At 35.2% G+C, this 72089-nt stretch overlaps 1 protein-coding gene across 1 annotated transcript; it reads right to left on the reverse strand.

The window, feature by feature from the left end:
• Positions 1-1866: 1866 nt before the first annotated feature.
• On the reverse strand, positions 1867-39413 carry LOC149789667 (uncharacterized). Its single transcript, XM_089973091.1, has 10 exons — positions 39323-39413; positions 35821-36435; positions 33407-33549; positions 31310-31558; positions 26357-26478; positions 18781-18968; positions 11082-11203; positions 7428-7922; positions 5723-6331; positions 1867-4632 (listed from the first exon to the last, which is right to left on the reverse strand). Exons 1-9 carry the CDS (start codon positions 39411-39413, stop codon positions 5753-5755), a joined length of 2604 nt encoding a protein of 867 aa, XP_089829217.1. The 3' UTR covers positions 1867-4632; positions 5723-5752.
• Between the last annotated feature and the right edge of the window lie 32676 nt (positions 39414-72089).

A 72089-nucleotide genomic window follows, 5' to 3' on the forward strand; every position in this document is an offset into this window, starting at 1 on the left:
AAACGGTGAGTACAGTGTCAATGGATACATCATAAATGGTGAATGGTGAGTACAGTGTCAATTTACACAGCATGAATGGTGAATGGCAAGTACAGTGTCAATGTACATAGCATGAATGGAGATGTGTCAAATTGAGACATCATGTATGGTGAGCACAGTGTCAAATGGACACATCATTAAAGATCATTAGTGTTAAATGGACACAGCATGAATGATGAGCACAGTGCCAAATGGACACACGATGAATGGGATCATGGTGAGCTCGGTGTAAAATGAAAATAGTATGAATTGTGAATGGCGAGCAAAGCGTCAAATGGACACAGTATAAATGGTGATTGGTGAGCAGTTTCAAATGGACAAGTCATAAATTGTAAATAGTGAGTACAGTGTCAATGGACACATCATAAATTGTGCATGGTGAGCACAGTGTCAAACGGACACATTATGAATAGTGAGCAGTGTCAAATGGACACAGGATAAATAGTACATGATGAGCACAGTGTGAAATGGACACATCATGAAGACAAGCACAGTGTCAAGTACAGTGCGAATGGTTAGCACAGGGTTAAATGGACACATCATTAATGGTGAGCACAATGTCAAATTGATATATCATGAATGATGAGAACAGTGTGAAATGGACAAAGGATGAATGGTGAGTACAGCATCAAATGGACACATCATGAATTATGAATGATGAACAGTGGCAAATGGACACAGGATGGATAGTGCATGGTGAGCACAGTGTGCAAATCCTAACTATATATTCTTCAGAAGTTTTGGCAAGAGAACAAATCAAATGCAGTCAAGTCAGAGCTGCAAATCCTAACTAAATATTCTTCAGACGTTTTGGCAAGAGAACAAAGAAAATGCTCAAAGGAAATACGCTTTGTATAAAATATAATTTTGTTTTTAATATGTAACTTGTAACTTCTGCATTTATACATACATACATACACACATGCATACATACATACATACATACATACATACATACATACATACATATATATATATACACATTTAAAGGTTGTTGACAATCACAATGAATATCAATGGTGAAGTTATGCCAGCTAAATGTTCTTCGGCCAAGAGAAGTAAGACCATGTCTACTTTGATGTAGATAACACTTTTATATCTCAGGTTTGCAAATTTCAGACTGATAGAGGACCTTGACTTTGTAATTTTATATACCACAACACATTTTAAATTACTGACTTTGAATATTGAAGACTGATAAAGGGAAATAACTCTTTAATAAATGAGCAAAACCTGTTATTCAGAAAAGAGACAAGTCAAACACAAAACAGCAGAGAAAACTTTCACTCCTTAGGATGGACAAATAGAGGACACATGAATAAACGAAATGCATGGATATACACTTGGTATTCTGTATCCACTCACTAGGCACCAAGTGTATGAATAAGGTTTCTGAGTGTTGGCTGAGATGATGTTCTCATGGATTGGAGCTACACAGGCCAATACAAGACTAAACTGAGAACAAAACCTCCCAAAAATGCAATCAATTCAAACAATATACAAAACAAGACTGGGACATAATGATGAAGATGAATCATAACTCCAACCTTGAATATTAAGAGAAACACTGAGAAGTTTGTCTGAAACATGCAAGAATGGATATAATCATATGCAGATTGAGTATAATTACCTCCAGAGTCCTTTATTTGGGCAGGATACACCAGTACAAATAATAATAATAATAATAATAATAATAATAATACTAATACTAATATTAATATTAATAATAATAATAATAACAATAATAATAATTATAATAATAATAATAACAATATATTAGTCATATAGCAAGACCTTTTTATAAGTCCTTTATTTTTGTCAGCATACACTAGCATGAATATAATAATAAAACATGTAATACTAATCAATAATAACAATACACGAGTGATATATAAATACTTCATTCAGATTCGTTTATTTGGTGAGGCCACAACAGTATGAATAGTAATATGTATAAACCAATGCTATACCAATACCTTATTTTAAGGCCTTAACTTGGTCAGTTGACATCAGTATACCACCATGAATATAATACTTATAAACTAGTGGTATGTAAATACCTCACTCTAAGGCCTTAACTTGGTCAGTTGATTTCAGTATACCACCATGAATATAATACTTATAAACCAGTGGTATATCTAGATGTTGCATTAATGCATATACTTGGTCAGTTGACACCAGTTTGCCATCATGAATATTATACTTATAAACAAGTGATATATCAAGTCCTCACTCTAAGGTCATAACTTGGTCGGGTGATATCAGTATTCCATCATGAATATATTACTTATAATGCAATGGTATATCAAGACCTGGTTCTGAGGCTTTATATATATATATATATATATATATATATATATATATATATATATATATATATATATATATATATATATATATATATATATAAAGTGCTATAACGTTGTAAAAAATATAGAAGTCAGTTGCCAAGTATGAGATGTACTACTGCCACTTGAATTAGCCTAAAATGCATGGACATTTTGACCAGGATGTTAATCCCTGCCAGATGTAGAGTATGTAATTGGTATCTCCAATAAGTTATCTATCATTCCTAAAATAGTCTAATGGAGAGGTCTGGATCAGAATTAATACGTTTTTTATCTGATATTTAACACAATCTATGATGTGGTCAGATAAATCAAAAAGCTCAGACACCAGGGACTCTATGAGTATGGATATCCCTCAAGTGCTCTTTTATTCTCACTTGGAATTCCTTTTAGTCTCACCTTTACATGGTGTACCACTTATAGTGATGTTGAGTAAATGGATAGCATTCTGTGGTACAGTGTCCTCATAGTTTGGATTATATCTGAGGTTAGTAAATGAACTTCTTAAGATTTTAAATGTATCCATTGTACTGCAGAGATTACAATTAATGGTCTCGCAATCTAATACTTTGTTTGCTAAAGTTATTCCAGTACGGCCAGGGTCTATTGCAGGGAATTGGATAATTTCATACTTCTTTTTACATAATACTTAGAGGTTGTTATTTCACGCTTTCATATCTAAATAGCAGACACAGGAAATAAAGAAAGGAATCCACACGAGATGAACTACTAATATCGCAGCATTTGTTCCGCTCTCTACATTAATTTCATTACGCATACTTTGAATATAGTCTAAGGTAGTATAGTGCATTCGTGGTGTCTGACGTTGTCAACACACAAAATGCTAAAACTTTATATGTGGTATAGGTATCAGACAACTATTTTACAGCCAGGGAACCAGCCTACTGGTGTGTGGAACACGACATAGAAACCTATACAATCTGGAGATATGCCACTGGCTAATAAATAAATCGGTTCAGTTTTATTCGATTATCCATTTCAGAAACTTAAGTCGATGTACAATATTTAGTTTTATTTGATTTCTTATACTTTATTCCCTAAGGACAAAATAACGTATGAACTCTTGGTGAGAGACTACATGAGTATGTGCAAAACAGGCAGCCACCCTGCATAACAGCACGAGATTCAATAACTTGTTTTGAAGCACCTGTTATTCAAGGCTTTAAAAAATTGCCTGACTCCAATGAATGAAGTTTCTATTTTTTTGATATATTAACATTAAGTTCTATGGGAGATGAATCAAATATAGTCTCATTATTTAATCTTGCCGCATAAACTCAAAATAACTGCAAGCAAGGAATTAAAAAAGATAAATAAAATAAATGATATTGCTGACTATATAATCATGGTTAAGATACAACTAATGATATAAACATGAATATGAAGTGTCAAGTGAATTCAGTTGCATGCTTTGGACAGCCATGCTGTAATACTATATTATTGCTCAAACACACCTCTTAAGAAAAGAAAAAAACGAGCTTAAAACACAAGTCTTAAAAAATACTGAGAAAACGTACAACTAATGAAATCTTTAAATCTACATAATGTACTATTTCATAGCAAACAATTATATTTTCTTCAGTTAATGCACCACCATTATTCATTATTTCCATCAACAGTCAACTTTATAACTGTCTTGTGTATTTACAAAGTCAACATTATACATGTATTGTTTCTATATAGACAACACAATAATTGTCTTGTGTATTTCCATAGTCAACACACTGTCTTGTGTATTTCCATAATCAACATACAAACTGTCTTCTGTATTTCCAAGGTCAACACTATACATGTCCCATGTTTCTCCACATTCAATACCTATTTTTTGTTTGTCCATAGTCAACATCATAACTGTCTTGTGTTTTTCCCTGAAAGTCAACATAATAACTGTTTTGTGTTTCTCCATAGTCAGCACTAATTGTATTGTGTTCATCCACAGTTAACACTATAACTGTCTTGTATTTCTCCATAGTAAACACTGTATATATATTGTGCTTCCCAGCCTATAATTATGTTGTGCTGCACCACAGCCATCACTTGTTTTTAGTTTCACCATAACAATGTTGTCAGATGTTTCCACCCTCAGAAATAATTTGTCCCATAAAGTAATGAGCTGATTCATGACATGGAATGACGTGTCCTGGGGATGTTTCTGCTGGTACATAGGATCTATTCAAGCATTCATTCCTCCTCCACAAGGGAAGTAGCCTTTGATTGGACAATGCTGAAAAAGCATACAGTTTTTGTCTTAAGCTTTAAAAATTCCATGAGCTGAATGAATTAATCAGGAAAATAGTAAGCTGATTATACATGTCATGAACTTTTGTACAGTGCAATTTACAAGTGTGAAATAAAAGTCAAGTCCATACACTTTTATGACATGTGAAAAAGATATATTTTTTTATATGTAATGTTCCATGTCATAATGCAATAACAGTTACTTTAAACTATTACAAAATGCGCTCTCAACATATATTCGTTCAATTTTCTTACATATGTACCATTCGGCAAAATGTCCAATGTCACATATATCTAAGTAATAGGGGTTATAAAAACATACAGATCACTGGAAAAGCCCCTATGGTCAAGAAGGTACAGTTGTTTATATTCTATAGGGGAGATGCTGATGTCCCCGTCAGAAAGAACTTTACATTCATTTCTATATGGCAATGATGTGAAAAACACTGTGATGTAATTGTGATGTTTGCATGATACTGTGATGTAATTGGTATGTGCAGATGATACTGTGATGTAATTGGTATGTGTACATGATACTGTGATGTAATTGGTATGTGTACATAATACTGTGATGTAATTGGTATGTGCAGATGATAATGTGATGTAATTGGTATGTGCAGATGATACTGTGATGTAATTGGTATGTGTACATGATACTGTGATGTAATTGGTATGTGTACATGATACTGTGATGTAATTGGTATGTGTACATGATACTGTGATGTAATTGGTATGTGTACATGATACTGTGATGTAATTGGTATGTGTACATGATACTGTGATGTAATTGGTATGTGTACATGATATGATGACACTATTTAAATCAAGACTGAGATTATTTTGAAAATCATGTGACTAATCTCCAACCTGATATTATTTGTCATGAATTGCACACTACATATTGGCATCCACCTGTTCCAATGTACCATTAGGTATCCCGATAACTGTAATACCTACACTTCATAGAAACCAGAAGGGTGGGTTTAGCTAAAACCAAATTTGTAACTACATTTATGAGGATGAGTTACATGTATGTTCTGCCATCATATCATACACACAATATTTTGACTTTGTACCTGTTGCATCTCCATTATCATCTGTTGTAGCTACCAAGCTTGATATATGGAGATCACCTGACTCCTTTGCTTTGCCAACTCTGGGCTGTATACCTGTCTGCCAATTACAGATTCAATGTCATGAAGTACCGCATCAATATTGTTCCAGTAATCCTCAAATTCTTTTCGGCTAATTTTTCCATCTGCGGAATGACCACTGATATGATTTCTATATGAACGAATTCGTTCCACACTAGCTCCTAGAGAACTGTCCCTTGGTTGATTTTGTGGATCATTTCCCCATCCTGTCATGGGAGCAGGAACTGTGCTGACATTTCTGATCAGAGTATATAGCAACGAAAGGTCGAACTGGTCCACCGTTCCTGTTTTATGTCCCTGAGGATCTGGGAAAACCAGCTGAACTTGATCTGAGTTAAGAAGAGGTCTACCCTGCTTCCTGGTCAATGTGACTTTATTGGCCAATAAAGCTTGGTAGATGTCTTTGTATGGCACAGGAAAGTTGCTAAGGAGAATTTCTCTCATGGCATTTCCACAAACAGTTACTAAAGCAACACAGAGTCGAGCATGATTCATGTGTTCCGGTGTTATGGGTGCATCAGGATCGTGCTCCTAAATGAAATGGAGGACCACTGTTATTATTTACATCGATGACCTCCATGATTTAACATGCAGTAATGAATAACATTACAGGCTGATGCCAGTAATGTAAACATCGTGAAGAAAAGTTTTGTACTTTTTTTATTCTGACAGAAGAAAAGAACATGTTTTTCATTTGACCACATGTTAAGGAAAACCAATAAATAAAACAAGTTTAATGACAATCTGATTTTGACTCAGGAGTGGCAAAAATTCAGTGAATTAGTCGCCATATCGCTTCTTTAATATGCATGGAATGCCACCATTATCTAAATCTTCTGAGATTGCCATTGGATATGCTTAAATTCCAAGTTGTGATCAGTCGTATAAAATGCAATGGCAAAATAGTTAGCCAATAACATTCAATATCACCTCATTAATCTCCCATTCTCTCTCTCTCTCTTATACCATATATTGACATCATTAGCCTGCTTTAATAGATTGATGAAAGTAGTGGAATGTCAACAGTGGAACACAAAGATGATGAACGCAGAGCCATACTACAAGCTAACAAGGCTTTATAGCCAGACAAACTAAAACTGATGTGAAAAATATACATAAAATAAAGTATGCTAAATAACAAATAATAAAAGTACATCCATGCCACTGATTAGTAAAAATATATAATGCATACATGTAAAAACAAAACACACGTGATTAAATTGTCACATTAAACAGGTTTGGATTTGTGTTGGTTAATTAAAAGAATTTATCTTAAGACAACACAATGCACATTTTCCATTTACTCTGGCATCTGACTATGGCTGTTATGTTTTTCAATGATGTTGCATTATGTCAGGTACTGGACTAGATTTATCGGTATATTCTCTTTTTGGAACTGCTATTATACAGTGTTATTTGGTGGGATATCGAGTGACTTATCTAATCCATGGACTTGTATTCCTAACCAGATAACAGAACAGAGGTGTTAGTTTGTGGGATATAATGACCAATTTTTGCTCATAGACTTGCATATCCAACCAGATAACATTATGGTAGAACAGAAGTCTCAGAGAAAGTCAATACTAACATATTATTTTCCCTTCCGTAATGGTTGAAAACAATTTACCTCATCTGTAAACCACATCTGAAACATGCGAGCTTCAGGGACACCATGGGATGGTGGACTCTGTACATGCAGTGCATATTGTAGGTTCTGGCCAAGGTAAGAGATAATCTTGGAGAGATTCAATGTAACGAACTTTCTAACTCTGCTGCAAAGCTTTGCGTCAGGAGTCCTGACTTCATCAATCACCATTCTCGTTATTCTTGCACATATCACATGGTTCCTGTAGCTTAGAGTCAATCTATGGAACAGGTCAAGATCAAACACACAACTGCCACAAAAAATGAGACTTTTGGAGGTTTCTTTATTCTGGGCGACTGGCCAGTGAGCTACACAGGCAGCAAGAAGTCTATGGAAGATGGGAGGTGGCAAAAACTTTCCCGTAAACTCACAGCTCAGGTCTAACGTGCACACAATCCCGGGATCTTGATTTGGGGAGGTAACTTCTCTCGGAGATTTTTGACGAAGCATACAAGGTGTTAGGAAGTAGTTCTCCACCTAGCAATAGTATATATATATATATATATATATATATATATATATATATATATATATATATATATATATATATATATATATATATATATAGGCACACATACAGAAATAAGGTTAGCACAAGTCAAAAATGCTCTGGCCTAGACTTAAAAAGAGGATTATACCAAAGCATGCAAGTGAAACAGAATTTGGCTTTTCTAGATATTTGTTTTTCTAGATATTTAATTAATCTCAGTTTAAATGTACGTGCATAGTTATTTGAATGAAATCCTCCCCAAAATAAATTCTGAAATATAACCTTGATTTGTTTCATACACTAAAATATGTCATCAGTACTGCCATATACATCTTTTTAAGAGTAATGATGTAGCATAAATAGTCTTCTGGTGAAAACATCCTTTTCCATTCAACACCTTTGTCACTAAGTAAGAGCCTCTGCTATCTGATGATTTACTATCCAGTTTAGCGTGTTAACTCTACACCAGCAAGACACATATGTAAGTTTGTAGTCTAACAAAATAGGTCCCAACATTTGATCCATTCATGTACACAGTTATGTTGAGTTGGGGAAAGTCAGTCTATGTCTTGATTGTTTGGGGTTTTATTTGTACTAGATAAAAGTCTTGGAGAAACTGTGGTAATACGTTTTTAAAATCGTTTTAAAAAGGGTTGCCACAACTAATTGGAACACTCCCTTTGTCAAATCTTCAGTTTCAGTGCTGTGTAGGTTTCTGAGTATGTGGAATAGTAGCAATAAAAAGATTTTGTTAAGATGGTTACTGTGTGACCATTTTAGATATGATATTGGCATTAATTTAATTTCAGACTGACCGGACATGATTAAAAGTACTTTAGTGAAAACTGCATGTTGCTATGACTTTCCATTCAGGTGGATTAGCGAAGAACGCCTTTGAAGATGACTGACATGAAACTCTATTAAATCGTCTTGTGCAAAATCCATATTAACAGGATAGATTCATAAAAAGGAGTATAATTGAACTAGTTTTATATTTCGGGGGAGGGACAAATGTTTTTAATGATGCAGTGCTTACCTGTTGATATTGAATAGCATCAAGCTGACCATTCCAGGATGGAAATTATCCTGTTCCATACGATGAGAATTTGTATTCCCAAACAATGAGTTTCTAGAAGATTATTGAAGCCTATCATGTGACCTAACACGTCATGATGTCATTATATTTTTATTTAAGGACAAAGCAAAAGCATTTTAGTTTAAGGACAAAGAATTGTTATTGCATAATACAAACTAGTTTTGTCCCCTAGTCCCTCTACTTTTTAGTATCAGCACTACAGCTAAGGCTTGATAATGTGCAGCTGAATTAACCTGTGTGGTAAAAAGGTGATGACCCCTTCCGAAAAGAACTGGAAAAGATAAAGCAAATAATCAACCTTATGGCTGGAATGCCGATTACTGTTTGCGGGTATTCACTTGGGTAGCTTTTGGGACCTTAAAAATACCGCTGTTTTCGTGCGCCAAGAATGAAAATAGAACAAAGAGGCGGTAGCACGAGAATGCCAAAAGGTGCATTTCTTTACATACTCTTATGACAATTCAGTTCAGTGAAGTAGCAATAGCATGTACCTCATGGAATTTAATCCTCATAAAATAAATGTTCCACTAGGTAAGGGACATTGACGTCATTATTATCATTATCAATATTATTATTATTATTATTATTATTATTGTTGTTGTTGTTGTTTGTATGTGCACGTTACGATAAAATCATAGCTATGGGTATATGTTCTTTCTCAAATCTGAGTTAACCTGTGACATGAGCATGGATTTCTGAAATCGTCTTGCTATGGTTCCACATCTAGAGTCATAACATTGAATTTCACAGAAACAGTGTTCATAAACACGGACCATTAAATGCATTAAAACTTCATAAAGATGGACCTCATTCATGATTCCCATAATCTAAACTTAAATAGAAAATCTGATAAAAATGTCATCTTTATAGTATTCATCAGGTCCATCCATTACCAAGTCCTCTTATTAATATGTGTGGATGTCACTCATAAATCCACTGAGGTCTTCATGATATTAGCATATCAACTAAATTGGATAATTGTGCCCTTTAGAGTGTTCTGAATTTCAGCCTATACACTGCAGGAATGCCATATTAATAAGCATGAATTTTTTTTGTAAATTCTGATCATAAATGAAGTCTCGACTACATCCATAATCATGTGTTGATATATAGATTGATGGATGCCTGATGAAACCTACTGCACACTGAAAAAATGACCATACTATAAGCTTGCGTGGCTTCTGACCAGCTGAGTTCAAATAATGGGGAAAATTTACATCTCTCCTTGAAAAGAAGGATGGGAATTTATGGGATATAAGAGAAGTGTTTGCAAATAGTATGTATGTATGAAAATAAAATTGTATCGTGCAATTTTAGCTTTAGCTCATTCATTTTTAAATTTGTTTACATTAATTTTCAACAAATTAAAAAAAAAATGTTTGGGATGCCTATTTATTCAAGCTCATGTTTAAACTTTGTGTGTATGTGAGTGTGGCTTGGATTTTTTACGTACCTTTACACGTAACGTAGCTTTAAAAATCTTTCAGTCGCTGCAGTGTCTGCAGTTTGATATCTTAAAGTTTTGTCTAGCACTGGGCCATCATGCCGCAGACATGTAGCATGATGTCCCACCCAGTCACAGTATCCTGATACCAGGCCGACCAGTCCTAATAATATCCTCTTATTGCTGAGCGCCTGCGAGGCAGCTGTTGGTACCATTTGATATGACTCGGTCGGGGATCGAACCCAGTGTTTATTATTATACATTTAACATTTAAAATGGGCTAAGTAGTAGTTAAGGCATCAACTCAGATCAGGTGGTTTGCAAGATAGAACCATAGCACAGGTCATACCAATTACTTATACAAGTGGTGGTGGCATCAGCCTCACTTGGCGCTCAGCATTAAGAGGTTAGTGTTAAGACTGGTCGGCCTGGTGTCAGGATAATGTGACTGGGTGGGACATGCTGCTTCATGTCTGTAACATGATCTACCAGTTCTAGCTATCACTATAAACTTCTACACTATAGACATTGTAGCAATATGACTACAAATATTAAAGCTACATCAAAAATCCAAATCTCACACATAAAATGTAAAGTTGAAATAACCTTCTCGCCAGTCTCAGTGAATGACCTTGGCCTGGCAATTATATTTAACTGTTCCATTAACAACAAGATGTGATCTCGGTTTGCATGTAGTTCTGGATTATTCTCCTTTGTCCAGACAGCATCTGTGAAAGCAACAAAACTTTAGATTATCTGGAAAAAATTTATAACGAAATGGGTTCTAAGATACCGATTAAACATTTTTTATTTATTCACATGGATTTGGAAGTGTAATTGGTATTATAATTTCATGACGAATATTCATTCCATTAAGTCCTTAAACGTGCAGAATCTACAGTTGTTGTAGCTAAGGTCATTATCCTAGATATAAACACATTTAATTCCAGATTAAGGCTGAGGTTTTTCACAACAGGTTATAGCCCAATGAAGGAAATAATATATGTCATATATAGTCGACTGAGTGAATTCTTGTAAATATGTAACATATAGTCCATATAATGAATTCATGTAAATATGCCCCATATAGTCCATTAAATGAATTAATGAAAATGTCCCTTATAGTCCAGTGAATGAATTCATGAAAATATGTCCCATATAGTCCAGTGAAAGAATTCATGAAAATATGTCCCATATAGTCCAGTGACTGAATTCATGAAAATATGTAACATATAGTCCAGTGAATGAATTCTTGTAAATATGTAACATATAGTCCATATAATGAATGTTTGTAAATATATAACATATAGTCCAGTGAATGAATTCATGAAATTATGTCCCATATAGTCCAGTGAATGAATGCATGTAACGTCCGATATAGTCCATTGAATGAATTCATGTAAACATATAACATATAATCCATTAAATGAATTCATGAAAACATATCATATATAGTCCATTGAATGAATTCATGAAAACATGCCACATATAGTCTCATTGAATGAAGTCGTACAAACATATCCTAGCATTGAAGCAGAATAGCATATATTAAACACAACATTTACACCCACAATTTCCTTTTAACTTCTATTCCTTGTTTATTTCAAATCTGATTTCATTAAATAAATTATGATCATTTATTATTACTCTCATGAGCCTTTGGAGAGGTAGAAGCAAAGACTATGATAACATACTGGATATCAAGTTTCATGTGGCTAATATCGACTTTACTAACAATAGAAAAGTTATAACTTCTTGGCCTCAGAAAGACATGCTATTTTGGCTTAAATCTGTTATAAAGGTCAGTTTTTAAAAAGAAACCTATCAGATGAGATTTAAATCAATGCATATTATGTCAATTGTATTTCATCAGAGATAGTGCCAGATTGCGATAGAGTGATATTGAATAGCATCAAAATTGGGAGTAGGGGTAGAAAATAAAAGATCTTTGTTGTATATTTGCAAAAGGTAAATTTCATGTCTCTCATTCTTCCTGTTTAACACTGCTGGAGCTCTGGTGAAATCAAAATTCCCAAAAGATGCCTCATAATTGTAACAGCGTTAACGTGCTGACTGTTTCTGAGCTTAATCTGTTCCACATCAGTGTAAGAATATTATCATGTGCTGACGGCCCCCTTTCACTTGCACCTCTCTGCAGGTGTATATGCATAGCTAGTTCATGCACCTTGAACAAGTTGGGAAACATATTTTTTACTGTTATGTGCAATTTTCCACAGCTCACATATATTGTCTCTTGGATATATATGTCCCCAAATACGATTTTTTCCACTGAATGAATTCATTCAATGAATTCATTTATTAAGATGTCACAGCACACGACATTCAAAATTTGATTTTTACTGGATCGCACCTTTAAGTAGATCTCAGAGAATCAAAAACAAAGTTGGCATTTGCCAATGTATTATATGCATAATCGACTTCAAAAGAGCGACACCTTTACTAAAATAGCCGCTTGTGAATGCCCATATAAGTTTCACCAGGTGACATTGAACTCTTCGGCATGAAAAGTCTTTTAGGAAAAGCAGGAGAATGTCACCCTGATCCCATTTACCCAGTTAAATCAATCCCAATCAGTGAACAGTTTTTCTGGAATGCTATAAGGGTGAAGCACACATGCACATAAGAAAATGGTATTAGGTTAGTTCCTTGTAGACTGAGTGGATCGATCTAATTTGATGAACACATGCAAATAAAGAATGATCATCTCGTCTTCCATTTTGGACAAAGGTTAAAGGCTGATTTGGATGAACACCAAATGGTGAATAGATCGTTACGCTGTCAGTCAATGTCTGAATGGAAAGATGTGTTTTGTAGTATATTGAAATGTGGATTCTGATGATGACCACACCACTTAAGAAAATCCCAAACATGATTCATGAACTTGGTTTCCCCTCGCTGTCTAAGATAAATGACAACAGTTGAGTTATGGAAAGAGTCACAATGACCTTTCTAAATTGTATATCCTTCCAAATTTAAAATGCATTCACTATAGTTTTGTCTTGAAGAGGTATGCATGTATGATGCACTCTTGATGGGAACATAGAAACATGAGATCATCTGGTCCACACTAAGATGCATGTAAAGTTGTTACTATGGCTATTGATTGTACATGATCTGTGCACCCCACTCAGTTATGCTGCCATCTCTGCAGAATGTTATTACTCATAGCTTATACTGAATATAGATGTAGTGGTTTCGTGAATAAACGGTCTGAAACAATATCTGTGTTCGCACTGAGCAGACCAAAAAATAAAGAATTATTACCAGGCTTAAATTTGTCTCTTCCATTGGATGGAAGGCAGCACTAATACAATTTTCAATGTTATTATTTGCAGGAAGGTTGCTGGGACACACCAAAACCTATCCCTCTCTACCAAAACATTTTCCTCAGTTGCTTTGAGAACTGGGATGTCACTGTGGAGTACATTTTGGAGGAGTGTTTCTCCTTTTAACATAACATTGGCAGGCCCATCCGTATTCTATAGTTCCTCATGGGAAACAAAGATGGCGGCATGGGTCATTTTCCTTGTACAATATTTGCCTCTTTACTGTCCTTTGCTGAACTCCTGTATGTGGCTCTGGAAAATAGTTCATTGCTCTTCGTTTCCTAATATATTAATCATTCACTGAAAGAGTTCAAGTAATATAAACATTGTTGCATGTACCAGTAGTGTTTATGCCCAACATTTGATTCAAATGAACCTCATAAGCTTACAATATATAGATAAAAAAGAAACATTGCTACGGTACAAAGTGAAGTGTATCTAGCAGGTCACCAACAATGATTGATGACAAGCAGGCAAGAATGCAGGCATCATGAAAATAAAATATCAGAGAAGACAATAAAAGTACTGTTCTAAATAAATTTCAAATTTAGGTGAAATCACTGCTTGACACATAAGATTTAACAAGACAATCCTTTATGGAAAGACATTTCCTGGTTTTGAGCAAAGACCAGGTTGTCCTAGGATCCTCAAATATCTCAGGACTTAAACTACTTAATGCATGGTTATATGAGATGACTTTAAGCCGAAAAGAGACATTCCAGCAGGAATTTAAAACTTATCTTTAGCACTTCAGAATATAAAAGAAGGCAGGCCATGCAGGACAAACTTCTTTCATTTTCTTAAGTTGTAGTTTGCAATGAAACATCTCTCTGCTGATGGCTATAAGCTTCAAGGATTCACAATTATTCTTTGGTGGAATATTTGTTATGACTGACACCTCACAAGCAAATATTATTAAATAGTGAATCTTGAGCCACATATTGAAGAAATCTACAAACAAAGAGGCCCTTGAAGGGTAAGATGCTCTGTTAGGTGAAGGGAATTGTCAGGAATTCGAAAAAGACCTTTTTATCCTTGGAAATACTAAGTGTTGAAACCATCTCTAATACTCCAAAGCTGTAGCATGATGCTCAACACTGACTGCTCCTGTGGCCATATTGAACATTATGTTTGCACCCTTTTTATTTATGATAAATGAGATAGTGTAAGAAGTCCTTTGATGAAAACCTTGCATCAATATTATATGAGCAGTCATAGCAAGATTTACAAGATAGTGATCATTTCTACTTAGGACCGGATAGGTACCATACGAAAGGTTATCGATAACCTCCTCATGTAGACACAGGCATCGAGGTAGGAGAGGTAGTGACATTTTCAAGATGGCTACTATGATAGCTAAATGGGTTGGTCATTATCATTTAGTACTAAAAAGGCTCCATAAGGACCTTCCTTATTTAAAACTGAAGTCAAAATGATTTTCCACCGAAGAGGATTAGCGATATGATTTTCAAGATGGCTGTTCTGGTTACCATAATGGCATCAGACTGGCTCCATTTTAATCCAGGACCAACATGACATTACTAGAAGTCTCTTAGCAAAACCCCAATGTTGATATGTCCGTATAGTCAGGAGAAGCAGCAATAACAATGCATTGAAGATGGCGATTGTGGTTACCATATTAAACATCAGGTCAGCACCTTTTTAATATATGATCAACTAGACATCATACAAAAGTATTTTAGTGGAAACTAACTGTCATCATGATTTTCCATTGAAATCTGTATTTAGAACCAACTTGGCATCATACTATGTTTGAGTGAAAATGTCGGGTCAATATCACCATCCATTTAGGCGAACTCACGATAAAAGGTGTTGTCAAGGTCGCTACTGTATCAGGCATACTGGATTTGTGAGTGACATCTCTTTCATCATTCAAATTTCAAAATCAGTATGTGATACTTCCTTCAAAAATCATATTAAAGGTTTTGAAACAAAACTTGCAAACCCGCCTGAGATGTTTCATTTACAAAACATTTCAGTTAATTATTTTCATAATAACATGTTTGCTGCCAATTTGTTAGTACGATCAGAATGTTATCTGGTTGGAGTCGAGTAAAAGTTGCAGGTGATCCAAGAATAACGATAGAGTTGCAATCCATGTAGATGGGTTGAACAGTTTAACTAATGAAAATTAAGAAGGAAGCTTTCTGAGACACATGAGATGTGAATTATAATGTACAAGATGTTTAAGAATCCATTACTAGCCAGTCTCCTAATATCTCCAATCATAGCATAGATCATTAATGTACACTAAGTAGCCATAGTAACAACTTTACATGCATCTAAGCGTGGACCAGATCATCCCCACTGTTGAACAGGTCATGATTTTATTCTGAGAATCAGGACATCCCCACACTTGCCAGAATATGCAAGTATATCCCAAAACATGCTGGAATATTACAAGACATAATATGCTTTCCCAAAATTAACATGAGTTGTCTTGGATTGTTGTGTCCTAAGGTTGCCCCATTCCAGTACTATCCAGGATTGTCTTCATGTTTGAGCCTGACGCAGACTAGGAAAAATCCAAAGATGACCATACTAGGTCATTGGTTACATAGCTTTACTTATACAAGTGACTTTCAAGGCACTAGTATCCAAGGACTCTCGTTCATGTAAATTATTTATTAGTTAAATGTGACAAAAGGACTAAGAGCAAATGTTACGCGAGTTAGTGCGCTGCAAGCAGATGTCCAAAGTAATCATGACACGCTTAATTATGACATACAAATGGGGGTGAAGGGATCTAAGGTGTATATGATTCCTACAAACCCTTTAAATCTGATTTCTAAGACTTTATTACTGTTATAAGTACACCATCTTGGGACTAACAATGATATGCAGCTTCTATACAAATCAGGCTCTGCAAGACCAAAAGCATATTTTCCTTTGTATGAAGTCATTATGTTGCAAGCTTATTCTTTTTTATGTAGTCCATTGTGACAGATTAGGTTAAGTCTATGTCTTCATGACATATCTGGTATACTTCAGTTCATTGTGACAGACTGTAATACTCTAATCTTTTTTGACATATTTTGTATACTCTAGTCATTTTGGGACATATTTTTATATTCTAGTCCATTGTCACAGATTGTTATACTTAAGCCCATTGTAACAGAGTGGTATAATCTAGTCCTTTGTGACAAATTTGCTATACTATAATCCTTTGAGATCAATCTGGTATACTATAATCCTTATTGACATATTTGGTATGATCTAATCCATTGTGACTGATTGGTTATTCTCTAGTATTTTCTGTCAAATCATGTATACACAAGTTCTTTGTAATACATTCTGTATAATCTAATCAGTTTTGATATATTTGGTATATTATAGTCACTGTTCCAGCATGAATTATCTTCTGGTATGTTGCTAATCTGACTTGCTTATGCATATCTTAGCAATTACCTTCTCTTTGGCCTTTACACATAGAGTCAGGTCTCTGATAAAATATGTAATATGTTTCCCATATTATGAAAGGTGCCAGCAGAATAATATATTATATTGCTAGATCCAAACTACACATCATTTTGTTGAAATATTTCTTCAGTTAAATCTACAATCACAATCTATTCTAGTATTGTGTGTTTCACATAGATCTACAATAACAATGTGGTCTAGTATTTTGTGTTCCACATAATGTTCCTTTCTCAACCTATCTTTGCAAGTTTAACTCATTTACTTTTTAAGTCCAGGCTCAAATTGTGATCTTGGTCACAGTAATATTATTTTCAAAATTACAAAAGTGCTTCTAAAAGTACTTTTGTCAAACACCATTCAATATGGGGCAAGGGATCTGGCTGTACATGTACACGGTTTCCATGTATCCTATTATATCCTTAGCTAGACAAGACATTTTCTTGGCTATAGAAACATTCTCCATGCTTTCTTAAGTTTCCAGCCTTATGTAATTTAAGCAGTCAACAGTACCTATGTGCAATCCTACCGCAGTTTTCTCTCTTGCCTCAAGCTATACTGTATGCAGTTACAGTGTTAATTTTGGTGTGCAGATATCGACAATAAATCTGATACATAATACGATGACATATGTACTTTTGATACTGTTTGGTTGCACTCCTTAAAATGCAATCACATTCCAGTTTTTTATCAGTGCAGGTGAAATGAGATACAATACATTGATCATAAAAGAAACAAATACCTCAAATGATAAGAATGATTCAAAAAACATAGTTCCGATGAATCTAGTTTGTTCATTATCCAGTTACATTATATGAAATGCACTTCAGGAACCAATTCGTATGCGTATCAGAAAATTAGTTCCAAAATATAAAGGAAGCGATTAAACGATCAGTACAAATAAAAACAATTTAACTATTTGATTTGTATCACATTGACCTAGTATTATTATCGGTGAGGTAATCCTGATAAATGCGTGTTTAAATTGCGCTGTCTGTTTGTTAGGTTTATTTTTAATTTTTTAATTTCATTACCTCCTAATGTAATGTAGCATATACATTGGACTTAACCATGTCCAAAATCAAGTTTATGGTGATACAACAGAAGGCTGTTGTCACATTAATATTAAACAGATGCTCACATTGACATCAACACTTTCAATGCTGGACTTAATTTAGACTCCCACTAAAGTTTATTCCAAAATTTAAATTATTATGATCTGTGTCAGATCTGTAATTCTATAATTGTTTTAGGATTTAATTTGGAATAATGTAAGCTGTTGCTTTCATTTTCACATTGTATTTTAGGGAAATAAATTATTGTTGAATCTTACAAAGCTTGTTGGGTTTCAATCTTTTCTGTTACTTATTTGACGAGCATAAATTCGTAATAGTATTGTGTTTATTATAAAGAAATGGATGAAAAATATGAAAGGATATATCCATGAACAACTTTGTTGCTGAAGGAGATAAGGAAATACATATTCTAAAAACTGGAAACAAGGTAATAAATGTACTAACCGACAAGTTCTAAAGTAAGAATTCCTTTCTCTTTGAAGTCAGACCATTTTTGTGTGACAGTACTGTCAGACAGACCGCCACTGGCAGCAGAGCATTCTGGCTGGACAGGGTGAGCATTGATGAGGGACTTCAGGGCATCAATTAAAAAATTTGGGTCCAATACAATATTATCTCTCAATACTTCAATGCTGAAAAGTAACAAGATTTCAAAAGGACTTAAAGATAAATAATGACTTTTCTTCCGTAAAATCTAAAGTTCATGCTTACATCACTAAATTACTTGAGTTACAAAATAGTCAAAAATTCAATTGCTTTTACAACATTGCAAACAAATAATTAAAACAAAACAACAAAAACACATATAAATAAAAAATAAATTAATTTGATAGGTACTTCGAAATAGTAAATACAACAAGAGTTCCATAAATGGTACATAATACACCTGCAGTGATTGGTATTCCCTAAACAACTCTGTGAAGACACCAGTTTATTCTTTGTCAACGACCTTAACCTTTAACCTCGAAGCTGATAGGCTTCTTCGTTACTACAAAGTCAGCCACAAGGTTGGGTATATGATGCAGAACTAATGCCATTGCTTAGAAACTATTCACATTATTTAAATCATCGTAACCTTTAACTTTGACTTTTTGACACTGAAATCAATGGCTTCTTCTTCATGCGAATAGCAAGTCGTCACTAAGGTTGTGTTTATGTAACTTTGGCAAACTCAAATTATTGTGCAGAAATCATTTTCCTTCTTTCAATTAAAACGAATTTGATTTTTGATTTGTCTGACCACCAAAATGTTAAAATTTGTCCTACCCATGTTCAAGTCAGCCACAAGGTTTTGTAACTGTAAATGTTATCTTATTATACAGAAACTACTACTCTTCTCTCAATCAGTGACTTTGACCATTGACTCTGTGTGCCCACAAATCAATATATATATATATATATATATATATATATATATATATATATATATATATATATATATATACACACATATGAATTATATCTCACCCAACCCAAGCGCATGCGATCCATGTAATTTGTTAACTTTTTTTGGTGTGATATTTAAGTAATTTTAAGGCAGCCTTGTTTGTTAATTCAGCCATTGATCTTGACTTTTGAGCGTTTCTCCTCAATAGAGTTGCTACATTCTCTATTATTAATGCTGGCATCATGTATGTTCTTTCCTTGACCATACAGACAGGATGACTTTCTCTGGATAAAATGGACAAGTCATGTATACATTGAACACTGTCTACTGAATCTCATACTTATACCAGCGGACTAGAGTATCATGCATAACTTAAAGCATTTTATAACCTCTATCTAAAAGTATATACAGGATATGAATCAGCAGTTCATCTGTGCAATCAGCCATGGGCCCAATCCATGAACTCACAGGTAGGAAACTATAGAAACCATATAGCCCCAGCTAAAGGTACTACTATGAGTTAGTGGTTAAGGCATGGAACCGTGGCCAAAATGTTGAGCAGGATTCTCAAAAGATGATCAACTATTTTAGGAGGAAAAGGAATTGTTTCATATTTTTAAGTGTGTGTGATTTGGACTTTTTATGTAGCTTTAAGAATCTGAAAATTATCGCTACGTTGTTTACAGTGTGTCATTTTATCGTGATGTCTAGCACTGGGCGTTGTGCTGCAGATATGTGGTAAGTATGTCCGACCAATTCACATTATCTGACATCATGCTGACCAGTCCTAACAACTAATCTCTTAATGCTGAGAGCCAAGCAAGACAGCTGCTAGCATATTTTTATATTTTTTGTATGATTTGGGAGGGGTTCAAACCTGTATCCTGCCACACCCAAGGAAGAAGCTCATAACGCATTAGCCACTGCAGTGGTGATTTTCCCTAAATCAAGGCTAAAACACAACTTAAACATTTAATGACACTTTATGTAGGAAATATTATATAAAGCACAAATTATGTAGACACCTACCAACCAATGGTCATCTAGAGATGACATATACCTGTCCCGCTTTCACCAGTATGTAATGACTCTTACCAAAATAACATTATAGTACTCACTCTAAATGTTTTATACTAATCTTATGACACTATGTATAAGCTATTATTGTTAGACAATGTTTTTATGGTAGAATAAAACAAGACAATCAGTCAGTCTGATATTGATGGTCTGCTTACCTAACACATGACATGTAAGGATGTAAAGTAAATCCACACAGGTAGTAAAAGTGTAAAGAGGAAAATTATAAGCCGAATCACTTGCTTGACACACTGTCTATTAGGACTATCAAAATATGTGTTTCCGCTTCATACCAAAAAAGGAACTGGCTTGTTCAGTCAGAATAAGTTTTTATTTTACTCGTGTTCCTCAAAGAGGCACGGTGATTAGCAAACTGGAGTTTCAACAGAATGGATGTGAATTTGAATCCTATCATTGGCTCCGATTGTGTCGGCAAACATAGTGTTTGCTTGGGCATGGCAATTCGCTCCAATTGCATGAGAAGCTAAATAAACTATTTTTGTTCCAGTGTCACAGCAACATAGAAACACCAAAGCCAAGTCAATCAATTTCCTCCATCCATTAACTGAAAGTAAACCATTGTTGCATAGTTGATTGTATTCGATTGAAAAACAACCCATGACACTATTACTCACCAAAAAGATGTTATACAAAATTGCATCTGTACTATCTATAAAATCGCTAAAATAATATGCTGTAACCTGATCTGTCTTGCTGTAAATCTGAACAGACTTCGACTAACAGACAGCAAAGTAAAAAGATAGTTTCTGAATCAAGCTTTCTATTCCATATCCAGTAGGTAGCGCATATAGTGGGAGAAAACATGACCATTTAACAAGTGAGAGATATAATACTGTTACATACAAATGAAATGAAACATGGCCCTGGCACAATAGTCAGAAAAGTCTGGAACACGTTTCTGTGTTGCTTATTGTTTTACTTTTTTTTTGCATGGAAACTTTGTAGGGTCATCAGCCTGACAATTACATATATTAAATCTAACGTCTCACAGGATATGAAGGGTATATTGTGGTAAAAGCTAAACAACGCAACATATCAGCTGAAAGTAAATTGTGACCAGTGGTATCTGATATATGAGATAGCATCCTGCCTTTAAAGAAATCGTCAACCTCAATATTTGGCGCCATTTTTAAAAAATGTCGCTAGAAGAAGTAGTGAATATTTTTTCAGGTCTATTAATGTAATAGAAAATGAAAATTGAAAAAGATGGGATAGTTATTATTTTATTGACAACCAGTAATACAACCATAATACTATAAAATAAATCATTACATGACTGATCTGCACTACTTCCATGGTCTTTGCATACCACATCACCGTTAGTGCATAGGTATGACTGTTGTCGCCTGAAATAAATGCATTATCACATGCAAAAGATATACTGTCGTGACATCTACAGTCTGTCTCATTTTTTAAAAATAAAAGCATCAGGTATTAAGAAAATCTGTATTATGTATATTATTTTCCAAATAATAGTTTTGTAATTGATTTCAGTTAATGATATTTTAATACTAAAACCCTATGATCGTACTTTGCAATATATATATATAAGCACTAATTACCATCATTAAATTAAAATAAGGAATGAAGAAACATACAGAGCATATCTTCCCCAAAAACACTAATTCGGAATATATATGTTATTTAATAAGCAGTGTTATATGCATATATGGGTAAACGACAAGGAAATAAGTGGGATATAAAATGTGGGAAATAGTTATCACATGTATGGTAGCTTGAGACCACATTTGAACTGTCAACATAAATTCACACCCATTTTCGGTTTTGTTAGTTATACCGAAAACAGGCATTGTTGTTTTGTCAAGCAATTGCTAGTGATTTCACTCACTGTAGAACAGGCGGTTTCTCTGAAGTATGTCGAAGAGGCTTGAGTATAACCTTTAGCTATTGTGCAGTTTGGGCAGATCTGACCATAATATAAAATGGGAGCACGTAGGCGAGGAGATAAAGAACTCCACAGGGAGAAATGGTATGTCCTTTGAGAATTTCACATGTACATGACCCGACAAATATTTGACTATTTAGTTAAATAGGAAATTATTCACAATGCTGTAAGTTAATTAATTTTTTTGACTCCTGTATTTTGACAAAATTATTTTCAATTATGCAAAACATGTTCGTTTTGTTATTTCTTGTTGCATAGTAAGTTTCTGGAGTCGTAGCACTATATTGATGGCAAAAGTAATTAGCATATATTACTTAACCCACCTGGATTTATGTTTGGTAACACACTCCTTCTTCAAAATATCACAACCAGTAGTAAGATAATTGATGACTTGTGCCTTGATGCATATATCACAGAACATCAGCTCTTACTTTGTATCATATCTCAGCCACGGACGCCCAAGTTTCCAGCTGTTGTCGGGAACTTTTGACCTGTTCATCATGATGTGGTGTTGCACTTGAAGCATTACCACCATCATTACATGTAGATGATGTTGGACCAGCAGTTATAACATCAGGTTCAATGACTGTGTTGTCTGATGAATTTGCATTAAATCCAAATGGTTTTAATTTTGTTAATTTAATCTTAAAGACGATAAACACGCAACGGTAAACTTTCGTTTACCCATGATAAAGTTGCACTGTTGACAGCGTATATAGCAAAACTGTTTTATTGGTGCATTTAAAAAAACAAACAGAAGGATTAGCAGTCATTCAGTTAATTGTAACTGTTTCTGTTCGCGTCTTCAGACGTTGGTCGATTGTAGGTATCACAGCTTGCAGTACGCAGGCTGGATGCCAACATTAGCGGATGTTACAATATACCATAATGATGGGTTTGTCGATACGAACAAGGGATTTGTTTATGTAGCTTCCTTTCATGCTCCCATTGAATTTATCCACTCCAAATCCATGATTGTATGTACTAATTAATCAGCCAAATAGGCTGTCGCAACAAAAGCCACCAGAAGGTATATTTTGTCACCAATAATGAAACAAATTCGCAATTTGCAACATTTGCGAAGCCCACGACAATCCCTGACATATGATTTTTAAAAATCTGGTTAATGGCAATATCACTCGAAAGCGTTAGTATTTACTGAGTACAAGAAATAACGTATTGGTGAATTAAGGGGCAAATAGTACATTTTTGACTCAATAGTACATTTACAGAACTTCATATTTTTCTTAGCTTTATATTACATATTACTCAATTAACTCCCTAAGCAGTATAATTTTCTAGTCGATTCTTACTGAATTGTTTGAATCTTATATCATTAAAGACAACTGTTATTTTGAGACAACCTGTCTTGAAAGACCTTATTCTCAATGCACACATTGATTGACTATATAATGTTATAACCTGCGATGAGAGGCCTCCTGTCTTAATAGACCAAACTTTTTTGACAGAAGGGGTGGTCTTTTAAGACAGGTTTTAATGCAATATTGTTTGAATGTGTTAACTTTTACTGCAATGAAATTGATCTGCTTTGATAAAAATCAGTGATTCAAATGGTCCTGATCCAAGGTCATACTGTCAAGAAAACATTCATGGGGCTTTTATTAATTTTTGGTCAAATTCAATCCCACAGTGTGAAAGAGGTTTGTAGTTGAAAGCTTTTACACCATTAAGTACTGGTTTATACAAGCTGACCTGTCTGACAGTTGATTACTATATTTGTTTGTAAATATCTGAAAGGGCTTTAGACCAGGATGCCTTGTGTCAAACTTTGTCAGGCTTAGTTCCTGAGCTTTTAAAAATTTAAAATTATCAATTGTTGAGTTACAATGAACAATGTATACTCGATACAGAACCATGACATAAGCTTACCTTGCTTTACCGAATGGCGAGTTAAAAAGTGTTGAATATGAAAATGTTAAAAATAACAGGAAAAAGGTACAAAAGGTACTTAATATGGTTTTACTGGTCAGTAATACATCAAAGAGTTCTGCTCCAGAAAAAAAAAGTTTCTGGACAGACTGATTCGATAGAGACAACCATAGCAACCCCATCCCTCACATTACATAAAGTATTCACTCTCATCTGAAACTGCTTTGCGCTGAAATATCCAATCAACTGTATTTTCCCACACCTAAAACACTTCCTTATTTACCGTGCACTCAGGTAACTAATGAAATTGCCCAGAGCATGGAGACAGGCGTGTACCCATTTTTCTAATAGAAAATGCAAACAATATGTATCATGTTGCTTAAAATTCTCAACTGAAAAATCAGCGTATAATTTGTTTTGAAGTTGTGATAGGGCAGTCAATGTATATTAATATGTAATTAACACCATACATTTCTCAAACTTTAAAAATAGATCATATTATCATAGTGTCACAACCATCATTTTGCAATAAATTACATATGTAACACAGAGATCAATGAAACGCTATCATTGATTTTCATCTCAAGGTTTCATTAAAAGATACAAAATTGGCCATATTTATTTCAGATGCATTATATATTTTGACTACAATTACTTTCATGATCCCACTCTGAGACTGCTAACTGCTACCCTCATAGACCTGTTAGACATATTGGATGCGAGATGTGCACCATTACCATTTAGAATCAACAAGATATCATGCGAAATCGTTTCCTTGGTAATTTATCCAGTGGGAGTAACAATAACCAGATTTACAAGATGACCACCATGTTGCCCATATTGGCTGTCACAGGATTAATTTCACTTAGAACCAGGTAGACACTAAGCTTTCTGTTGTAAACTCTATGTCTGTTCAGGAGGAGTACAGACATGACTTTCAAGATGGCTGACATGGTGACCATATTGTCTTTCCAATCAGCACTATTTTCATTTTGGACATTAAAGATTTTGGGATTAATGTGTGCATGTATAAACTTGTATGGGAATCTTCCATGTGGTTTGCAATGAGAGGAGATGACACACGTGATAACCGATGGATAAACGACAATGGACAACAGTATATTAAAATCTGATCAAGTGGCCTACAAACCTAATCAGGTCACTCACATATTAATATGCTTACCAAATTTCTTTTGTTTGACTTATATGGCTTTTACGTAATTGTGTTTGTGTAACAAGATCCAAAAACCATGTAATATTTTAAAATACTAAAAATTTAATCAAGTCATTTACGTATGACCATGATTCAGTATTCAATGGTTCTAATGATGTTTCCGATGTGGGACTAAGATCGATTCAGAGAATATGTATGAAAGTATAGATGGACACTGGCAAAAATAGCAACCGGGAAGGGATTTCTAATATCACAGACAAGTCATACAATCTAATTATATACAAGGAGTTCTTTTGGCCCACTGTGATTTAATTACAATATTTGTGATGTTACATTACAAAAGCACCTTAAACTATTTTCTTTTCTAATTATCTTGCAAATGGTTACATTCTTGAATCATATGTGTCGATTATACTAGTTGTACCATCATATTTAAATATTGTTTAAAGTAACTGTACTGGTAACTTATTAAACTCATTTTCCAAAGGTGTAGCCACCATGCAACGAGTATATTATCAAGTTCTTAAATACAAACCTGTTACAAACTTGACCAAACTAATCTCACCTGAAATACATGATAGTGCCTGTTTCATGTAGAAATCTAAGAAACAGATCCAGTTCTTCACTATTTTCTATTTTGACAGATCCATTCTCGTTTATATTTTCCAAGACAGTTCGAGAAATTATCTGCAATTACAAGTTGGCATATCCATCATTTTCATTCGGTTTTTAATTTTAAAGAATGAAATTTATCCACATCAATCGGCCGTTATTTCGTACCATGTTATATAATATGTTTACCATATAGCAACATACAGGTATCTTAATTTGATCTCAATAATCTTAAGTGTAATTATGGAATGACTCAATCCCCTCTGTTATGTGTAACGCATCATGCATCAGCAATATCATGTGTTATGCTACATGGCAAAATAATGAAAAGATGAAATTTTTTAATGCTAGTCCATGTTACAAATACAAGTGGCCCAGGTGGGCCTAATAGTGCTCACCTAGTGTACACAGCTTAAAAGTTGATGGTTTCATTGCTATCATAATAATGAATCAAATGTCAAGAACTTTTCAATTTTCAGAATGGAATGAATTGTGCATATACCAATTTATCTAAGGGAATGAGCTGCACACAAATAACTAAGCAGCATAAATCACGGTTCTGAATTGAATAATTACGTGAACAGGTTGCAGTAATTATCGGATCTGTGAATAGAGGTTTTTGTGAACACATAAAAATGTGAAACATCAATAAAGGACTCTCAAACACTGCAGCAGAAACACAATAGAAAGCGTATTTAAGGAATCAGAGAGATTCAAGCAGTCTACGTTCATGGATTTCACGCATATCGCCCAGTGCAACATGAGATAATGTGACTGTGCCTCAAGTATGCAATGCATATACATATAATAATGCATCAATTCATACATGTTTTCCCCTTGAAGGGACTAAAATACTTCAAAGGACATGTAAATGCTTCCTGTGCTGGCATTCAAAGCTACAATAATGTGACTACTTGTACTTGTGTTGCAACTAATATATGTAACTTGTGACCATAGTCTGAATATGTCTCCTTGTTTGTTTGTAGCCCACAACCGATTTCAATAACACAAATCTTTATTTGATATAAAGTGCACGTATCTTAGTAAATTATATCAGTGATTTATAATTTCTAACCTGACTGTGATGTGAGTAGCCCTAATAGTGGCATCATTTGTGCCTTTCATGCATAATGGACTTTCCATGCTAACATGGCGCCATATTGTGTACACTATGGGCTAATATATTTTCTTCAGACAACATAAAGACGAATTTTATCCTATTCGGTAACTGCCACATAATTTTGTAAATTAACATAACGTTGAACATTTAGAGTTATATCCCTTTGCACACATGAACATAGAAATTACACTACTTTTTAAATCCATGTGAAAGGCAAATTTGCAGTTGTCATTCTTTTCCTTTGCTTGACTTAATATTGTAATATCAGAGAAGACTACGTAGCATTTCCTTCCACGTACAACTTCGTTCAAAATGGACTTGTCCAGGACCTGGAAGCAGGTTATTAATTTTACATTGGAAACTTCCGTTTGGAGTGAAACGTGCTGACGATAACGACGTCAGGGTCCCCCTATGCATAATCAGGTAAGAAATAATAAATCTTAAAATACCTGAAGTTTTATGCATCTTTAATCAAATCTGTGCTTTTCATTTTTTTAATCGGTGACGGGGTACAAATAAACGGGGAGGCATATTCAGACTATAATTGTACTTCTTGTGTCTCATTAAATAGCTACAATTATGTGACTGTTTGAATAGCTGTGAATATATTTAAGAGATAACATATTTGTGTTAAACTGCATAGCTGAGATCAGCTGATATTTAGGATTATGTGAAACCTTTTTGAATTAAACAACTCCTAATAACACATTTAATATTTATGATTATTAACAGGGGGTATTGTGATACACATTAAATAGTGACTAAACTATATAGATGATGAGAGGGTTTAGCATTGAAAAAATAAGGATTGACATATCTCTAAAACCAAATCGTGTGTGTTCTTCATAGAGACTCCAAAAATCGACTTGACACTGGTGTCATATAAGTGTAAAAGAAATGGCTGTCCTAAATGACAAAAGTATGAAATATTTATCATACGTGATTTTCTTATTGATATGTTGAAAGATCCTCTTCATTCATGCATTGATTCACTGCCCAATCTAAATTATAGTTGTCTAGATACAATTTACCCGAATAATAACCATTCAAGCATGCCAGCACTGTGTTTTTTTGCCAGCCATGTTTGTGTCCAAAGAGAAACTGAGAAGCTCTGTGTATAGTTAAGCAAACTGTCAAACTTGAGCAACCATTGTGCATTGCACTGTTCAACACCCAGTCATTAGAACAGTAAACATGCACATTCATAGTTGACTTTATCAACATAGTATAGAAATACCAATATCAGGAAACCTGATTATTCTCAGACATTTTATGTCTCACTTTGACTCTCCTGGAAACCTATACACAATTAAACTTCCTAGATTATATACACACTTGCAACCTGTTGATCATTTAGCCAACCCACCCATAAACGTGCATCACGTTTTAGACTAGAATGTTCTTAAAGCAAATCATATATTCTACTGCCATTATTGGTATCAATGAATAGGGTAGATAATGATATATTACTTCACCATCTCCAGCCTGTATTTGGTATTCACTCTACAACACTACTATTGCTCAAGTCAAAATTAGTGAACAGTACTCAAATTGTGTTTAGATCTGGGAAATAGTCCAACATAGTTGATCTATGTTTCGGTGTTCCATATACACTCAAACGCTCTCAAGACATCCGATGTCATGCCAGTTGATGACACAATGATACAAATCAAGTTGCCCAATCTAGAGTTGAGACACATCAGCTCCGTTCACAACTTTCTTTCACTTTATGCTACTAAGCCACATGTATGATCCATGCGACTTTCAAGACTGGACTATTGTAATTCACTTCAGTCTGGTGTGTACCAGCATGTTACATGAACTTTTAAAGATTAAAGATGGATCTTAGATTATCCTTCGGGCATGAATCACTGAGCACACCTTCCTTCTGCTACATAATCCTTGCCAGTGAATCAAGCACAACATTAGTTTACTATGCTACATTCTGTTGACTTGATGTGTGACATATATATATATATATATATATATATATATATATATATATATATATATATATATATATATATATATATATATATATACATATATATCTGTGTGTGTGTGTGTGTGTTTGTGTGTGTGTGTGACATATATTAGCACCAAGGAAGAACACTTCCCTTTTCATGATCTATTTCAGAATATTTCAACGTAATTCTTGCTTCGACAAAGGAGGATAGGTCTCCCTTCTCCCATGATCTATTAAGAGTCAGTGCCGATATTTCAAGCAAGTCTTTCCAGATCATAATCAGTAAGACACTGATATTTCACCTGAGGCAATAAACTGCTAATGCCTTTAAAAAGTTGGACTAGCTATTACATTTTTAAGGAATGTCTGTTAGTTGCCCCCTTTGTCATAGTCCTCTTGATATGTAAGTCAATGCACTAAATGGAATACTGCTCTCTCATTGGCCAAACAAAAATTATGCACAATGGCAACTATTTTTAAATACGATTTTCTTTATTTCTTTAAATATTTCGAGACATGTTGGATGTTTCCAATAAGATCACAGGTTACAGTATCAGATCAAGATGGTACTGTTAAAAAGTTGCTAACCGAATAATGTAAGTAGGACTATAGAAAATGCGGAAAAAGGTTTAATTGGCAGCCATAAAGAAAGTTTCATGGAATGACTATGCTCAAGTTCTATTGCGTCCAGGATGGTTGATTTCCCGGCGAGTATTTAAGATTAAGAGCATTAATGATGATTTGCTATTGAAAGAAGAACAGGGAATGCTGATAGTTTTTTAATTCATAAAATATCCTCATTCGGATGAGTACTGTTGATCAGATTTCAAGATGGACAATACCGTGCAATAATGGATGTCCAAGCAACGCTATGTTTGCTTACTTAGACTTCGGATGTAATGAATGTGTGTCTAGTAGCATGGCAGTCATCCAAATAGTTTAGGAGTAGCAAGAGCAACTTACGCTACTGGATAGTCAGCAGATAATAGACGATAGCAGGCAATAGACAATATACAACAGACAATAGACAATGGACAACAGACCATTACATAAGCAATAAGCTATGCTCAACTAAGATCAGGAGAACTACACATGAGGGAAATGCTATATCCTTTTGGAACTTCATACAAAAATGCATATAACATAGGTCAGTATGTTTTAAACTTTGAACCACATCGATGTTTATTGATTATGACAGCTATCAGCAAAAGATCCTGACCTATATCATTATCAGAATGAAAACATGAAATCAAATGCTTTACATGTTAATCCCTGTTGCATATTATTTATTAGATTTTGTGTACATGATATAAACAAACACCATCCTTTATTTCACTAAAAAATACTTCATATTTTCATTATTGTCTCTGTTCACGACCATCAGAGACATTTGCATGTCATAATTAAGGCTTCATTTGCTATACTAGAAATTCTAAGTACAGTACTTACATGCTTGACATATCCAGTTACTTGGTTACTAGTAAGATATTTCTGATGTTACAGTCAAAGTTGGAACACGTGTTTTGAATTTTGTCATAATTTACTTGTTTTCAGGTGATAGTTCCAACAATGAAATCTGTTAAATTTTACATCCTGACACCACTAACCATTCAGAGATCATATGATGATTATATGTCGTACAGTTTACCCCTGCCTAAATTGAACTCTGCCCACGTTGTATGATTAGATAGACAACAAGCATATAAAACCTAATGCCACTAATAAAATTTGTTTGACATAATAATCTTCCATTGTACACAAAACTGTATGAACATCTTTTATGTAGCAAATCATGCATTATAATTTTCCCTTTCTTGTACCTTGAGGCCAGAGTCTTTGAGCTTCATAAGCGCTTCTTCCAAGGGGAGCCAGCTTGCAGGCACTTCCTCTCCCCAATATGATTGCTTTGAAGCCACTTGGAAAATCCGCTTTTTTAGGGTCTCTAACTGAGGGTCAACATGGGTGTTGTCAATAACAATAAAGTCCACCAGGTGTTGTAATGTTGGTTTATCCTTCAGAATGCAGCGTATCTGCTCAAAATAGTTGCTAATGACTTCTTTACGCTTGTTCTAAAACGGAAAGGCTCAATAATGTATAACATACAAATATGTTCAAATTGTTCAAATTGTACCACCTAATAACCACAGTGCATCATAATTCAATGAACCTTAAAAATCACCAAATAAGTTTAGAATGTATCTGATTCAAATAGTTTTAAAAGAACTTTAAATTTCATCAAGCAAGTTGTTGTTGTTGTAGGGTTTAACACCATTTTTCTGCGCAAGATAAGCTATACATTGCGGCCAGTATAAATGGTGGAGGAAGAACCCAGGAAAACCCTCGAAAGAACCACCAACCCATGAGAAGCTACTGGCAAACTTTCTCACATACCCACATTGGCAGAATCCGAGAGTTGAACTCATGCAGACAAAGGTAAGATGGCAGTGATCCGTAATGGTGAGCACTTTAGACCACCTGACCGCTCGGGACCCCTCCGTGAAGCAAGTTAAGAACGCACCAAACACAGATAACTTTAAAATGCATCAATTGTGTTTAAAATGCATTATTTAAGTTTAAAACTACTTTAAAATGAATTAAGCACGTTTGAATTGCATCATTTATTGAGACTTGTTTGTGCTGTAAATATCTAGATGCAAACTTTCTACAGATTCATTTTAATCACGCGAAGTGCAATGAGTAACAGTAACAATTTATGAAAATAAAAACCATGAATGCTTGTGCTACAACACTCATTCCATGTCAAGAACAGAAATATTATTGCTATTCAGTTCCACTTTCCTTTACAAGTTTATTGTAATAGTGCAATTTGTTCGTGTATGTAGAAAGTACCATTTTAATGGCATTTAAATCTTCCTGCGTAAAAGTTTGTCATATGAAATATGGGTCAATAATAATCAGATCAGTGTAAATATTAAGAACACTGTTTCATTCCAAGTACCAAGGCATTTCAGGATGGACACCTGAAACATGGCCCAAGGTCTATCCACTACCCTCTCTACAACCGAAACCCGAGAGACTTTGACCCTGGTTATAACATGGAAATAGCTGAACTATTCACCTAGTTACCTCTGGCCAAGAGATCAATCATTAATTTCCATGGGACTGAGCTACCTGGTTATATAGTGGAATTATTGCAAACCCCATAAAAGCCATTGATACAACTACAAGGTATGAAAATACAAATATTAATATTCAACTTTCTTTTCTTGTCATGGCTATTTTTTGTATTATCAGAAAAGTTGACATACTAAATTGAAACTTATGTTTAATCATTATCATCATCATTACAAAAGAAACTCTTTCAAAATGAATCTAAAGAATTTTTAATTAAGGCTTTAATTATACAAGACATATTCAATTAGTAAATTATCATTATTGCTGTAAAAAGAGTTTTCGTTTATTATTTATGTTTCCATTGTTTACAAAGACAATGTCTGACTATGATAAGGTCCCGTAGACTCGATTAAGGTTATCTAAATATTTGATCCTGATACGGTTCAGCTAAATAGTGTTTGAGCTATCGTTTCCTTTCAAGACTGTTTGACAGCCAGAAAGCACTACAATGAACATTTAGATAAAGAAGCAGAACATTGATATGTATCCCTACTTTGGTGAATAAGAGCCGTTGCAATTGCTAAATTACGGTGATCTAAAACAGGTCTTCTACATCCCCAATAAATCCTTACTTCGAATTATAGCAAAAGAGGAAAATGACTGTGTGACCAATTAATCAAAATTAATGAAAGTTACCTTTTACTTAGTTGAAAACAGTTCTGAATTTACCAAAATGTGAATGTTAGTAGCACCGTTATTGTTTCATATGGTGTTTTAGGGTCAAAGCATCAAACTAAGATGTCAGAATAACCAAACAAATGATACTTTCGAATTTAATCTACCTTTTGTATTTTATCAACATGTGTACCAACTATAATCACAGGTGGAGTGACTGGGAGGCCAACATCAGGGGATGTAATTAAGATACCAGCTGCGGAAGACGGTGCACAGCAATGTATTGAATTTATCCAAATTTCAACCAGATCTGGAAAGAAACAAAGCCAAGTTTAAGTAAATTGTATACTCAGACAATGATAATGATATGCAATAATGGGTTCCCTCCTATAAGAACACCACTTCTGTATCAGAAAAGTGAACTTATAATAGAAGTGGCCTTTCTAGAGAGGAATCTCTCAACTCTGAGCAATAAATATGAAAACTGCAAGTTTTAACCAATTTTTAAAATGTTCATATTTTCATTTAAAATCACATAAATGTTATGGAATCAATTTCATTATACAACTTAAATGTATTGATGTTATTTCATTTAATACAGAACTATCATCAAGATTTGTTCAAAACCGTCTTGTCAATAAGACTGGGATAAACACCTCTGTATTGAACTATAATTGATTATGTTTTCCCACTGCATTAGAATTGTAAGTACCAGAATAAAGTAATTATATAAGGTGACAAAACCTAATATCTGTGGAACACGCATCAGTAAGGATACTCAAATTTGATGGATCTGAGGAACACACAGCAGTAAGGGTAATCCAGTTTAATGGATATGATGAACTCACAGCAGTAAGAGCAATCCAATTTAATGGATATGAGGAACATGCAGCAGTAAGGGTAATCCAATTTAATTGATCTGAGGAACACACAGCAGTAAGAGTAATCCAATGTAACAGATCTGAGGAACACAGCAGTAAGGGTAATCCCATTTAATGGATATGAGGAACACGCATAAGTAAGGGTAATCCAATTTAATGGATATGAGGAACACACAGCAGTAAGGGTAACCAAATTTAATGGATCTGAGGAACACACAGAAGTAAGGGTAATCCAATTTAATGGATCTGAGGAACACACATCACTAAGGGTAATCCAATTTAATGGATCCGAGGAACACACAGCAGTAAGGGTAATCCAATTTAATGGATCTGAGGAACACACATCACTAAGGGTAATCCAATTTAATGGATCTGAGGAACACACAGCAGTAAGGGTAACCAATTTAATGGATCAGCATATTAAATCAGATGTCAATGTATTCAAATAAAAAATCAACAAATATTCATGACATTAATGTTTGGAAGCTTGTGATAGATAAACTTTAGTTTCTGCTCAAATATTCCAGCTGTTGGCTATGTAAGAAGGATGGCCATCCTAGCAAAGTACCTTTAAACATAAACTCATTGGTGCCATATTCGAATTATGGCCATATGATGCAGGTGGCCGCTAGTCTGATGTGGCATTCAAGGGGAGGTCATAGTAATGTTATATTGAAACAATGCAGATCCCTCTACTCTGAAAGGAAGTATGGATACAAATAGGTGAGCAGCATTAATAATGGCCTGCACAAGCACCAATTAGTTATTCTGGAATGAATTGCTTGGACACATTTAAAAATCTTTTCGGGTTAAATATTACATTTATAAAAATGACTTAGAGTGCTTGAGATCACATACTGTTATTCTTTTGGCCAAAGAGCTGAACTGAAGAGTGGTTTGCCTAACATCCTATTTGATAGGATTCTTTCTTACCATTAGTCAGTTAAATTAAGTATTATTGAAGGAAAACAATAAACAACATAAATTTAATTTTTTTACTTCATTGACATTTGCTTTATTGGAAGAAATAATTAGGAAGCAGTATTTTAATATGCATGTTCCCCTACCCCCTAGATTTAATCAATCTTTATCTAGGTACTAGCAATGCATGTTTGCTTGGCTGTTCTGTTCTTAATTGCACCCTGGGAATATGATTAATAACATGATGGATGGAAATTGAATTCAAAGACAAGTACTTTTCCCAAGGGATGCCAACTTGAACTGGCCTTGGAAGTACTGAACATCCATAAATACAATGCTCATTCAACTGAACTCCCATTACTCATGAGCATGGTATGGCTAACTCTTGAAAGGTTTGCCCAATAAATCAGTTACAGTTACAATGTATATTGTATTGTGACAATAATCATGATGCTATATAATTTACCCAACATCTGTATCGTATCAACAAGCCACAAGTTATGCAGTACAATTACAAGGACTAAACGTATGTAAAATACGTACATATAAGAACATGATAAACTCTGCCTGACAAACATTTTTTTTAAATACCTTGAAATACGTTATACAGAAGAAAGTAGAATATTTACCTTCAAATAATCCATCCACATTATGTATTTGAATTTTCTATGGCTTGGAAGTGTAATACCATACAAATTAAACATGTCAATATATGCATTACTCATTTAATTTCTATTATCCAAAATATTAGTTTCCAAAGTATGGATTTATAACACTACCTTGAACCTGACAAAGTTGTGCTCCCTCTGTATCAAAGTAGCATTCATCATCTTGCACAAAATCTGTGATGTGCTGACTAAGATCTGTGACCAAGAGGTATATTGCACGACATGTGAGAAAGGTCTGGTGTGTAGTATAGAATACATACTGGCCTGCAAAGTCCCACATTCCCAATTCTGCATGTTCCACTACGCTTTTTTCTAGCTTGTCTGCCTTCTTATTGACCAACTTAAGGAATTCCATTACTGCATCTTTTCTACTAGTTACATCACTTTCACCCTCCTGAATCATAACACTGTTTGCATCCAAAGATGGAAGTCCCTGATCTGCCTTGACAGAAGATGATCCTTCTGGTTGGTGTTTGGTAACGTCTTCTTGGTCAACATCCAACTCTGAACTAACACTAAAATCACTGATATCGATTACCCCTCTATTGGATGATGTATTAGCATCACTGTCATTATAATGGACTAAACCATGTGAATCTTCAGGGGTTGTCTCTTTTTCATAAATAACCTCTGTGTATCCTTTCAGCGCACCACGGTCCTCAGTACTCTCAGTTTGATCAGTCAGTAGCTTCACAAGACGGTGAAGTCGAAGCAACTTATCTGAATCTTAGAGAACAACAGAAAGATGGCTGTATTATAGCCACATATATAGTGTTTGTTTACTCTGTGCACAACATACAATACATAGCAAAGAAAACATCTATGTTAAGTACAAATACTTGCACAAATTACTTTTTACTGCCTCAGCGCAGTATTTCTTGGAAACTACGGCTGTTACTAATTGTTGCGATACTTCTTTAGTGTAAAAACTTTCTTCAAAGTGCTTTTGAAAGAAGTAATAAACACCCTGATAACATTATATATTTTATGTCCAACATTTATTGATGAAAGTGCATTGGTGATAATAACAATAATGATAATAATAGAGTATGTATTAAGTGAGAGTGGCATAGCTTGCATATGCAAATTGATCTTAAGGCCATATCGAACTTTACCCATTTTGCACTATGTGAAGTTTCGAATTGTAAATTGCAGTGAACTCTAAAGTTGAATGCATTGAGCATTACAATTTTATCACATTTAAGCCAGAAAAGTATTTCGATGGGTCACTTCGACTTTCTTCGTTCATCTCCCCCCCCCCCCCCCAGTCAGTGTAAACTTCAAAGGAGCAGCATTTCAACTTGACTGGGGTATCTTAACACAGTCCATAGAAAGTAAACATTTGAGCTAACAACACTAACCTCTTGGTAGGAAGCTATGACCACTTATCATTTGCTGAAAGGGGAAATGTTACGCACGGTCGTTCACAGATTCTGAGCTGTCTAAAACTGATGAAAGGAATTATTTCTTTGGGAAACATTAGGGATCGCTGCCTACGATTGGGTAGAACAAATTAAGCAATAAACTTAGGGCAATCAGACATTAAAGTGACGACCTTAGTCGAAATTCTTTAGTCTGAAAATCTCCTGAAACAGGAAAGTGTCTTGACTCCTTGGAAAGCCTTAAGAGAATACTGCTTTCCTCGTTAACCAAGCAAGGGAACATGTGGCCATCTTTTAAACAGAAAGACAGGGTTTTGTGTTAGGATACACAATTTCTGAAAAGAGAACAGCAATAAGGAACAGCTTTCTAAGAGACGAGACAGTCTGGAGACAGTAGTCCGAAGAAAAGAAGGATGAGGTCAGAATAAGGGACCAGGAAGTCCATGAAGGGGCTAAGCATAGAGCTTAGGAAGGATAAACTAGATGTTGATATATGGTCCAGACAGGAAGGTGATGCAAACGGTCGTGAACATTGTGCTCTTTTTACCTCTCATTACAATGATGAAATAAATCCAAATTAGACGCACATGTAAAATTATATTGATATAATCTAACTTGAATTGGAATTGCCGTTGTTAATGTGTTATAATTACATTTGTTATTTTCTTGTCAAAGGGGGCTTGTATTGCTTCATATTTGTCCAGTATTCAAGCTCAGTTCTCTGTTGAAATTGAAGGGAGGTCATTCTCTAGATAACGCCAGCCATATCCAATTAACCACTCCTCTTACTAAGAAGGCAACGTTACACACCATTATTTTCTATTTCTCTCTCACACACATACATGTTATTTGTTTACATTATAATTCTTCACCCTCACTCCAAATCTATACAGTCATGCATATTATACAAATATACATCAATGAAGGAAGTCTGTAATAATTCTAATGTCCTGTTAAGGGTATGATACCTACTAAAATTTGCACAAGTCAACTACCTCAATGTGTCCTTGGAATAGGCACTTAATTAAGCTTAAATTTGAAATATGGAATGAAAATGCTACTAATAAAGATAATAGTATTATGATAATTTTCTAACTTTGCATATGCTAACTGACCTTAAGGCTCAATCTAACTTTACCGTTTTGCACCATTATTCTCTCTCCCTCTCTTATACATGCACACATATACATGGTGTACATAAACATAAACAAACTGTTCATGTAGATTATAATTCTTCCCCCTCACCCAAATGTATATCACATATAAACATCAATATAGGAAGTATGTGGTAGTTCAGCTGTTCTATTAAAGGTTCGATATCTACCAAAACCAAAACAGTCAACTAAGTCAATGTGTCATTGCAAAAAGTACTGAATTAACCCTATTCATGTAGAAACCAGATTTATGGATGCTGTCACCGAGATATGTATGTCGTACAGAACTCCGGTCTCTATGAGCATTCCATAAAACTATAAAAATATAAATCTCAACAGTGGTGTATATGGATGCCAGATGTCAGCCAATCATTAAGCATGTGCTTTGCATCATTATAACAGTACTGCAGTGAAAAAAAGCATTACAACAGGCCTATTTGATAAGGAAAGTCTTTTGTCAATAGTTGATGAAAACAATAGGAATGGGGTAGTCTTAATTTGAAGAAAGTTTATTTTGTCTTTGAGTGGAAATATATATACGTACAGTAATATGGCAAATTCATTGAATTTAAGAAATAATGTTATGGAGACATATACCACATATGTGATGGTATGCATGTGATCGCCGCAGGACCACTGTCTCGCTCTGCGGGGCAGGAGGTTACTTGCATATGGCATATCCTACACTATTGTGTCCACAGCAGCACCTTCACGCGGTACCCCCTGTTTTAACAGAGCCTGCTGTGTAGCGCGATCGAGTGCCTGGCGGTATAAATGGGTGGGCAGACTGGGCTCGTTAGCCCTGGCAGACAACCAGTCTAAGAAAAGGGAAACTCTGACTCCAAGCCCGCCCAGATGAAGCTCGTTAGCCTTGTCAGGCAGTTCATCTAGGAGAAGGAAACTCTGATTCAAAACCAACCAAATCCCATCCATTGGATTATGGATTCACTGCCCTGTGGATATCTTCGAAAGAAGGAAAGGCAACGGGAGTAAACCTAGACAGAAAATCTGGAGTGGAGCTCCTAAGGCGGCTGGGAGTCGACTACGACCTCCTTCAGGCAGCTTCTGCATCCAAACTGGTTCCAAATGTCATGCGCAGCATTCCTTTGGACCCCAACAGCAAGGACAAGAGGGGGATCCTGAAGTCTGGGCAGCCCAGGATCTCCATACTCCACGCCCAGGCTTGCGCCCTGGAGAGGATAATCCAGTCTCGCTACTGAGTGAGGAAGCAACACGGAAGCTGACAGTTTACGGGTTATAAGTCCCACCCGATTAGTGTCGGGAAGGGGCGCCACGGGTCAGCTTTGACGGTGGGAGGGATCATGAGTCCCACTGGCCAACTATCGCCCGCGTCAAGCCGGGCAGCCCCTGGTCAATAAGGTGTTGACCCGCCATCGTGTGCCTGCTCCAGTGGGTGTCTGGAGCTCAGTGTATTGTTCAGCATGACAAGCAGACGGTAATTCCACACCAGACAAAAGAAACAAGAAACCAATAAAGAAGACTCCAGCTCTTCGATTTACAAGCTGGAATGTGAGCACCATGTGTACAGGCATCTCAGACGACCTCAGAGAAGTGGACGACACCAGAAAGACGGTCATCAGCCATAGAAAACTCACCAGACTAAATATCAGCATAGCTGCCATCCAGGAAACCAGGCTCGCCTCTAGTGGCTCCCTCAGAGAGGAAAACTACACCTTCTTCTGGAAGGGTCAAGAACCTGAGGAGCCCCGTCAGCACGGAGTGGGCTCTGCATCAAAAACAATCTCCTATCCTCGGTTGAACTTCCCACAGGGGGCATCTCTTGTCCATCCGCCTCACCACTGCTTCAGGTCCTGTCAACATCATCAGTGTCTACGCCTCAACCCTCACGTCAAAGGATCAGTTATAAGGGCAACTGGACGAACAGATCAAAGGATGCCCCAAAAATGAATCACTATTCCTCCTCGGCGACTTTAATGCCAGAGTAGGTGCGGACCATGAGTCATGGCCTACCTGCCTCGGATATCATTGCACTGGAAAGACCAACGAAAACGGCCAGAGACTGCTGGAGCTATGTACCTACCATGGCCTGTGCGACACAAACACCTTCTTCAAGTGTAAGCCACAACACAAAGTGTCATTGAAACTCCCCAAATCTCATCATTGGCGCAAACACGACTTAGTCATCACCAGGCTCTCTGCCCTTAACAGCGTCCTCTCCAACAGAACCTACCACAGTGCAGACGGTGGCTCCGACCATGCCCTCGTGAGCAGCAGAGTGCGACTACAGCCACACACGCTACACCGCTCAAAACCAAAAGGACGTCCTCGCATAAACACTGCGCAGATGTCAGTCCCTGCCAAGGTGTAACAGCATGTGTCCGCCCTGAACAAGGCTCTCCAGGACCTGCCTGAGTACGACGCTACAGCCAAGTGGAACGCCATGAAGGGTGCCATCTACAGTACAGCTATGTCAACGTTTGGCAAGAAGGAACGACCCAGCCAGGACTGGTTCAACGCACACCTATCAAGGATGGAACCACAAATCGAGGAGAAAAGAAAAGCCTTCATAGCTTACAAAAAATGCCCTAATGAACAAACGCTTACTGTTCTCAGAAGTGTCCGAAATAACACCCAACGCATCGCTAGACAGTGTGCGAAAGAGTACTGGCAACAACTATGTAAAGGTTTCCAGCGCAGTGCCGAGTCCGGACACTTCCAAGGTATGTACTGTGGCATCAAGAAGGCTATAGGCCCTGCTGTGAAAGGGGTCGCTCCCCTTAAATCTCTGACTGGAGAGAAGATCACAGACCGTGGGCAACAGATGGCCAGATGGGTGGAGCACTACTCAGAGCTATACTCCCAAGAAACGTCAGTCACCGATGCAGCCCGCAGCAGCAAAAAGAATCTGCCCACCAAGGAAGACCTCGACAAAGTGCCAACCTTAGAGGAGCTCAGCAAAGCAATCGACTGCCTTCCAAACGACAAAGCACCAGGTAGTGTCAGCATCCCGCCCGAAGCTATCAAATGTGGAAAACCAGCATTGATTAAACCACTGCACGAGCTACTTTGCCTCTGCTGGGAGGAAGGAGTAGTCCTCCAAGACATGTGGGATGCCACAGTTGTGACCCTTTACAAAGACAAGGGCGACCGCAGTGACTGTAATAATTACAGAGGGATCTCGCTCTTGAGTATCGTTGGTAAAGTGTACCCCCGCATCATACTCAACAGGCTGCAGTTGCTGGCAGATCGTGTGTACCCGGAATCACAGTGCGGCTTCAGAGCAGGCAGGTCGACGACATACATGATCTTCTCCCTATGACAACTCCAAGAGAACAGCAGAGAGCAAGGTCAACCAATCTGCATGATGTTCATCGACCTCACCAAGGCATTTGATTTGGTCAGCAGGAAAGGCCTATTTGAACTTCTGAGTAAGATCGGTTGCCCCCGAAAACTCCTCAGCATGATATTCTCTTTCCATGCAGATATGAAGGGAACAGTCTTTTATGATGGATCCTCCTCAACCTCCTTCCCAATTAACAGTGGTGTGAAACAGGACTGCGTGCTGGCACCAACAATTTTTGGGATCTTCTTCTCCCTGCTCCTGTCCTACGCCTTCGACACGTCCACGGATGGCATATATCTACACACCAGGTCCGACGGGAGGCTGTTCAACCTGGCACGACTGCTCTCAAAGACCAAAGTGAGAGCTGTGCTCATAAGGGGATGCTTTTTGCAGATGACGCAGCTCTTGTGGCCCACACCGAGGAAGCCCTCCAGAGACTGGGAAACCGTTGTGCTGTTGCCTGCATGCAGTTTGGTCTCACCATCAGCTTGGAAGAAACATATGTCAGCGTGCAAGAAACCACCATTGCCCCTTCCATCAAAGTCACCCTGGAAGCAGTCAACAACTTTACCTACCTAGGGTCAACCATCAGCAACATGCTCTCGATTGATATGGAGCTGGAGAGAAGGCTTGGAAAAACAAACACCATCATGGTTCGATTAATGAAGAGGGTGTGGGAAAACAACGCGCTGACAGAGCACACCAAGGTCCAAGTCTACCAGGCCTGCGTTTTCGGCACCCTTGTATATGGAAGTGAGACCTGGAATACCTACATGAGGCAAGAACGCCGGCTCACCTCCTTCCATATACGGTGCCTAAAACGCATCCTGAAAATCAGCTGGCAAGACAGTGTTCCACAGAGCGAGATCCTGCAGCGTGCAAGTACCCTCAGCATGTACTCCCTGCTGATTAAACGCCGCCTTCGATGGCTGGGTTACGTCCGACGCATGGAGAATGGAAGACTGCCAAAGGACATCCTATATGGACAGCTGACTACTGGCATGATAAGAGTCGGACGCTCCTCACTCCGTTTCAAAGATGTGTGCAAGAGGGACATGAAGGCATGCAACATTTCACCCAATGGCTGGGAAGAGCTGGCCGAGGACCGAGGCACCTGGAGACTGATGGTAAACAATGCCATATCAGTCGCTGATGCGAAGAAAGGCCAGTTGGCGGCAGAGAAACGTAAGAGAAAGAAGAACACAGCAACAACCACAGCAACGCAGACTTCCCAGTATGTCTGCACTAACTGCAATAGGGACTGTCACTTACGTATAGGCCTGCACAGCCATAGCAGACGATGCCAACAGAGACAGACAACACCCCAAGGGCTCTATTCACATGGTCTTTCAAGACTGAGTCGCCAATGATGATGATGATGGCATGTGCATGACTTTACCACTTATTGATATACACGTGATGAAATGGCCATCCCATTCAGTAACAAATTCAAGTTCCACTGTATCGAGCTTAAACTAGTGAGTATATTTCAGGAGCCTGTCATATACAGAGCATTTTTCTTTTTATTTTGCTACTAAAGGTGAGAATTGCGATTAGCCTGTATGTATGTATGTATGTATGTATGTATGTCTGTATATATGTATGTATGTATGTATGTATGTATGTATGTATGTATGTATGTATGTATGTATGTATGTATGTATGTACGTATGCGTGACTATGTAAATACAGGGAGTATCAACATGACAACACAATAATGGATGCACAGAGTCAAATTGAGTTTAAAATATATAAAGGCAAAAAGTTTATGATATATCTTTAGGAAACATAATCCCTTCTAAAACAGATAAATATATAGACCTAAATATTAAGGATTGAAAATAACATCTGTTGCATAAACTTTTATACATGATTTAAAGATAATAATAAGTTGTGTCTATTACAATCATATCAATTATAAGCTTTTCATATACATCATGTTTTTCATAAACTTTTAGAATTGATCTAGAATAAACAAAACCTTGTGTCTCACAGAACATATTACTTATATAGATATTACAAAAAATCACACATATTGTATCCAATACTATATATGCATATATAATATATGCAGTACTATATATGTATATAATGTATCCAAAACTATGCACGTATATAATGTATCCAATACTATATATGTTGATAACGTATCCAATAGCATGCACGTATATAATGTATCCAGTACTATATATGTATATACTCTATCCAATAATATATGCATATATAATGCATCCAATATTATATATGCATATAATGTATCCAATACTATATATGCATATATAATGTATCCATATATAATGTATCCAAAACTATATATGTATATACTGTATTCAATACTACATATGTTGATAACGTATCCAATACTATATATGTATATACTGTATCCAATAATATATATGCATATATAATGTATCGAGTACTATATATGTATATACTGTATCCAATACTTTATATGTATATATAACGTATCAGTAATATATATGTTGATAACGTATCCAGTGTTATGCACGTATATAATGTATCCAGTATGATATATGCATATAATGTATCCAATACTATATATGTATATACTGTATCCAATACTATATATGCATATACTGTATCCAATACTATATATGTTGATAACGTATCCAATAATATGCAGGTATATAATGTATCCAATACTATATATGTATATAATGTATCCAGTACTATATATGCATTAAGTTTGCAATATATTACGAAAGAAAGTTGATATATTGACTAGATGCAGCAGTGGATCTGGCATATACCATACAAATCACCATAAAAGCCTATAAATCCATGAATACACTCCTAAATATCTAAACAATTTTATGTTGATTGTCACATAAATATAGATACTTGTATGTATCATATTTATTCTTGCTAGCAATTTCCTGTACATATGTTTGCACAAAAATCTATAAGGTGTGAGACATCTATCATTCCAGAAATTTCAAATGAGAAAATTAGTTTTCTACTATACACCTATAACTTGACATCACGGCTTAAATCATTTTCAGAACAAAACATAATCAACCTAATTGTGATACATTTACAATACATGTCATTAGCATTTTACCTATATAAGTAAAACAGGCTGAGCATGTTGAACTCATTGGATATAAGAGTTTTATTTTGCATGGAATCAATTTGTGAACACTGTACGAATTCACCCAACTCTGAATATAATTACCAATTGTGAAATATATGAATTTGACTTGAAACATACATACACAGTTGGGGCACTTAGAAACAGTCATCATTGGTAACACGGTCATGCAGAAATAAAACAACTACAAAACTCCCGTTTGTACAGCATGATGATACAAACTACAATTTGTACAGCAAGATACAAACGTAAATTTTCACATGATACAAACTTCCATTTGTACAGCATGACATAAACTTAAATTTTTAAAAGACAGAAACTTCCATTTTGACAGCATGATACAAACTTTCATTTTTACAGCATGATACAAAACTCTAATTTGTACATCATGATACAAACTCAATTTTTTACAACATGATACAAACTCCCATTTACAGCATGATACAAACTCCAATTTTACAGCAAGATAGAAACTCCCATTGTACAGCATGTTACAAAACTCCAATTTGTACAGCATGATACAAACTCAATTTTTACAGCATGTTACAAAACTCCAATTTGTACAGCATGATACAAACTCAAATTTTTACAGCATGATAGAACTTCCATCGTTACAGCATGATACAAAACTTCTATTTATACAGCATGATATAGCCAAAACTGATAAAGTGCAATCAAAATTCTGTTATCCAACTTGTTTCAGTACAAAAACTAAATCCTTCAAAAATGATTACTAGGATCGTACATGTTTAGTTCAAGTCAACATTTCCTAAATTCCAAGAGGGATGCTAAAAATTGAACTCAATGAGTAAGGGCATCAAAGTACAAATGGCAATGAGTCGATATTGATACCATAAAAAACTATTAACACACCCATGGAACTGGGTAAACACAGATACAAGTAAAAGGCTAAAAACAAACTCAACACAATGGGTAAACACAGATACCAGACAAAGGCTATCAGCACACCCATGGCACTGGGTAAACACATATACAAGAAAAAGGCTACCAACAAACTCAAGACAATAGGTAAACACAGATACCAGACAAAGGTTATCAACACACCCATGGCACTGGGTAAACACAGATACAAGAAAAAGGCTACCAACAAACTCAATACAATGGGTAAACACAGATACCAGACAAATGTTATCAACACACCCATGGCACTGGGTAAACACAGATACAAGAGAAAGGCTACCAACAAACTCAATACAATGGGTAAACACAGATGCAAGACAAAGGCTATCAACACACCCATGGTACTGGATAAACACAGATACAAGAAAAAGGCTATCAACAAACTCAAGACAATGGATAAACACATATACCAGACAATAGTTATCAACACACCCATGGCACTGGTTAAACACAGATACAAGAAAAAGGCTACCAACAAACTCAAGACAATGGGTAAACACAGATACCGGACAAAGGTTATCAACACACCCATGGCACTGGGTAAACACAGATACAATAAAAAGGCTACCAACAAACTCAAGACAATGGGTAAACACAGATACCAGACAAAGGTTACCAACACACCCATGGCACTGGGTAAACACTGATACAAGACAAAGGATATCAACACACCCATGGCACTGGATAAACACAGATACAAGACAAAGGCTATCAACACACCCATGGTACTGGATACACACTGATACAAGACAAAGGCTATCAACACAACCATGGCACTGGGTAAACAAAGATACAAGAAAAAGGCTACCAACAAACTGAAGACAATAGGTAAATACAGATACAAGACAAAGGCTATCAACACACCCAATGCACTGGATAAACACAGATACAAGACAAAGGCTATCAGCACACTCAAGACAATGGGTAAACACATATACAAGAGAAAGGCTATCAACACACCCATAGCACTGGGTAAACACAGATACAAGACAAAGGCTATCAACACACTCTCGACAATGGGTAAACACAGATACAAGACAAAGGCTATCAACAAACTCAAGACAATGGGTAAACACAGATACAAGACAAAGGCTATCAACAAACTCAAGACAATGGGTAAACACTGATACAAGACAAAGGCTATCAACAAACTCAAGACAATGGGTAAACACTGATACAAGACAAAGACTATCAGCAAACTCAAGACAATGGGTAAACACTGACGCAAGACAAAGGCTATCAACAAACTCAAGACAATGGGTAAACACTGATACAAGACAAAGGCTATCAACAAACTCAAGACAATGGGTAAACCCTGATACAAGACAAACGCTATCAACACACACATATTATTGGCCGAACACTAACACAAGAAAGGGGAATAAAAAGTGCATGGAAAATCTTTTCCATATTTTCACATGCAATTCTCCTTTTCTTAGCGAAGACACTGATGCAGTACACTAGATTTATCTTTTCCACCTTTCAGGATGGTTTTTCCATACAGATGATGATAAATGGTTAATTAACAAGAGTATCAAACAAGAGACCCAACTCTGAAGATTTGCTGAGAAATAGCTACTATACCAAATTGTTTCCAATAACAGCAAACGTTTGCCAATGAACAGGCACAGGATGATAGATGATGGAAAATAGACCATCCCTAATAAGCACCTCTGGTCAATAACCGGTGGAGCTAAAATCAGATCTGCATGTAAAATGCACAAACTTTCATGCATCAAGCATCTGTAGGTCTGCTCAAAATACAACCAATCATTTTGACGACTGCTCAAAGACATCCAAGGTGACTGCTCAAAGACAACAAGACAACTACACAAAGACAAACAAAATTCTGGGACTATTTCTTCTGTGATGAAAACATTTTTTTCTATTTCATTCAGCACCTCACAGAATATATGCTTTCAACAACAGGAACAGAGTACAACAGAACATTATTTTTTAATGTCCATTTTCATAAAATACCCATTTAAAGAGAAGTAAAGTCCTCTGCAATGGTATGCACGAAACAAACCGCCCAAAAGTCCACAGGATGGAAATTTTAAATACAGTTCCAAAAAGTTCAGTGTAAATATGCAGAAATATGAGAATAAATAAACAAACTCTACAACCATAAAACGGAAAAGATTGAATTTTTGAGAAATTACTGACACGAATCCAGAGTGAGAAACACATACTGCTCAGGAAATAAAAATGGCGGCAAACAAAGAACTGACAGAAATGGAGAAATATTTTAGGACTAGACGAATAGAGACAGAAAATGAATCCATGCTACCATCAGGAGAAATAACAATGGGAGGAAAGAAAGTATTTCTTAAAGATCCACCACCAATACTAAGGAGAATAAAAAAATTTAAAAAAACTGCAGAACTACATCTAGTCGACGTACCAGTAGAAAAACTCCTTCAGGCAACAGTTTAGATGTGCGAGGGAAAATTCAACATCAAATTGATGAAAGCGAAAATGGATAATATCTCCTTACCCGTATCAAAAATGGGATACGGATACTTTGGGATAGAAAAATCAGAAATAAGGAAAATAAAGCCAGCCTTGTTCCTACATGGTGTTCTAATGAAATCATGGTATAATGTGTGCATCCATCAGAGAAAGTGTAATAAATGTGGTGACATTGGCCATGCACCACATAAATGTTCAACGATCCAAGATAAAAGCAAACAGCAAGTTTATGTATCGGAAATGACAATATTCCCTAACTTGAAACAGCAACAACAATATAATATCAAACAGGAACATAATACGCAGGAACAAAGACAGAAACAAAGCAAAATATAAAGTTTCCTAACAAAAAGGAACAACACCAGCATCAAGAACAATGGAACACCTAACAGGAACAGCAACAACAGCAACACATACAAAACACAAGGACCAACAACAGAAACAAGAGCACTAAACAGCAACATGAAGAACAAAAACAAAATGCACAAAAAACAACAACACAGACAAAATCAAATAATAAAGAAGAACTATTTGCAGCAGAAAGAACAACAGAACACCAAATTAGAACAACACCATAAACGAAACAATAGACCCTATTAAAAAACAAAAGTAGCAACAGCAAGGACAGCAACACAAACAGGTGCAGATAAGACAACAGAGACAACAAATAATAAACAAGATATGTAGAATGGAACAAAGAGAAAGAAAGGAAAATGAAAAGACCCAAAATGAGAGCTAGAAGGAGACAAAAAAGTCAAGAAAAAGAAGCGAACAGGAAGAAATACTACATACCAAACTTTGATGAGGATTTAGAGAATGAACTCAACATATTTTTTTAAATAACGTTTAAATAATAATAATAATAATAATAATAATAATAATAATAATGATAATAATAATAAAATAGTAATACTGAAAACAAATATAACAGTATAGTACAGCTTCGGCAACAATACCGTTAGGGCAAGGGGCCTCCCTTAACCGGTCTGAAAAGATCCAACAAGGGAGATAAATCGCTAAAACGGAAATATCAGCACATACAACACAAATTGTCTGAGTTTTCACTGCCTATGGAGAAATCAAAATCATACCCACTAGTATGCAATTTAAAATACACACATATCGCACAAGTAACTTGATATACTTCGGTCTCAGTTTCAGATCACTATAATTCAGTCATGTAGATGCCATGTATGAAGAATGGTTTGAACCTACTGTGATATATTTATCACCTGTAGCACTAACACTCAATCTAATGGACCTTTAAAATGTTTTCTTAGGTAAAGACATTTGAAAAATGATGACTTTGCTTAAGTTAGCTTACACCACTTCTCTTTTATGCTACCCATGAATTTGTGCAGTTTCTGAAAAGAAATAATTTTGATAATTCACTTAAGTAAATTATGAGATACATTTTCACTGCAGTCAACAGACATTAATAACCATAAAATAGGATCTCAGTATTGTCACTTGCTTCATCTAGTAGCAAGTATGGCACCCTGTCACACAATAACATCATGGTCAAATTTCACAACATACTTATATTTGTTTCTGAATTCTCTTTGTATGCTTTCTACCCTGAATTCGGAAGGAGAATTGTTTAAATCCTGATATTTTCCATACAAATAAGCACAAAACAGAAGAACACAGACATTGAACTGCTGAAATATCAGATGGAAAAAGTCAAGTATTCTCACCAACTCTATGAAATATATCCTTTTCTTTATTAATACAGGCAACTAAACTGTATTCAGTCCACAATGATTGTTTCACCCCTTGAAGAAGGTTGACCAAGTTCAGAGACTGTTCAGTCCAAAAGAGGATAAAAAGACTGCATTATCTGACCAACATCAGTAGATCTAACATATAAATCTTAGTCGGTTATTTAGTTCTGTGTCAACTTCAGCAAAATATCTTGTCTTGGGAACATAGCACAGAATATAATTTGAGGCTGTTCCAAGATATTTCTTTACGGAATACTGAATTGCAAATGTCTAAATACCTGTTTCATCCCTTGAAGAAGTTTGACCAGATTCAGCCCCACCCCACACCGAAAAATAAAACTGCTGCATTAGTTGACCAAAATTAGGAGAGTTTGTGTAATAAGGTTGATAAAAGGGTATCTTTCTTGCAAGGATAGGTTAGGTTTGGTGTTTTGTAGCACATAAACATTAGTGGGTTATTTAGTGCTGTGTCAACCTTAATAAAGTATCTCATTTGGAAACACAACAGTATCCAAAGCAGGATGACTGAATGTTAGAACTCTAACACAACATTATCCAAACCAGGATGACTGGCTGCTAGAACTCTAACACAATATTATCCATACCAAGTTGATTGAATGTTAGAACTCTAACACACAACAGTATATAAACCAGGATGACTGAATGTTAGAACTCTTAACACAACACAACAGTATCCAAACCATGATGACTGAATGCTAGAACTCTAATACACAACAGTATCCAAACCCAGGATGACTGAATGTTAGATCTCTAACACAACACAACAGTATCCAAACCAGGATGACTGAATGTTAGAACTCTAACACAACACAACAGTATCCAAACCAGGATGACTGAATGTTAAATCTTTTACACAACACAGTATCCCACCCACGTTGATTGAATGTCAGAACTCTAACACACCATATCATCCAACCCAGGATGACTGAACGGTAGAATTCTAACACACCATAGTATCCATCACAGGATGACTGAATGTAGAATTATGAAACACCAGTATCAAACACAGGTTGATTGAATGGTAGGATTCTAATACACAACATTATCCAACCCAAGATGACTGAATGTAAGATTCTACCATGCAGTATCTGACCCATTATGACTAAATGGTAGGATTCCAACACACTGCGGGATCCAGCCAAGTATGACTAAATGGTAGGATTCCAACACAGTACTGTATCCAACCCAGTATGACTAAATGGTAGGATTCCAACACACTACTGTATCCAACCCAGGATGACTAAATGGTAGGATTATAACACACTAATGTAGTCAATCAGGATGACTGAATGGTATGATTCTAACACACTACTGTATCGTACTCATGACGACTTAATGGTCGGATTCTGACACACCACATTATTCAACCCATGAGGAATAAATGTAAGATTCTACCATGCAGTATCTCACCCAAGATGACTGAATGGTAGGATTCCAACCCACATCCTTTCCGTCATGAGTCCAACATGATAACAAATCAGCTGCCATGGGTTAATAAGTATTTACAGTATACATCTCTTGAGTAATTGCTGGTAACACAATCTGAAGTTGCTCATAAGGGTTTATTTATGAATATCTGAATTGTAACTACATGGCAATCATTGTAAACTAATTAGCTTATCCATGCACAGGCTACAGCCATTCTTCTTAATTGCATGTTATTATGTACCACAAAATAATACAGAGGGGCAAAAGCAGAAACAAGGTTCTGAAAGTGGCCCACACTAATGCAGGTCACTAAGTTGTTGCATTTTGAAGGGGTCTACACTAAAGCAGGGTCACTGATATGCTGGGTTCTGAAAGGAGTCTCTACTACAGCAGGGTCACTGAGTTGCTGAGTTCTGAAAGGTGTCCAAAATTAAAGCAATTTCACTAAATTGTTGTGTTCTGAAAGGGGGCCACACTAAAGCAGGGTCACTGAGTTGTTGCTTGGGTAGCACAAGGCTTGTTATACTACAAGAACAGACTTCAAGACACAATAATGCTTACTTCCTTAATTACTGCCAGCATGATTTGTTTGTAATTTCATGGTGTTTGTTTTGATAATGTTGTTTTTGTATATGATTTTTTATGTATCATCTAACATTGTAAAGCGCTTAGAGCTTCTAAAGAGTAGGCCTGTACTAAATCAGCCTTATTATTATTGTTATTATTATCATTATTATTATTATTATTATTATTATTATTATTATTTTAAAAGTCAGCTAACCTAGATCAAGCTGCCCCTGGGAGATTTGGCTTTGCCAAAATAAATGACAATATGATGTCATATCACAAAGAAAATTAAACAAGACACCATAGAAAGGATCTACACTCTACTATCCAAGAATACAAGACAAGAAAGTTATGGAAAGGCTTAAGACCACGTATGTTTTAGGTTCAATACTAGTAACATTTAGTGTTGTTTTCGAAGACTTAACAACACCAATAATAATAATAATAATAACTGTGTTGATGCACTTTAAAAATAATTATATTGTGCATTGTACTTGCATGTATCTTTCAAAATATGGTGGAGTATTCTGTCCGGATTTCAATGTTGGAAAAATACAGATAACTTGTACAAGTTTATAATACAAAAAAGCAGATTCTCTTCAGAAAACAAAAAAAAGTTGTTCAAATCCTACCTTTTCACATTCTCCTAATTGTAAAGAAAAGCAGCTTCTTTCGCAACTGCTTGTTCAAATTATTTTACATTCTAACCATTGTCCTTTTGAATGTTGATGAAAATGAAAGTCATTAGAGTCGGTTAAAATTTAAGTCACATGATCATGTTGGAAGTTGCATGATGCAGCAAAAAGTGTCAACCTTTCAGCATAAATCATTCCTGTCAAATTTTAAGACAATATGGATTTATTTCGGTTTCATGCATGAAAGTACAGAAACACATTTGTCACTTAGTGCGGAGGCAAACTGAGTAAAGTGCCATGCACAAGGACTCACCATTGTTGCTTAGTTGTTCCAGGTTGGTACAGTAGTGGGATTTGAACTTGCACCATTTCGGTCACAAGTCAAGTACAGTAACCATTCAGCTTCCAAGTCTCCCAAAGACAATTTGAAAGGTTGCACAGTAAACACAGCAAAATTGTGTGGAGATATTGTTTCTCATTTTTATTTTTGTGCACTGCTGAGCTTTTTATTTATTTAAAAATCTTTTTGAAATTATCTTAAAACGTATTGAGGTGTATTAATAACAATGAAAACTTTCCAGACTTCCATAGATATTTAACAAACCGTCATACCATTCTGCCTATCACTAAAGATCTGAATGAAAATTTGTATAGAATTTGCCAACAATACATTTTTCTTTTTCATCTTGTGATTTTTATTATATGGAAGTCAACAGCCAATGTATTTAAATACTCCACTGAGCATATTTCCTTACATTTCCATAGAAATTAAGCCATCAGAAGGTTGTGTCATCTCGGTATAAGGGTCATAACATGATAACATGTTTCATCAATGTCAGCCTAACAGAGCCTAACCTGATAATCTCATCAATATGAAGAGGGTGGATATCTTGTCAACAAACTTTTTGATACAAAGAGGTGCCACTAATATGACCTTTCCCCTCCCCCCCCCCCCCATGCCCGCCACCAAAATGCTGTATTACTGCACTTGCACTGTGTGTATTAGTACAGTACTGCAAGTCAATCATGGACAAGAACTCAGTAGAATATGTTTCAAAATCTTTCTTTTAACTTATATCAACTAAGATTTTCTTCAGTTTAAGTCTAAATTTTATATAATGATATCATATTCTGGTCATCACACTCATCAATGATCTTATTAAGATGAAGTAATTTGACTGATATAAAACCCAAGAGGGTGAATCAGGCTTCTCCAAAACACCACAAATGTCATAAAGATAATTCAGGTTTGGTGTGAATCAACCCCAAAAGGGTGATGTGATAAATCTGAGTGAAATTAAAGCAAGATCTGGAATGGAAAACTTCAACCCTAATGCAGTCTCTGTTAACCTAATAATAAAAGATGTCAACAGTGACCAAATGGAAAACTTCAACCCTAACCCAATCTCTGTTAACCTAATAATAAAACATGTCAACAGTGACCAAATGGAAAACTTCAACCCTAACCCAATCTCTGTTAACCTAATAATAAAACATGTCAACAGTGACCAAATGGAAAACTTCAACCCTAACCCAATCTCTGTTAACCTAGTAATAAAACATGTCAACAGTGACCAAATGGAAAACTTCAACCCTAACCCAATCTCTGTTAACCTAGTAATAAAACATGTCAACAGTGACCAAATGGAAAAATTGTAGTGCCAACCTAGATATTACCCCAATACAAATTACCATGGATAGTAATCATGTGTTGTGAAACCAACAATAGTTAAAACTATGTTTGTTCGCTTTATAATGGCACCATGTATGACCTATTGGTCTAAAGGGTTCATCTTCACAAATCATTGACAACATGGGTCAGTAGTTCTTTCCAGGATTTCCTTGGATTATTACTCCATCAGATATACTGACCATCATGTATAGCGTGCCATGTGCTAACAACTGTCATTAAAAGCCAAATAACATCACATTAGTTTATAAATTTAATTTTAATAATAATACAGCTAAGAAGGTATTCAAATTTGGAAAACATTTATGTCAGATCATCTTAAACATATCTACAATTATTATGTTATTGTGTCATTAATAATAAGTCGAAATTCGTGGTAATAGTGATTGCATGGGCAATTAACACTGCATTATCCATAATAAGTCCAAGTTCAAAGTAGTAACTGTAGGGTTAATTAACATTGTATTATTCAAAAGAGGTCAAAGTTCATAGTAGTAATTGTAGGGTTAATTAATATTTTATTATTCAAAATAAGTCCTAGTTCATTGTAGCAATTCTAAGGTTAATTTACAATGCATTACTCATGATAGGTCCAAGTTTACTGCAGTAATTATAGGGTTAATTAACATTGTATTATTCAAAGTAAGTCCAATTTCAATGTAGTAATTGTGGAGTCAATTAACATTGCAATATTCATAATAAGTCCAAGTTCAATGTAGTAATTGTAGGGTTAATTAACATTGTATAACTCATAATAAGTCAAAGTTTACTGTAGTAATTGTAAGGTTAATTAACATTGCATTATTTATAATAAGTCCAAGTTCATTGTAGTAATTGTAGGGTTAATTAACATTGTATTATACATAATAAGTCCTAGTTCATTGTAGTAATTGTGGAGTCAATTAACATTGCATTATTTATAATAAGTCCAAGTTGTCTTATTCATAATACGGCCAAGCTATTAGTAGTAATCTCCATTAGCCAAGGTTCAAATTTGTTCACCCAGTATACACCTTAGTAGACTGAGTAGATGTTATGTTATTTGGGTCTGTGAATTTGATTGCATGCGGCAGCAAGCAATTACATCCAATCAAAATTAAGTTGTTCAAATTTGAACACTATTTCTTCATCATAGAGACAAACACCTTTCACTCAAGTAGACCTGTAATGGAATCTTCTTATTTTGTTTGTTGCATTATTCATAATACACTGAAGTTCATAACAGTGGTGGTTGTATGGATAATTAACATTACTGTATTTTCATAATAAGACCAAGGTCATAGTGGAAGTGATTGTAGAGTTTAAGACTGTCAATTAAAAGTACAGTTCATAAAATTTATATATAAAGAATTGCAAAAAACAAACACTTCGATTGAAAGTCTTCCAAGGAAAACAAAAATCAAGGAAATAATAAAGATAGAGAAGTATCAATATTTCAATTCTGTGAAAGGTACCTAAAATTAAACAAGGATAAATTGTGGTTATTTATTTACAAGTACCATACCAATCATATTCTCATAGCGAAATGTAATATTATGAGGCAAATGATTATCAACAATTTGAGTCTTTATCATCATTATTAAAGTTACAAATCCATGTTAACTGCTTTTGAAGTTACCAATACATGTTAATTGCTATTCAAGTTACCAATACATGTTAATTGCTATTCAAGTTACAAATACATGCTGATTGCTATTAAGTTACAAATACATGTTAATTGCTATTCAAGTTACCAATTATGTTAATTGCTTCTCAAGTTACCAATGCGTGTTAATTGCTGTTCAAGTGACCAATACATGTTAATTGCTATTCAAGTTACCAATACATGTTAATTGCTATTCAAGTTACCAATACATGTTAATTGCCATTCAAGTTACCAATACATGTTAATTGCTATTCAAGTTACCAATACATGTTAATTGCTATTCAAGTTACCAATGCATGTTAATTGCTATTCAAGTTACAAATCCATGTTAATTGCTATTCAAGTTACAAATCCATGTTAATTGCTATCAATTTACAAGTAAATGTTAATTGCTATTCAAGTTACCAATCCATTTAATTGTTATCAAGTTCCAAATGAATGTTAATTGCCATTAAGGTTACAACTATATGTCAATTGCTAATGTTTCATTCTAAGCACTTGGTTTGTAAGGTAAGTCCTTTGTAAAATTTGAACCTCAGTTAAAGAAACCAATTACGCATTTCAGTGTATTTATTAACTGGACTAAATAAGAATACAAACAACAGGTTTGTACAGTTCTTACATTATCGGTGTACAATTTGTGCTTGACCCCTATGCTGTATTGTTTATGCTTGGCCTCTATACTGTACAATTTATGCTTGGCTCCTATACTGTACAACTTGTGCTTGGCCTCTATGCTGTACAACTTGTGCTTGACCCCTATACTGTACAATTTATGCTTGGCCTCTATACTGTACAACTTGTACTTGACCCCTATGCTGTACAATTTATGATTGACTGCAATGACATTTCAGACCTAAATAACGATTCTTGGTGATTCTAATTTTATGATTGTGAGTCCAACTTTTTGAACAGGGATACTTGTTTCCAGGCTGGGATTTCTAAACTCCAGCAGGTGAAATCCAAGACATAACCCTATTAATGCTGGACTGTTTTGAATGCCTCAATTTTTTCAAGGCTCGTAACTGTTAAACATTTAATTATTATTGACCTCATTTATTACCTTGACTGCAAATTTCCTTGGAATCAAACAAGGTTATAAATTCCTAGACTATTTACGAGCAATATTGATGCTTACTCTAAGCTGATCAAGAATCATAACTCTGTAGGAAATTACCAATGTCTACTCACCACTGAACTTTATTCTGAAATCTGTTGAGGTGAAGCTTTAAAACCTAACTCTCTTAACATTATAGAAATCGTAAGCTATAAGAATGCCTTTTCTAAATCATGCAAGAGCCATACTTCTGTAAAACATGACGTGCATAAGTTATCTCCAATGAAATCATTCTAGCTGTTGTTGAAATAATGCTTCGCAATGAATTTTATAAAAATTCTAAGAAAAGTAAGAATGCTTTTTTGCTCACAATCCATTGCAATGACTCTTTTCAGTTCACTGTGTGCAATTACTTTAAAAAGTACAATCCAAGCACGCTGATCATCCCATTCATGATAAGATGAAACTGTACACCATATTTCATAGAAATCAAATATGAATAATATCTTGGTAACAACAATGTGCACATACAAATAGGTCAATGGAAAAACTGATGAACAGCCAATGTTTCTACATCCCTTGTGATAGGGTCAATGAACAATACAGTCACATGCAATTACTATATGTTCGGTGAACAATACAGTCACATCCCCCTCACTATAGGGTCAGGGGACAATACAGTCACTTCCTCTCACTATAGAGCCAGGGGACAATATAGTTACGTTCTCTCATTACCGTCAGGGAACAATGCAGTCACATATCTCACTATAGGGTCAGGGGACAATACAGTCACATCCTCTCGCTATAGAGCCAGGGGACACTATAGTCACATTCTTTCATTACTGTCAGGGGACAATACAGTCACATATGACAATAGAGTCAGGGGACAATACAGTCACATACCTCACTATAGGGTCAGGGGACACAACAGTCACATCCCTCACTAAAGAGCCAGGGGACAATTCAGTCACATTCTCTCATTACTGTCAGGGGACAATACAGTCACATCTCACTATAGGGTCAGGGCAATACAGTCACATCCCTTTGCTATATGTATGTGATCAGTGGAGGAATTGTGTCCGAAAATGACCTTAATCGTATCCCAAGTTTTAAAATCTCTATCTGCACACAAGATGAGGAATTATGCATCATTGCTCAAAATGACCTCAACCGTATTCCAAGTTTTAAAATCTCTATCTGCACACAAGATGGGAAATTATGCATCATTACTCAAAATGACCTCAACCGTATTCCAAGTTGTAAAATCTCTATATGCACACTAGATAATAAATTATGCATCATTACTCAAAATGACCCCTGCCATATGTCAATGTGTATGATTTATATTTGTACACTAGATGAGGAATTATGCATCATTACTCACGCACTTTCAGACAGAGAGAATCATATAACTCATGTATTTTCATTGTAAATCTTAGGGCAAACGACGGCCTACCTCCATGCTCTACTATCCATTCCCCAGTGTCCAGAGAGATTTTGCAACAATGTTTATATACATCGATTCCTTCTGTACTTTTTCTCTCAGATATATTAACTTGCTTTCCAAGGAGGCGCTTGGTTAATGTTGTCTTTCCAACTCCAAACTGACCAACTACCATGACTCGTAGGTTGTAAACCTTCTCCTTTCCATCGCGCAAAGCCTTTTTGTACAGCTGAATGGATTTATCATCCATACGAAGGATCTCCATAGGAATGACAGGGCCTGAAATCAGTCAATATAAAGAACATATTGTTATGTATATTGTTATGTATATTTGATTAAATTCGTATTTGCTTTAATTTAATTGTTCGTTTATTATTTTTATTTCTTTTACTCCATTACATGCTAATGTAACCTAATTTCATTTACTGGATTTGACATTTTTCAGAAACTCATTTTCCAGAAATTCAGTTCAGTTTTTCATAAACACTAATAATATAACTTTATATCTAATGCTGATGTAGTTTCTGACCTTGATTCATCAGCTGAAGTAAATAACTTTTTTACAGATCATTAAGGGTAGATTTATAGAGCAAAATCGAGGCGATACATGAAATACGCGACAAATAACATTTAGCAATTATTTCCAAACTCTGGTTTTACTGGAAAGTCCACCCTCATACGAGTATTTTGTTCTGCGAAGTAGCCAGATTTAATATTGATTTATTCTTGCTTTAACCCTGGAGATGTTCAGATTTTTTTTGTTGTGACCAATTTGAGCTTAATGTTTAACTTTTCTTCAGATTATTTGGATTCTTTGAGATTATTTTTCCCTGGAAATACTTATGCTCTAAATTAATTCTTGGACAAAATATATACAGAATTCAAACACTAGAATATTATTTTCTGTGGTTCAACAGAAACTGTTGACACATCAGTACAACATTGACCACAGCAAACGTCATCGCCTTCCATTTTGGATTTCAAGGGGATTCGAACTAAATTTCATTCGAACGTTTTATTACCAGGAATTCTACTTTATAATTCTTGGATTATTTTTGGATTTGATTCTTAAGACCATTAAATTATTTTTCTTTTTTACCTTGTAAGAGCCGAAACGTAACAAAGAAATTGGGTGTTCATCCTTGGAATATAACAATTTTGGCTAAAATATTTAGAAAACTTTGTTTTTTGACATTTGAATTCCCCACGGTTTTGAAATTTTTTAAATACCAAGTATTATTTTACATTTTTGAAATTTTTAGCAAAATAGGCAAGCTTTTTTACAATGTCTTCAACAGTGGAAATGTTTCTTTCAAATCCTAACCAGGAACAATTAGACCTTTTGAAAACAGATAAAATGATTCAGCAAAGACTTCCTTAACGAAACAAGAAATTGAAAATATTTTGGTCAGTATTTTGCAGAAAAGAACTTTTTGGATAAAAGTGCTTTGGTTTCAATCAGTATGTCTATATCCGACTCTGAAATAAAAGTTAAGGAATTAAAATACAAGATGGATTTAGAGTTAAGGAAGCTAGAACTTCAGAAAGATAAAGAAGAAAAACAAATGCAGTTGCTATTGGAGAAAGAGAAAGAACAAATGCATTTACAATCGGAGAAAAGGAAAGATAAAGACAAATGCATTTAAGAAAAGAACAAAGTTACAGGAGAGATTAACAATTGCAGTTATGGAAAGACAAAGATGAAGAACAGATGCAAATAGATAAGGAAGAAAGAGAGACAGACAGATGCAAATGCAAATACAAAGAGAGAAGGACAAGAAGGAATATCAATTTAGAATAAAATAAATATAACTGACAAGTGAAATGCGCATTTCCAATTCACAAACAAATTCAGGTTTTGATATTACAAAACATATTAGGTTATTGCCCTTTTTTGAGAAAAAGATGTAGACAATTATTTGCTTAAATTTGAAAATTTTGCTGAAAATTTGAAATGGGCAGGAGAGCATTGGACGTTTTTTGGCAAAGCGCGAGAAATCTATGAATCCCTGTCAGTACAGCATAATGCTATGATTTGGTGAAAGAATTCATCTTAAATGGTTATGAGTTAGTCCATGAGGCTTGTTGGCAAAAATTCATAAACTATAAAAAAGAAGTTGGACAGACTCATGTTGAATTTGCTAGAGACAAAGAGCAGTTATTAGAAAGATGGTGCTTAGCCAAGAAAGTTGAACAAGATTATGAAAGCTTCAAACAACTTGTATTACTTGAAGAGTTTAAGAGTTGTATTTCATAATGACATTACATCTTGTCTTGATGGGCATAAGGTTGAAACCTTGGAAAATAATGTTCGTGCTGCTGATGAGTATTCCTTAGCTCATCAAGTTTCTTTTGTAAAGAAGACTTCCACTCAACAGTCTTATAGCAGAAAAGTATCTCAGCCTAACAAAATCCCTTCTAAATCTTAGTCTGGCACAACTTTAAAAATCAAGCTTCAGATAAGCTTGATCAAAGAATCTTGACTCTTCCTACATGTACCTATTGCAAGAAGAAAGGAAACGTTACTTCAGATGACAACAAATTGAAAAATAAGCATCAGTATCAAGACAGACCTATTCTTAATGCTGTTATTTCCAATAGGTCAAGGTCAGGGTCATGTATTGAAAGCAATACATTTGTTGGGTCTTATAAACCCCAGTCTGATATTATTATGGAGAATTATGAACCATTCATGTCAAAGAATTCTATCACAGTTGGGTGGTTCGGCCAATCCCATCTCTATTAAAGTTTTAAGGGACACAGGAGCTTCTCAGAGTCTTTGATTGTCAGGTACTTTGCCTTTTTCTGAGGAGTCTTCTTCTAATGAAAGAGTTCTTATTCAGGGAGTAGAGTGCGGCTTTGTTAATGTTATCATACAATTTAGAGAGTGTTATATACACCTGAGTGGAATGTGCTATCCCTGGATCCTACAGAAGAATACTTGATAACATGAAATAAATGTCTAAATATCATGTAGGTTATAGCATTTGTAAAGTTCTCAAACTGGATGGTAACATCTCTTCATATTTAAAAAATCACTTAATGCCGTCAAGCATTCTACTCTATGGTCCAGGCACAGCATAACACTCTTTCTTTCTCAGTACTTAGTTTTTTATATACAAACTAAATTAATAAATGCTGAAATGATGGATGTCAAAATTTTTACAATTTGGTGTATTCCCAATTTAAATTTCAGATGATGGTCGTTTGCAACAAACACTATTTTTGTACAGCAGTATGTCATGTAAATGTACCTAATATAAGCGAACCTGTACAATTCATTACAGCCTAAATTCATTGAGTCCTGCATGTATGCCTGTAATATTGTTGTGTAGTTACCATTACCTTGTTTGTCATCTTCATAGGCCCCAGGAACCGGTCCAGATGGAGGCATTTCTGCTGCTACAATTAACTGCCCTGGATCTACCTAGATGACAAATGGAAGAATTTTTTGGTAAACTATGGCAAAACTTAATGTACAAAAGAACAATGGTCTGTGATACGATCCTGGAGTCGGCATCAACAATTTCAGTTTAAACTCTCAACTCGTCACTATGTACAGCTAGATATGAAAAGGTGAAATATATCAATGCCTGAATCAGTCTTAATATCAGAGTGTAGACAGGTAATTGCAATCCATTCACCATGTATGTGCACAGTGTTACGCCAGTACTGCATTGAGCTATTGCATCAGAACATCTTGCAAATTGATGTATTTCAATGTACTGAACAAAATGCAAATATATAACTGCTTAATACGTCTTTTAAACAAATCTTAAAAAACTTTGTTTCCATGCTGTCTACGTTAAGTATTCCACATGAAACTAAATCATAATTTAAATTGTTAAAATATGTAAAACTGAGTTGCACTCTCAGAACTATGTCAGTTGTCATATGCAAATGAGCCAGTTTAAGTTAATCCAGTCTTGAAATATACATAGGTAAATGCCGTGAAATCATTTTCTCAAAGTACAGTAATGCTGTCTGTGTTTCCTCTTAAATGTATGTACCTCAAGTCAGTTATATGAACAAAATTGAAAAAGTTATAGATGTATAAACAGTTATATATTTGCAGGTCTGATTTTAGTTTAGAGGTTTAATCACATACACATATTAAACATGAGGAACATGTATGCTTTGTTCATATAATTGACAAGAGGCACATAATTTATGAGGAAGCCAATACTATTTACACCACAAAGTGCTCCTGTAATTATATTATTACTGATGCTTGAGAGGTCTAGAAAATTAGCTTTGATAAAACTTTCATAAAACATCTTGAATGAAATGTCCTCAACAAGTTTTCTAACAATCTGAGATGAAGAAATAAAGGTAAATATTTCCACCTGCATATTTTAACATAGAAAAATTGTAATTTCAGTTACCAAAATTCAGTCTTTATGATTTGTGTTCTAAAAACATTAATCCTACAAAATTTGTTAAAACCTGGCCTAGCTGATTTTGGTTAAACATTATAAACATATGTTCCATTCATTGCTCTGGAAGCATGTAGTTGCTAAGGAAGACATGAACACAAAAGCAATTTGGCTAAACATTTCTAAGAAATATTCAAATAACACTGAATCACAAAGGGCTTCTTAGTTTTTGGAGTGATCAGACAATACATTTTAATCTTGGTTGCTATAGAAGCTAGAAAATTACTTGGAAAATCATTAAAGACATGATTTTGGTAACGCATGTTGTAGAAACCATTTATATAACGTTTAATTACAAACAGCGTATTTGTTTTCTACTTAGTTGCAAGGGAAGCTAAAATTTGTGCGTGTGATTTGGATTTTTAACATAGCTTTAACAATTTGTCAGATATATCACTACGATGTCTGCAGTGTGGCAGTTTATAGTGATGTCTAGCACTGGGGCATCATGCCGCAGACATGTAGCATGATGTCCCACCCAGTCACATTATCCTGACACGAGGCCGACCAGTTCTAACACTGACCTCTTAATGCTGAGCGCCTAGTGTAAAATATTTTACCACAGAATTGTGCATAGTTCTCTAGTTAAGAATTGCATTCCTTCCATAGTTCTTCTCTCCAACAGACCAGTATTTGTATTAAGGCCACCTGGGTAAATGGGACATTTTGCGAACCCACCGATGACTACTATTCTGAGGCTAGAATGTATCAAAAAATTGCTAAATAAAGCAGACATGCCTCTTCTATCTGTCTTGTGATCTATATTTTTACCTTTTGTATTTTTCTAAACAGAGAAACCAATCTTGCTAATGAATATTGGAAGCTAATCAAGTTTTTGGAAATGACATCCCTCTCAAGACTTTTGTAATTTAGTGAAAAGAAAATGAGAATCATTTATATTTCCATGTGGGGATCAATGTATGTGTGGTTGTTTGTATTTTACATCAGTAGATACACTTAATCATCTGATACAGTCTGTATGCATGTGTGTTTGCATATTGTCATTTAATACTCTTAAACAACTGTACACATGTGTTTGAATATGGAGTGATTAACATGTATATCATACATCATATTGATTGACTAACAAGGAGAAGAAAATACTAAACAGATTCATAATGTGTAGAACAATTGAAACGTCACTAAAAATAATTATAACATATGTTACGTATACTTGATTTAAATTAATTGCAAGTTTAAGAAAAAAATAATTTCATTATATGTCAAAATAATATAATTTTTTTTACTAGAAATTTTATATTTTCCACAAATTAGGAATTTGATATTTTGCAGAAATTAGTTTGACCAGAGAGTTAATGGTAAATACCAAGCTGAGTATTTTATTCTGACCTCGTTTCCTGACCTTAATTCAGAAATCACTGAGTGAAGTAAACAACTTTTTATTTTAATTTTATTCTTAGTGTAAAATGATTGGTTTTTGTCAAGATCATACTGGGACTTCGTGCTTTTAGATGTAAATACTTCTTGAAAAGTCTGAAGAGTTGACCTCATCCGAGAACATGTTCTGCGTTTCAAGTTACTCTATAACATTTGCTTATAGAGATAGTGTTTGGTTGGGGCTTTTTTATTAATCTGAAAAGTGTCTGTTGTGTCAGTTGGAGTCATATTTTAATTTGTATTCAAATAATTTGAATCCTAAAAGATTAACCCTTTCTCCTGGAAATATTTGAGTGCTAATACAGAATTATTGGACAAAAACATTTATTTGAATTTTGTTCAGATATTCAAGCACCGGAATATATCGTCTGCGGAGCGACAAAGAACTGTAACCATTACAGCACCATACTGACTACAGTATACATCATCACCTTCCATGTTTTTCATCGTCTGGACTCGAACTTGAATTCATTAGAACACTTCATTATTAGAACTTCTAAAATTCAATTCTTAATTCTATATTGCTCAGCAATCTTCCTATTTGAGACTAAAGTTTCGCTTGCTATTTAGAAGTTAAAATTTGGGTCGAACTTGTTATCACACCCTCTATCTGAATTCCGATCGGGTGTCGCTGTGACCCGATCCAATCAAACTTATCGGACAATGTCCCCTCGCTGTCTCTCCGTGTGGATACGGATTTAGAACACGCACGGTTCACCCTCGCGGGTTCCTCTGATCTTAGGACTAAGCTGTACCACATAGGTGGGAAGTCGCGTGATCTAACGCCTGTGCCGATTCAAGGTGCCGGATCTTCTCTCTGGTTACGGTAATCTTGCGTAAGAGATTAACTCTAGCCTGCGGTAATGTTTAAACATCAAACATTATAACAGTACCTTAGTTTATACAACATTTACTAACTGGGGCTGAGCAAACGTGACAATTTAATATTTTCAATTTGTTATACAACATCATTGGGAAGTGGGGTTCCATTGGTATTGCATGAAAATTGGACCTCTGATGTCGTGGATGTACAGGCCGCTAGACTCATTTGACCAGCAATGAAAACTAGAGACAGCTAGGTCAAATTTTGTGAACATTATTTTCATCTTTTTTATCGACAAATTAAAGACACTTTGTTTTATTTGTAATATATGCAAAGATAAATCATCTTCCAATCTGTTCTTGAATAAATGTAATTCAATTTAATTTTGCCTGGCTTATTAGTAACCAGCTACCCCAAAGTGGTTTATGTGAATTCCAACTTTTTGATGGGCAATACACTGACTCCATATTCAAGCATAAATTTCACAAAATGTAAGATGTGACGGGTAAAATCAGAGGAAAATCGGACTAGTTGATATGACATTTTGTATAGAAGGAGTACCAACAAGAGTTGGATGATAACTGCCAAGATGGATACATGTGTATTGGATACATGTGTATTAGATACATGTGTCTCGGATGTCATTTTGATTTTGGACCAAATTTAAATCATAAGTGTCTTAGTGAAAATCACATGCTGATATGATTATCAGAATTTCATGATGACTACTAAGATGAAAACATCGGTTAACTAAGTTGCAACATCTTCATTTAAATCAACTATATCTTGGCATGAACGTGTCAATTAATTTTCATGCCGATTCTCCATGAAGTTTAGGAATAGCATCAGATAATGGAAAAAGGGTCATCCCATAAAATCTCCAAATCTATAAATATACCAGTAGGTCTATAAAAACTCGCACTAAAACATCGGCCAAATACCTCTCCCCCTAAACTGTCAATTATATTGTGGAAAATGCCCTGATTTTCAAGTAAAAATGACTGAATAGTAGATAAGGTGTATCATCAATCCATATCACGCTTCAGAAGCTGTGAATTCTGTGTCATATCGGAAGTGAACTAGAAATACACAGTGTGGTAAAGTATATGAATGCATGAATGCAGAACTTACATTTCCCTGTCCTATCTCTTTGGATGTCACCTCAATGATGGGTTGTTTTCTTTCATTGCTCATTTGGACTTCTGAAGCTTTATCACGTCCTACAAAAAAAGAAAACTTTTCCCAGCTAATTAGCATAATCAGCAATACCACCAAAACAATGAATCTGAATGAGGTATTCATCAAATCGGTATAAAATAAAAATTATAGCAAAATGGGAACAATTCAATTTTCATAAGAGTGGCAGGGTCTCTACTGGCCAAATAATTTTCAGGAATGCCAGATAAGACTGTTTCTTCTCGTTCAACCTGCTGAGTATTTTCTTGCTCAACAAGATTTTAGAACACTGGACTAAATACAATTGATTCACAAAATCAACTTAAATCAGACTTTACAATATTTCATCTAACTAGCTTTGCTTATTTTTTTATAAATTTATTCTCACCTTTTCAAACTTGAGTCAGTAAATAAAATCTATTTAAAAACGTTGGTGTGGTGGATAGTCTTTGCTTTCTTTCTAATCCTTTTCCTTCATAATTGTTGGCCACCGTTATGCAAAATTATATGGTAATTATCTAGTTGGTGGTGGAGGTTAAAGAATACACTCTGTGCTTGAAAAATGTATTCTTGTTCCTTTTAAAAACTGTACAAATCATGTTTTGCATCATGAAGCTAAATTACATCAGACACAAATATTGCATGAATTAAAAAGAAAATTAAAACCTTACAATTACCTTAAGTAATATGAAGTGTACTTTATCAAATATTATTTCATAATTTCCGATACATACGGAAGCAGATTATTTCAGTTAAAAAAATGTGACACGATGAAAGTTTTGCAATTATGGATGATTTCCCTATATACCCAACCACAGATTAAAAGAATGAAAACAAGACAAAAACATAAAAATGTCATAATCCTGGAAACAAATGCACATAACTTCCTCATTTCTTTCATCAATTTCAAATTGATAACCTTTCATCATCGGGGTCTAGCATTGTTATATTGTGTGTATTCCATATGCACGTGATTTTCCTTACTAATACGGACTAATATTTACCTGGGCGAGTCCAGGTTTTGCCAAACAATTGAGAGATTTCTCGCCGTCTTAGATAAATAGTTCCTTTTACTGACGCAGGTTTGGGAATTGTATACTCAGTACCTTTGTACACATATACACATGTATGCCTTTTTTGTGCTCAAACATTTTGCTAGAAAAATTAAAATATTGAAAAATTAGAACTAAGGATTGCAAGTATTGGACGTTTTTCTTGAAAACGGGATGTTGTTAAAACCGGAAAAAACATAATGAGCACCTGTCTGGTTGTTGACAGCATCTTCCGTTTGGTTTACATTTTTTTTAATGACGGTTATGTTGTGGTATCAATTTTCAATTACAAAAACCGCATAAATAGAAAAGCATTGTTAAAGCAAAGGAAACATTTTATATACATGGGTAAAGAATAAATATTTTTTCGTAAATGATTCCAAAACCATGTTAGGAAATATGGTTTGCAGAACAAGTGAAAACATCCAACGGCCATCTTTGTAATTTAGAGTAAACCGAATTGAATGGCACGCGCTTGGAATGAAAGCGACACCTGGCGGATAAACTCGGTACAAAATGCCGTCCTCTATTCATTTATAAAGTTTGTCTATAAATATTGTGTTATTTTTATATACATATAAATGAAGATATTATAAATAAATAGTATAAATAAATGTAGATCACTGAAAAATTTAAATTTTATAACAACAAATGCAAATTATTTATATCTAATTTCGTTATCAATATGACATCTATGGCTGACAAAACTGTCATGTTGACATTTGTTTTCTAAATTTAAAATGAAATCTTTGAGAATTATCAATAAATGAAGTTTTTAATTTTATTTATGACGTCACTAAAAGTTTTTTTTTTTTTGTCACTAAATATAAGAAATGTGAATTACCTTGATACACCGGTTGGAATACAGTTATATCACTGCTCTCATTGCTTGTGACATACAGACGTCCATTATCCCAGAACATGGCAAGGGGACACCATGGAATTCCTTGTGTGAAAATGGAGACAAGTTGACATGAAGCTGTCAGTTGATGAATACACGAATCGAATCCATTACATACGTAAATATTCCCGTCTTCATTTATAACGATTGATCTCGGGTCTTGTAGACGTTTATGTTTGTATGTATATTTACATTGACTGGGATTCAAAATGTCAAATCCATATACACCGGTATGAGGGGATTTATCACCAGCCCAACACGAGATGTAAATAATGTTGCATTTTGTTGTCACGGAAGTCTGACACCATTCGTCTCCTTTATAGATCAGGTGAATCGTGTCAACATATCCGTCGTAAAGTGACACACTGCACCAATACATCGCACCATGTTTTACACCACTAATAAGAAGACGGTCATTGAATCTGACAACACTATCATATTTGTCCAATACTTCCTGTAGACGTAAAATCTTTGTCGTTCTTAAAACACGTGACATGGCTGTACAATCAATTGACAACATTTTTATCAGACCATCCTCATGAATTACACAAATTTCCATGGCGTCCATCAGACACATGTCACGTGGTATTGACTCCAGTCTCTGTGACGTGGCCAGACAATTTCCGTCAAGGAGTCGATGAAGGCGGACTTCATACGTCTTGTCTATAACGATTATCTTCTCTTGGCAGACGACAATGGCGCCATTGTAGGGCAACTCATCGGCTGTGGAAATAAAGTGATATAATTATTAATACACATCTAAACAAAAATATTAATCATATATCAAAATATGAAATAACTTGTACATTTGCAGTACGTATCAATACATTATATTTATGCCTTTAAAAATTCATTCCTGTTAAATTTATTATACTTATTATATTGTTTTTTATTTAGCTGTCAAAAATGCAATGGTCGTAGTGGTTGTCACTGTATATTTACTAAATTTGCATATGTATATCTATATTAAAATACTAAAATAACAAAATATTTACGAGATATAAACATTAAAATAATGCAGAATATAAACGTTGACACACATCTACACGAAAATACCATGCATGTATAATTTAAATACTAAATAACTATTAAATCTTTCATCTAAAATTTCCTGTCATGCTCAACATTTAATCGTTACCTTATATGTATATACTACCCTGAGTATTTCAATGAAAATCCGTGTTACTAAATGTCTTCATTCATTTATTTGACTGATGCATTTTCTCACATTGGGCTGCCTGCCTTGGATTATAATGTTTGCACTGACAAGAACGCTTGTGGAAATATGCAACATTGCTAAATGTACTTATTTACAAATCCGCGAAGCCAGATGTTCTAAAGTTTACATGACACATGGATCAAAACAACGATAGTGATATATTCTGACAGAGTTTGAGTATCGAGTTTTGAAGGAACGCATATGTTGAACTGTAACACACAAACTCCGCCTACTACATCATCCTCTGGGGAAAAATGAAAATATCAGACAAAATGAAAATGTCAAATAACGAAGAACAGATTACACTGGTTTCTGTTTAAAGTTTGCATGTATTGCTAAAATTTGGCCACTATAAAAAAATAAAAAAAAACACATCGTCAGCTTTTAACCAAATGGTTATCATTGATGCTAATGTTATGTGCAAACTCCTGGTAAACATTTACAGCGATCGAAGTAATAATTTGTAACGAGATTTAAAACGTGGCGCCTTGAATGTGTTTAGAGTTATCAGTTTTTGTGTAGTGGGTCTTATGTTAATTTATATCGTTTTACATTTCGCAAGTTTAAAGATACGAACTCCAGATATATAGTTATCGATATGTGTCGAGTTTTATTTCTCTATAAAGGAAAGTCTTGTACCATTTTATCATGTCAGTGCATAGTAAATAATCAACTAAGCAAATGTCGTGCATGTCATTGCCGTAGTGAGTTTTCACAAAGAAAACTTTCAAGAAGAAAGTGACTATCTTTGGAGGAAAGTAATCGCATTTTGTTCACTTTAAACGTGTGCATACAAAATAAAGATTTTCAGGAATAATTTGTTATGAATCCGCAATATTCACGAAAATAAATCACTGGTCGTAAAGAAGTTTAATACCTTTTCGTGCAGAAATTACATTGTATGAAAATTCCACATTTTCAAGCAGATTAATATTTTCTTCCACGATTACGGGCTTTTCCGTGAAATATGGTAATTCCACACAAACAGCACTTTTCTTCTGAAGAGAGACTTCTCTTAAAACGGTTTTATCAATCGACAAGAACCAATCGCTTTTCAGAAAAGAAACTGAAAATTACTAACGCAGATCAAATTACCGATGTCGATTAAGCAAAACCTTACAAAAAATACTTTGCCACTAATTTGCCTAACACAGTTATCATAATAAGTGTTTTGAAGCTCAACTGTGACAAACAAAAAACACGTACTAATGTGATCATTGTTGCCTCTAGTCCAGTCATGCGACATCACCTAATTGTGAGAGATTGCCGCCAGTGGAAGTAAATGAACTGTCATTAATTTCATTTTTTTTTAATTTAAAAATTTAAAAAAACCGCGAAAAATGTTCAGGAGGTTTTTACAAAACAAATTTTAAACGCTTCGGTGGCCTAGTGGTTAGGGCGTCCGCATCGGATGCGGGAGGTGGTGGGTTCGATCCCCGGCAGAGTCATACCAAAGACTTGCAAACATTTTACTAACAGCTGCCTCGCTTGGCGCTCAGCATTAAGAGGTTAGTGTTAAGACTGTTCGGCCTGGAGTCAGGATAATTTGACTGGGTGAGACATCGTGTTGCATGCCTGCGGCATGATGCTCCAGTGCTAGGCATCACGTTAAACTGCCACACTTCAGACACCGTAGCGATATGACTGAAACAAAAATTGTTGAAGCTACGTGAAAAATCCAAATCACACACACGCACACAATAACAACAACAACAACTTAAGGATTTGATGACAGATGCTTTATTACCAATAATTATATTCTTTTTCTTCAAGTTTCCTTCATATTTTTCCGTAACTTCACCGCAGCCTTTTGACAAGTATCGTGAACAGTGTCTACAAATGTCTTTGGAGAGAGAGAGAGAGAGAGAGGGAGAGAGAGAGAGAGAGAGAATTGGAAATACCCCTGACTATTGCAAAATAATCTTTCCCAGTGGATCGTTCTCCAGTACGCCAAATTGTATACATTTTTACACGTCCTCTTAAAAAACAAGCGTCAACATTTATATCCGTCATGATGTTAGAACCATAAATTTAAATTCGTAGGTATTATCAACGGCATTTATAAGGGTTTTGAAATTCCAGTTGGATATTACACAGTATTTCGTGTGGACATAATCATCCGATTGAGACGCTATTATACTCATCTCACGGGTTATGGCCCTGTTTCAAGTTGAATCACAACGTTTGACAATAATCCCATAAAACTACACACACTGTGATTAGGAAACTTAATGCTGGCATTGTTCATTCTGGCTTTATAACTGATCAAACTATTGTTACAGCAAATTACAATCCGTCTTGGTATAAATATAAAGTTTTGCAATATATTGCAAGGTACATACTACGAAACTTCGACTGAAACAAGTTAAACAGCAAATTAAAATAAAAATGTCAAAATTTAGGCAAAAGCATCCTTCAGACACTTGAAACAGCGAAATGAACAGCCATGCGAACACATTTTATCATTGTTGTCGTCACCTGAGTGTGGATGTCTAATGTCCAGTCCCATAGCTCAGGAACTATGGGCAGTGCAGGATTATCAAATAGGCAGAGTAGGCACCAGACTAGTCACCCCCGGACAACGGATCAAAATAATATTGATAAAACGTATTAGGAGATGATTTGCGGGGTGTGGGTGGGCAAGATTTTGACTGCATAAGGGCCTAAGTGGCTCCACAGGGTTTAATCTGGCAATGACTATGGGTAATGAGGAAAGCTGATTCAATTGAGACTACGACTTCCTATTACTTGGTCATGACTATTACCGCGTCCCATAACTCAGAAACGACAGGTAATGA

This window comes from Sinohyriopsis cumingii, chromosome 10 (assembly GCF_028554795.1).
Source record: "Sinohyriopsis cumingii isolate HCF-2022 chromosome 10, ASM2855479v2, whole genome shotgun sequence".
In the NCBI taxonomy this organism is placed as follows: Eukaryota; Metazoa; Mollusca; class Bivalvia; order Unionida; family Unionidae; genus Sinohyriopsis; species Sinohyriopsis cumingii.

Bases quoted from the DNA above. Each gene is read 5' to 3' on its own strand.
- LOC149789667 (XM_089973091.1), bottom strand. From the start codon at position 39,413: ATGGAGATCCTGGGCTGCCCAGACTTCAGGATCCCCCTCTTGTCCTTG. The intron at 31,559-33,406 runs GTAGATTAAATT...TTTCCGTTTTAG, and splicing joins ATGTTGATAAAATACAAAAG to AACAAGCGTAAAGAAGTCAT. The intron at 6,332-7,427 runs GTAAATTGTTTT...CATTTCATTTAG, and splicing joins AGATGTGGTTTACAGATGAG to GAGCACGATCCTGATGCACC.